At 45.8% G+C, this 70,881-nt stretch overlaps 5 protein-coding genes, 1 long non-coding RNA gene and 3 pseudogenes across 6 annotated transcripts in view; 7 read left to right on the top strand and 2 right to left on the bottom strand.

Moving 5' to 3' along the window:
• Positions 1-1,529, top strand: part of LOC136451388 (uncharacterized) — a 2,836-nt gene extending 1,307 nt beyond the window's left edge. The window contains exons 4-8 of the mRNA XM_066452092.1: positions 14-197; positions 285-366; positions 440-485; positions 557-647; positions 1,228-1,529. Coding sequence (XP_066308189.1) covers positions 14-197; positions 285-366; positions 440-485; positions 557-619 — 375 coding nt within the window. The 3' untranslated portion in view covers positions 620-647; positions 1,228-1,529. The remainder of the gene's footprint in view (positions 1-13; positions 198-284; positions 367-439; positions 486-556; positions 648-1,227) is intronic.
• A 2,537-nt stretch (positions 1,530-4,066) lies between these two features.
• On the top strand, positions 4,067-5,694 carry LOC136451387 (KIN17-like protein; annotated as a pseudogene).
• A 2,099-nt stretch (positions 5,695-7,793) lies between these two features.
• Positions 7,794-9,705, bottom strand: LOC136451385 (uncharacterized). The gene is made up of 3 exons (XR_010758588.1): positions 9,330-9,705; positions 8,961-9,217; positions 7,794-8,471 (listed from the first exon to the last, which is right to left on the bottom strand). It is a non-coding gene; the product is annotated as an uncharacterized lncRNA (long non-coding RNA).
• Positions 9,706-13,433: 3,728 nt separating this feature from the next.
• On the top strand, positions 13,434-14,341 carry LOC136451384 (signaling peptide TAXIMIN 1-like). The gene is made up of 2 exons (XM_066452091.1): positions 13,434-13,861; positions 13,979-14,341. The coding sequence occupies exons 1-2, from the start codon at positions 13,752-13,754 to the stop codon at positions 14,100-14,102; spliced, it is 234 nt and encodes a 77-aa protein (XP_066308188.1). The 5' UTR covers positions 13,434-13,751; the 3' UTR covers positions 14,103-14,341.
• Positions 14,342-15,999: 1,658 nt separating this feature from the next.
• LOC136454163 (uncharacterized) lies at positions 16,000-19,031 on the top strand (annotated as a pseudogene).
• Positions 19,032-24,374: 5,343 nt separating this feature from the next.
• On the top strand, positions 24,375-25,797 carry LOC136454162 (GDSL esterase/lipase At1g28600-like; annotated as a pseudogene).
• A 4,202-nt stretch (positions 25,798-29,999) lies between these two features.
• LOC136451383 (inactive protein FON2 SPARE1-like) lies at positions 30,000-30,838 on the bottom strand. Its single transcript, XM_066452090.1, has one exon. It carries the CDS (start codon positions 30,766-30,768, stop codon positions 30,373-30,375), a length of 396 nt encoding a protein of 131 aa, XP_066308187.1. The 5' UTR covers positions 30,769-30,838; the 3' UTR covers positions 30,000-30,372.
• Positions 30,839-46,071: 15,233 nt separating this feature from the next.
• On the top strand, positions 46,072-50,064 carry LOC136449401 (GDSL esterase/lipase At5g45910-like). Its single transcript, XM_066449426.1, has 3 exons — positions 46,072-46,553; positions 46,678-47,316; positions 49,427-50,064. The coding sequence occupies exons 1-3, from the start codon at positions 46,286-46,288 to the stop codon at positions 49,660-49,662; spliced, it is 1,143 nt and encodes a 380-aa protein (XP_066305523.1). The 5' UTR covers positions 46,072-46,285; the 3' UTR covers positions 49,663-50,064.
• A 9,033-nt stretch (positions 50,065-59,097) lies between these two features.
• Positions 59,098-60,951, top strand: LOC136454161 (GDSL esterase/lipase At1g28590-like). The gene is made up of 4 exons (XM_066454695.1): positions 59,098-59,690; positions 59,842-60,078; positions 60,193-60,341; positions 60,448-60,951. The coding sequence occupies exons 1-4, from the start codon at positions 59,447-59,449 to the stop codon at positions 60,949-60,951; spliced, it is 1,134 nt and encodes a 377-aa protein (XP_066310792.1). The 5' UTR covers positions 59,098-59,446.
• The last annotated feature ends 9,930 nt before the right edge of the window (positions 60,952-70,881 follow it).

Below are 70,881 nucleotides of genomic sequence, written 5' to 3'. Positions count from 1 at the left end.
AGAACCTTGATAGGAAGCCAGAGGCCTTGATGCTGGACCAAGATTAGTGCAAAGGTTATTTGGTTTTGGGGACCATCGATCTGCAGACATTGTGGCACGAGTAGCAGAGGAAGAGCTTGCACATGTTTCTGTAGGTTTGTATTGGTTTCTCAAAGTATGCCAAATGATGGGTCATGAACCGGGTGATACTTTTAAAGGTTTGCCCATCTCCTAATTGTGTAGACTGCGATATATGCTTATAAAAGATCATGCTGGCTAATGGAATGTTCACTTCAACATCATAGACTTGATAAAGGAGTACGACGTTGTACTGAAGGGTCCATTCAACTATCCGGCTCGTGATGAAGCTGGTATACCCCGTGAATGGTAATTTCTGATTAGCACGCATAAGTCTTGAGGCATTCACATCTATAGGAGGTTAATGTTTATATTGTTTTAGGTATGACGAGAAGTTCAAACAAGAAGCTGCACAAAAACTTTCAGAGGTGAGAGACTGTCTAGTTTTTTATGATGAATGTTTTGCTATGAACCTAAACCAGCAACATGTCCTTGACAGGTCCATGATAGACTAGCTTGTATTGTTGAGATGGAGAAAGAGAATGCAAGTTTGAATGGCTAAGTGCCACTTGATGTACACGAGAGACTGGGTAGGCACTCTACTAATTATTTACCATATTTAAATTAGTCTTCTTAACCCTGAAAAACTACGGAATATCTCATTAGCCATACCTGCCATTCATATCCTTTTTGAGTGACACGTGTTGTCTTTTGTCTTTGAGATAGACGAACATGATTATCTTCTATATTCTGTTGGCTGTTGCCTCGAATAGTTAAACTTTGTGCATATGGTAGACTGATAGCACCCATTACTGGATTCAAATCACTTGTTTCTTAGATAATTCTTGTGAACACTGGATTATCTGTAGAAACAAATCGAGTGGGAAAATCTTGAACTCTTGAAGGAAAAGCCCTTCTGTACCTCAACTATGGGCACATGATCCATAATGATTTCCTGTCAATGTCATTCAGATCCCCTAAGCCAATGAGATATTCCGGTCTCTAACCTTGCTAATGGTTTTGTTGAAACTCTCTCTAAAATGCACTCTGCCCATAGCCCCATATTTAAAACGACAAATAGCAGGACGTTACCAAAAGCTAACTTTAGTATTATTATTATATTTCTTGTTTGGTAGCAGTGAATAAAGTCTTTAAACTTGACCATTCCAGGTTTTGTCTGATGGAGTGAAAAGATAAGGAATCATCAAAGCGTGTTAGACCTATCAGTGGATGCTTGGAAAGTTTTCTGCCGTCAAGTGGGGAACCAGATATTTTTTTTTGGTAACAGGGAAACCAGATATTGTAGGCCGGAAGCCGTGAACTGGTACCATTAGGATGCTGGATTACCTTTTTTTTTAAACTAGGGCCCTGTATTACTTGGAACAGAATCAACAGTGGATTGGTAGGACACATATCAACTCTTCGTTCTGGTGCAGGCTTATTGAGTACCAAATGTTGTGTTCAGCTCTGTATCTGTGATGTGAACAAGCAGTGTTATTGGCTGTACAGTGAGTACCAAATGCTCGTGTGCGGCCATGATGCCTATCGCCCTATCGCAACCTCTTTTTTATTTTTTATTTTTTTGGTCTTTGACTCGACCCAGTTTGTTTTAAACAGTACCTTTCAGCCTCCAAAGTTGTTGATGCTCCATAAATCATATATAAGTGCCCCCTTGATTTTTGTTTTATCTCTAAGATAAGATGTATCCTGCTCAGATTATAATGTCACATTGGACTCTCCAATCTTTTAGCATTGCTCTTATTGTTAGAAGAGCTTTCAGCAAGGTGTTTTGGTAGTCCTACCCGTTTCAGTTTTTGTACAGCTGGGGTCCTTCTTGCCCTTGTATATTAGTGCTAAACTGCTAACATAATTCTTCACTAGCAGATAAGGTCTTAGTTACTGTGGTGACCAATGGTTGCTGAGTCCAGTGATAATATTCATCTAATTATAGGGACCTTTTCATACGCATATGTCCTGTGACCCAATTGCCATTCTTATATTATGCTAAATACATCCATGTTTTGGCCATTCTTTTGTTTATATGCTATTCCCTCTGTTCCAAATTATAAGTCATTTTGACTTTTTTGGTTCATTCATTTTGCTAGGTATCTAGACATATTATTATATCTAGGTGCATAGCAAAATAGATGTACCAAAAAAAGTCAAAGCGACTTATAATTTGGAACAGGGGGAGTACTACATAGAACCCCGGTTCTGCTTGAAAACATCTGTAATATGTACTACCACTGAACACTGGAAATTTGTATTTGTCCCCTTGCACACTTTTTAGGAGCAACAAGAGCATCTCTAGCGGTAGTAGAAAATCCTAACCCTAAAAATTAGTTATTGGAAAGTCCACTTTTTTTTTTGTTTTAAAAGACTTCCGCTCTAAGAGGGATATCTCATCTGAAATGTAGGGTCCATCTGTTGTTCAATAAAACTCTCTTTTTAGTTTTAAGTCCCCTTTGGGGTCTATTTGTCGTTCAATAAGACTCTTTTAAGCCTCCTTTGGATTGCGGGTTTTTTTTGTCCGTTTCTCATGTTTTTCTAAAAAACAAACTGATTCATGTATAATTTCTACGTGATTATTGTAAAATTCTTGCGTTTAGACCTTATTTTTCTCCTCACTTGTTTTTTTTATCCTCCGAGCACCGCATCTTCCCCACCCATTCCTCTCTGACCGCTGCATTCCTGTGAGGCCTCCACAATGGGAGGTTCCATGCTGAACCTCTGCAATAAATGTTGTTATAGGAGCAGCTCCTATGCATAGAACCAGGTTATATATGGAATAAAAAAATATTTTCTGTATCAGTCTCTCTCTTGCCTCCACCCGTATATGAATCCACCCCATTCTATAAACTGTGGAGAAATTACAGTTGACATCTTATCACTCGTCGGGCCCAGTATAGAACCAGTCCCCTCATCTTTGAGCGGCGGGGGCTAGGTTTTGCTCGCCCGAGAAGCCCATGAAATCCCAACGTCTATAAACAAAGCCTCTAGACCATAGCATTTTGCAGGCTGGCCCAAAAATACCCAGCCATTTCAGGCAAAATAATCTTGCAGAAAAAGTCCACATTACATCCCTTAACTTTTATGAAAGCCTATTTTTCTTTCCTGAACTCTAAAACCTGGTAAACCACCTCCCTAAACTTTTAAAACTGTTCGTTTTATCTCCCTGACCGGTTATAAGCGGTTTTCAAAGGCGGTTTTGTCTTTTTCTTTTTTATTTATTTCAGTTGAATCTTTGAAAAATCACAGTAAATCATAGAAAAATCATAAAATGAAAATCCAATTTTGTTGGACTCCACATGAGTAGATCTACACAGTGAACATATAATATGGTATGCTTTAGTACAATTTTTTTGCTATAGCTTTAGATTTATGCTTTTCTGTAATTAATTCATAGCTGTAGTTCTATAGTCCAATTATGGTGAAATTTTTATGGTGGACTAATTATTATATGCTTGCACTGTAATAAAAATTTCATACCCATTGAATCATGTATAGCTTAGTTATAGATTTATAAAAAAAATATTTATAAATCTATAACTAAGCTATACATGATCCAATGAGTATGAAATTCTTACTACAGTTCAGACATACAATAATTAGTCAATCATAAAAATTTAACCATAATTAGACCATAGAAACTACAGCTATGAATTAATTATAGAAAAGCATAAATTTAAAGCTATAGCAAAAAAAATTGTACTAAAGCATACCATATTATATGTTCACTGTGTATATCAATCAAAAGATTTTGATCAATAAGGCTCCTCAACAGAGTAATATTTCACTGTAGAAGATAATGCTTCTATCCTTCTATCAAACCTTGATATATGGAATGGCAATCACCAGTGTACCCAGCAATCAAAACCTCGTCTCTATTCTTATTGCCACTGGCCCAATCGGAAGGGAAGGCGCGCCGCGTTTCTAGTCCAATCGATCCCCAATCCGTTCACACACGCCTCCCCAACCTCACCGGCGCCTCCCTCTTCTCCGGCCGCCACTTTCCATCATAAACAGCCCACACCTGGTCGCCTCGCGTGCGGCAGGGGCGGCGGTGCGATGGGGAAGCACGAGTTCCTGACGCCGAAGGCGATCGCGAACCGGATCAAGGCGAAGGGGCTGCAGAAGCTGCGGTGGTACTGCCAGATGTGCCAGAAGCAGTGCCGCGACGAGAACGGGTTCAAGTGCCACTGCATGTCGGAGTCGCACCAGCGGCAGATGCAGGTGTTCGGCATGGCGCCCGACCGCGTCGTCGGGGGCTTCTCTGAGGAGTTCCTCGAGTCCTTCCTCTCCCTCATCCGCCGCGCGCACCGCCACTCCCGCGTCGCCGCCACCGTCGTCTACAACGAGTATATCGCAGACCGGCACCATGTGCACATGAACTCCACGCGGTGGGCCACGCTCACCGAGTTCGTCAAGTTCCTGGGGCGCGAGGGATACTGCAAGGTGGAGGACACGCCCAAGGGATGGTTCATGACCTACATCGACCGTGACTCGGAGCAGGCCGTCAAGGACCGCCTCAAGCGCAAGAAGATCAAGTCAGACATGGCTGAGGACGAGCGCCAGGAGTGCATGATTGCCCGCCAGATTGAGCGTGCGCAGAAGTCCTTAGCTAAACCCAGTGAAGGTGATGTTGCCGAGGGTGAGTCTGAGTCCGGCAGTGAAGAAGAGTATTCAGGTTCGGATGATGATGGGGAGGAGCGGGAGGATGGCTCGAAAGAGGCAAACAAGGCAACAGGGAAGATTGCGATTGCACTTCAGAAGGCTGTGCCAGGGCCCAAGGTTAATCCTTTTGAGGATAAGCCGAAGGTGAAATTTGTTTTGACGAAGAGGATGACTCGGGTATCAGAGAGAAGGAGAAGGACAAGGAGAAGGATGAGGAGGCCAACAAAAAGGGAAAGGATGTGAAGGCAGCAGAGGCAAGGAGGTCAGCATTGGACGAGCTGATGAAGGAGGAGGAGAAGGCCAAGGAGAGGAGCAATAGAAAGGACTACTGGCTGTGCCCTGGGATTGTGGTCAAGGTGATGAGCAAGTCATTGGCAGAGAAGGGGTACTACAAGCAGAAAGGGGTGGTGAAGAAAGTGATCGATAAATATGTTGGGGAGATTGAGATGTTCGAGAGCAAGCATGTTCTCAGGGTCGACCAAGACGAACTTGAGACTGTGATCCCTCAGATTGGTGGGCTGGTTCGGATTGTAAATGGGGCTTATCTGGGGTCAAATGCCAGGTTGCTCTCAGTGGACACACAGAAATTCTGTGCAAAAGTGCAGGTTGAGAAAGGCCTCTATGATGGGAAGGTTATTAGCGCTGTCGAATATGAGGACATTTGCAAGATATCCTTATGATATGCATTATACAACATGATTCATTCCATTTTCCTAGATCATCACTGAAGCAAACAATAGCTATACAAGTCAATGTACTAGCTCTGTCTGGTAGATGCCTAACAGCGTCTGTGCTTGTTATTGCTTGTGCTGTAATATCTTCTGTTGAAGCAGTGTTCAATATGTTGATGTTTCTAGTTCACTGTAACTGCTGAAAGGCTATGTGTGAGAATATGGTGTCATGTATGTTTGCTTGTTACTAGACCAGAATAACCGTATTGACAATTTTGTAATATTTGGTTAACTTCTATATTTCTGTTTCTAGTTAATATTCAAATGCTTTCTTGGTAGTTTGAGCATTTCTTTTGATAATTTCATCATATTTTTGGATGCTATTATGAACGTAAAGGACTCAACTACATAAATACCGCCAAAAGATAATTGAGAACAAGAAGAATAGAAAAATTGCTTGTGATATTATCAATATGAAAGAACCAACTCAGTTTAGTCAACTACAGATGACAATGAGAGATACGTGGGTGAATCATCACCTGGTCATTTGGAAGATCAGAAGGGAGAGAATGCTGGTAGATCAAGTAGTTCTGGAAGCTGTGGCAGTGACTCAGGCTCGTCCTCTAGTGGTAAATGTTCTCTTACTTTTAATATATTGTAACAAGAAAATCTTTTGGATTCTGTATTTTTCTTTATAAAAGTTTGGTTCGGAAGTATTTGGAGAACATGAATTTACCTTGAGGAGCATGTGCAGATACGGCACAGATAAGTTCATCAACAGATGGCTCTGATGCTGTGCAATCACCCAGAACGTAGCATATATGGCCTGGTATATTTTACATTAATGCAGCAATCATTTGCATTAATGGCCAATAGCTTTGGTAAATTCTTCAAAATCCAGCAGACTCTTTAAGAGTGTAGAGAAAATTCATGTTTCATGGAACTAGCTTAATTTATGAATTGTTTATTCTAGAAAGACTTTGGATGAATATTTCTCATCCGGCTTACAGAGGATGCTAATTTTGCTGATTGATAACTCACATGAGCTAGTGAGCAAGCCTGAATTTGTCTAGCAGGTAATCGGGTTATGTTTTGTACTTTGCTAATCTTAAATGTTTTATATTTTTTCTATCTCCATAATGTTTAAAAAATATTGAGTTCAGGAGATCAGTATTACATGTTATGTCTCTGTATATAGTTGAATGTTCTGTTACTAGTGATTTGCGCGCGCCCATGCGCACCGAACAGAAAACCGGATTTCTAAACTGGATGCAAGATGTTCAAATACTACATGTATATTACATGAAACACAAAGCTGGATTTCTAAATCGGGATGCAAGGTGTCGACATAGTACATATATATCTTACATGAGACAGTCCTTGGTTTGGATATTCTTAATTTCTATCTATGTGACATATGCTGTATCATCATCGATGCTGAAAGTGTGTTCTTGTTTCACTCGAGGAGGCATGTTTCATGGAGAAGGGGTGATGCTGCGGCTTAAAGACAGATGATCGAATATCTTGGGGAGGTGATTCTCTTCCTCCATCGCTGAGTGTTTCTTGTGTAGGGAGTTCTTAAGAAGAGATGGGAGTAGGTAGGCCTGAATCGAGCAAAACATCCAACAAACACATTCCCAAACATACTCTGCATCTATTTCCTTGTTCACCATCAAAAGTATAGATCAACAATTTGTCCATAGCTCAGCCGCAAAAGAACCTAAACAAACAGTCTATGCAGCGGAACCTCTTTAAGAAAGCAATGACATTAGCTTGCTATATCTTCACACCTCTCTGAATCACACTGGTTAATAGCAGCAACAACATTTGCCACTTCGGTAGCTCTGGTTGGCAGAGAAACAAACACACGAGCTACCTTTCTGTACAGAACTAATCCCTGAGCTACCCATAGGCATTTTGTACTCCTAGGTAGTATGATACTGCCTGTAAGGTAGCCAGCTCATATGCACGGGCATGATCTGACTGCATAGGAAACCAAACGAAAATGCTCTGATTCTCCTGAATGACACCTGACAGCGGCAACTCAACTCCACCCTGACATGACAGCCACATCCTCAGGAATTTCACAAACTAAAGACATATAGGGTAAAGAACAACGAAATCGCAATCTATGTGCAGCTGCTATCAGCCTGTTCGTTTCGTCGTAATTCGTAAACGATCGTGGATTATTTACTGCTGGCTGGTTTGGTGTGAGAGAAAAATACTATTACAGCTTATAATCCACGATCGTATACGAGCAAGCGAACAGGCTGTATAAGAAAAAAAAAACATAAGCAACTCGATGAAATCAGACACACCACACCACACCACACTGCAGGCCTAAAATCCCAGGAAAGAAAACAAAGCAGCTGAGGGAAAGAATCTCACCAAATCTAGCTGATTTTCAATTTCCTAGAAACAACAACTCCCTTTCGTTGGCCACCCTGCAGCATAAAGCACACAGAAAAGAAGCATCAGGAACAATGGAAGAAAAAATGTGAGAAACACACAAAAGGCAAAAGGCAAAGACCAATTGGAGAACTCAGGTATGTTCACCAAGATTCCAAAGACCAATCAAGCTAGTTGCAAGTTTCATGGCCTTTTTTTTGTATTGCTTCATTGCGTCATCCACTTATGCTTTATATATTATTTGGAAATGCTAATAAGGAACTATATAAATTGGCAATCCAGCAAGGCAATTCCTGAGGAGTGAGCAACAAAAATCAAGTTGCAATCCAGTAATGCAAGCCGGTAGCCTAAGTAGAAAACAACTAAAAAGAGGTAGGTGGTTAAAATGCAGAGATCTTTTTTACTACACTAACACATTGACTCCATCTATGTAGAGGGGATGGAACCCAGTCATGGAAATATTACTAAAATGGGCTATGGCATAAATAAACCAAGATTAAGACATATATTTGCTTGTAGATTTATATTTCATTTCAAGTATAAATAGCTTTCCTCGGTAGCTATGCACAGAATCACACACATGTATCATAGGCAGTCATCTGAAGTATAGAACAAGGTCACTTTCCTCGGTAGCTCAGATTGTTGTCAACCAGAGGAGATCTGCACACACATAGATGGAGAAGTCATTAGGCTTTGGTATGATAACACTAAACTATTAAAGGGTCTAAATCTAAACAACTCATAGGCACCATGTGCTACCTTCTGGCCTCCCTGTGTCCAATTAATTTTATGTGGTATAGGATATGGTATTTTGTATCAAGACAACTCCATCAATAAAATAGCAAGTTCTATAACTCCATAAATCGTGAAATGTTTGCCTAAATAAAAAAAATGACCTTTTCCCTTATGGAGCAAAGCAAGATGGTAACAATTTGCAACAGGGAAATTGAAAATATGAGATGCTAATGTCAATTGGGAGCTTTCTAACCTTTGTCTAGACAACAAACACATATGGTACAGTAGAGTATAAGTCAAATCGAGATAAGATCATGGACCAGTAAATCTGTCCAAAGCAAATAAAAATGGATCAAAACAGATATCAAAATAATCAAGCAAAGGGATAAAAGAAAAGAAGGGAAATTAAAATACCATGCTTCATCTCTGCTATGCAAGTAGCAGCGTTCATCTAGTCCGTTGCCCACCTTCTTCCTTTTCTGTTTTCCAGCTTCATCCATGCTTCTGGCTAATCAGCTACTGTGGCCAGCGCCTATCTGCTTCGCTGCTATGCACAGAACCCCACACCTGGAATCTTTGATCCGATATTGAGTAGAGCGAGATTATGCTGTAAGTGTAGGGAAGGAGAAATATGCCGAGTGGAGGAAGAAAGAAATAGAAACAGCCGCCATCTGCAGTCAACAAAAGAGATAAGAGTAGTCCAGAGGAATGAGAACTGAGGAGACCACAAATCCATTAAATGCAAGAAGAAAATAGCCTGAATAAAATCGATAGGGCACATACACAAATCAGACGAAGCCCCCTCATGTGATTCACGCTCCTCCACCGCATTCACAGCGCCGCCCCCTCATGTGATTCGCGCTCTACCTCCTCTCCTCCTCCCTGTCCGAGCAGGGGAGGAGGGCGCGCCGCTCGCGGACCACGACCATCAGGCGGCATCCCGCTCCCATTCGCCGCCACCATCGCTCCCCGCGGCTGGCTCCTAGGCCGCTGCCGCTCCGTCGAAACGCAGCGCCGCAACTGATCCCCTGCAGTTTCCCCTTCGTCGGACCAGGACCTAGGAAGCATAGTCAAAGCACCGGGAGCAGAGGGAGGCCATTAGGACGGATGCATCGAGAAGAAATCCTGACAAACTAAATGTGGATGGAAGGAATTAAGGAAAAGCAATGGAAGTGGAGCACACACCTAGGAAAGAAAATATACGGCCTCCTCCGTCTTTGGTGCTCCCCCAACACTATTCATGTCATAGTCGTGGCTCTAGACGCTGGATCTCGTCGCCACCGCGCCCTGGGCCAGGGTGCCGCCTATGGTCCCGTCGTGCTCTTGGGCGGGCCCACCGTCGTGAGACGCCCTCTTCGGGGCCCGCACCCTTGGCCGTCTGCCGCCAAACCTCGCCGCCGCACATGTCCCTGCTCTTCCTCCTCTGCAACCACCATTGTTTTGTGCTGGGAGATATGCGCTTCACCAAAGCTAAAAAACGGCGGCGAGAGAGAGATGGCCGTCTACCTCGTCGTCGATGCTAGATCCGCCGCCGTCTGTGCCAGGGCTGCCGCGCCGGTCCCCTTGAGCAAGGCCCGTCCACGCCATTGTGCCGCCGCATCGGGGGCCGCTCGGGCCTCCGTGCCGGGTTCCACCCATGCTGACGCCGCCATACAGGGGGGCGTCCGAGGCCGCTGCGCCACCGCACCGGGACGCCCGCCTGCACCGGCACTGCTGAGAGAGGGGGAGGAGCGGTCGAGGCACACTAGAGAGAGGGAGGAGCCGTGAGCAGAGTGGAGAGAGACGAGGAAGCACGGTGAACAGGGCTGACATTTTCTTTCCTGCGTCTGCGTGTCCGCTGCGCTCCTGCGTTTTTTTTGACAGGGTCCGTACAGGAGTTTGCCCACCCTACATCCACAGATAAACGGGACATGAAATTTTCACCGATGAGTACACGGCCGGCGCCCTGCGGGGCCTGCGGCTCTCTTACTTGTACACTAGTGGGTGTAGGTTCCATGTTTTAGGTGAGAATGCTTCCTTTTTGAGTGACACGTGTTATCTTTTCACTTTGAGATAGATGAACATGACTATCTACTCTTATCTGTTGCCTCAAATAGTTAAGAAGCTTTGTGCATATGGTAGACTAATAGTGATAGTTCCCACTACTGGATTCAATTCACTTGTTTCTTTCTTAGATAATTCTTGTGAACAATTGGATTATCTGTAGAGACAAATCGAGGGGGGAAATCTTGAAGGAAAACCCCTTTTTGTACCTCAACTGTGGCCACATGATTCATAATAATTTCCTGTCACTGTCAGTGTCATTCAAACCCCCTAAGCTAAGAAGATATTCCAGTATATAACCTTGCTAATGGCCTTGTTAAAATTCTCTCTAAAATGCACCCTGCCGATAGCCCCATATTTGGACGACAGTAGGAGGGCGTCACCATAAGCTAACTTAAGCCCCTTTTGGCACGGCTCATCCAAAGCGGCTTCATCGGTGAAGCCAAAGCCGGTGAAGCCAGAAAAACTGGCTTTTAGTTCATTTTAACCCCGGCTTACAAAACGGCTTTACGCTACAGTGCCTCGATTTGCGCAAAATAGATGAAGTCGAAGCCGGCATAAGCCGTGCCAAAGAGGCCCTTAGTATGGTATCATATTTCTTGTTGAGTAGCATTGAATAAAGTCTTTAATTTTGACTATTTCAGATTTTTTTTTCTGGCTGGAGTAATCACAACTCATGAGTGGAAATTTTTCTGCCATCAAGTGGGAAACCAGATATTGTAGGCCGCCAGCCCTGAATTGGGTAGGATGCTGGATTACTTGGAAAACAATATATTAACAGTGGATTTGTTGGACAGAGATGAATTCTTCATTCTGTTGCAGGCTTAGTGAGTACCAAATGTTGTCTCCAGCCCTGCAATATATGATCTGAACAACTATTGGCCCGATCCAGTTTGTTTTTCCAGCCTCCATAGTTGTTGTTCCATAAATCATAAGGGGTCCTTGAATTTTGTTTGTTCAGTAGTATCCTTCTCAAACTAGAATGATAAGTAGGACTCTCCCTTCTTATAGCATTACTTTTCTTGTTAGAAGGGCTTTCAGTCAAGTCTTGAGAGTTGAGACAGTCCTGGCCGTTTCATTCTTGTACAGCTGGACTCTGGAGTACCATCTGTAGGAATAGGAAGCTAAAATAGCACGACTAGGCACGCGGCACGCATCCGGTGGTTTCTTGTCTTTGTATACTAGTACCATCTGCTGGTGTAGTTTGCAGTGAACTTGCCTCTGTCAGGATGGCTGCAATCATGCCAATCCAGCTTGCAGTTTTTTATCCACTTCTGTAAATAGCGTTAGCTTGACTGCTTGTGGTCACAGCATGTATACAGCATAGCCACAAGGCTTCAGTGGAGGCTAGCAACCAAAGACATGCTGTTGAACATCTAGTATCTCCAGTTTCACCTCTATGTTATGTTAGAGCATCTCCAGCAATGACCCCCTACTCTAGATTTGATTAGTGGGTGTAAAAAAACCAGCTCCAACACCGCCCCCCCCCCCCCCCGCTACACCCCCTGTTTTAGTAGGCCCCCTACTTTCTGTCCGAAACTCCCTACTTTTGTTGCCCCCCCCCCCTACTCCTCTCCCCCTACTTTTTCTCTCTCATGACTGCATCGACGCTCTTCTTCCCCGCGACGACCGAGCTCGACGCGGCTTCGCCCTCCCCGGCGTGGGCTCCATGGCGGCCTTGCCCTGGCGGATCAGCCCTCCCCAGCGCTACCTGCCCCGATGGCGGCACCCTCCCCGGCGCGGGCGTGGGCCGGCCTCCCCGGCGGCGCTCCCAGCACGGATTCATGGCGCGACAGCCCTTCCCCGACGACGATGGCTCCTCGGCGTAGCAGTCCTACCCCGACAACGGTGGCTCCAGCCCTGCCCCGGCGCGACTCTGGCAAGCCCGCCCTGGCACGACCTACTTCGGCGATCCTACCCCGGCGCCGCCTGGTCTTTGCTCTGGGCGTCAATGGGAAGAAGAAGATGAGAGACGATGATAGGTCAGTCCCACGTGTCATCCTCTGCAAGGATGGATTTGGGGTCTATTTTAGATAGTGTTGCTGGAGTAAACCATAAAATGAGTAGTATGAAAATTAGTATAGCTACCTAAACAGAGAAGTAGGATGTGTGTTTTAGCTGGAGATGCTCTAACCGTGCTTGTGTGACTGTTTCCCTATGTTGTTGGGCGTGGTGTCGCTACTTGCAGGTTGCTTCCCCGTGACTCCTTGGCCAGTAGTATCACTGCGCCTGTCAAGTGTGGACGAGGCTTTGCAAGAATGTTGGAGCATTTGGAACTTGGAAGATCACCACTGATGTATCAGCCAGATTGCCAGACCGGTTAAAGGACTGATTGTTCATCTGATGCTGCCGGCGGCCTGCCTCTGTCTGCCAGCTCAGTGAGATGACATGATGTCTCAGCTGTGTAAACGTCTCTGCTGAATGAGCATTACTTACTGGGCATGATGGTTACCCCATGATGGGATTCAGCATCATAATAAAACCATTCTTGGTTGCACGTATGCGCCACGGGGGATTTATATAGTTGAGTATTATATACTTTTCTGCGCTTGTTGATTGTGAAATCATTGAGGTTGGTTGGATGATCTGGCAGTTGCAGCACCTGGTGGACCTGGGTTAGTTAGAATTCAACGAGAACGTGGCAGGTCAGGAGAGGCAGCCGGTGGCGGCTGGCCAGCGAAACGGCGAAACCCCCCGCGGCCAATCCGCGCGCCCCCTGGCGCCGGCATCAATTCATGTGTGCCACCAGTCAAAGTCCGGCCACGAACTCCCGCGACGTGACCGACTGCGTTGGGGGAGCTGGCCAACATTTCCTTCCTCTCGTTCCATCGTCGCCGCCAGCCATCCCGACGGAAACCGTCCTGCTGCTGCCGCCGGCGCCCGGCGGCTGCCTGACTGCCACACGGCCGCGTCTAGTACGCTTGGAAAGTCAGACGAGAAAGCGTGTTGGGCTTCTCTCTCCGCACCGGAACCGGAAGGAAACTGACCGCGAAACTGCACGCCTTCATATATACCGGAACAGGGGACCTCTTGTCGCCTTGGTGCTCGCGAGTCGCAACCAGCCCAACACCAGCAAGCAGCAACGCGGCGGACCGGCACCGGGTTGGTTCATCTGACATCCACGCCGCAGCCGGCCGGAGGAACTTCCTAGGAAGGGAGGCGATGTGCTGCTGCGACGGGGACTGCCGGCCGCTCGGGTGGCTCCTGGGTCTGCCCTTCGCGCTGCTCGCCGTCCTCGTCTCCTTCGTCGGCGCCATCATCTGGATCATCGGGTGCGTGCGTGCCCTGGCCTCGCAGCCTGGGTTCCTTCTTCTTCTTGGATCGATCGGCGCTGCCATTAAAATAAATTGACTAACTTCGTCGCTGATGCTCTGCCGCGCATCATGCAGGCTGTCCATCTCGTGCATCTGCCCCTGCTGCCTCTGCGTGACGGTGCTGCTGGAGGTGGCCGTGGAGCTCGTCAAGGCGCCGCTCCATGTCATGACCTGGTTCACCTCCAAGATACCCTGCTGAGTGCCGATTCAGTTCATCCCAGTCCCTGCTGAGTGACGGATCATACGTTCTTGCTTTAGCCGGAGAGATTGCTGTACATTCGTTTCGTTTCGTCGTCGGTTGGTTCATCCTAGTACTTTGGGATCTGCGATTGTTTTTTTCCACAGATTTGGTAACTGTGACCTTGTGATAAAGTACCAGTAGCACAAGTTCTTTGTTCTTGTTCTTGAATTGAATGCATGGAGTACCAATGCCCTGACTATGACGATCGGCACACACACTGACTTGGTTACGGCTGCCTTCATGCGCTGCCTTGCGCAAATTTTTGCGTGCGTTGTTTCCCAGCCCAGGGAATCCGCAAGAAAATCCGTCTGAAATTGCGAGGTAACACGAGCGGAGCGGTTCCAGGCGGTCAGCCGGTTGCCTTCCGCTTCCGCTTCCGCGGCGGCGGCGGCGGCGGGGACCTGTTTGTTTCTGCTTATGATCGGATTCTCGATGAAAAAAACGAGAATTCCACCAAACATTTCGATTATTTCTGATTCTTCTAACCGTCGCTTTAGAACTTTGAACAAGGATCCAAAAATCCCCATGGTACAACAATTATAAGCGAATTCCACCAAACATTTCGCTTGAACTGCTTATCAGCCATGGTTCAGTGTTTTTCTTTCATAACAAAACAACACCAGTTGGCTTTTCAGCCGCAGAAACCATCAGCCGAACAGGGCATATAAGTAAAAAAAAGGGCCTAAAACCATATACTACATCCTCGGAGTTCTAAAAAACATTTAAATTACCTCTATGCCTTGGTTTGAAGTGGTTCTAAAGGTAGTTTTGTCTTTTTTTTATTTATTTAAAAAATACAGTAAATACTTAATAATATTTTAAGAACCACAAAATAATATCTCTAAACTTGTTAAAAATTTCAAGAAAAATCACAGAGATATTGGATGTGAAGGATAATAATAAAATATTTAAAGTTCATGAAAAATATATATAGAAGCTTCAAAAATAGATTTAGCTCTTGGAGAATAGAAAAGTATCTAGAAATATCTATAACTTAAAAAACACATAAATGCCTTGCAGTTCAACTTCTAGAGATATTTTCTTGAGCTCTAAATATTCTATTTGGGTTCGTTGTATCCCAATCTATCTCTAGGATTTTTCCTAGAATTTTTAGAAGCTTGAGACATTTTATGTAGTTTAATAACCTTGTAAAAATATTAACCAGATTTTTTAACTTAAAAAAAGACAAGACCGCCTTAAAACCACTCCAAATCAGGGCAATGGGGTAATTTTAAGGGTTTTGAGAGTTCGGTATGTGTGATGTTTGATTTAGAAGTTTTAAGAGGAAATTCAAACTACGACGACATTCCAAGCAGGTAAAATAGACTTTTTCCTTCCTTCTCAGAAGTTGTGGTAAAAGGGCTCGTACAACGACCCATGCATGTGTTTAGGTCCATGATGTTATACGTAATTTGAGAGATTTTGAAAGAGCACAAGTTAAGAATTTTCTGGCATCAAAGCTCCACTGCAGAGAATGTTGTGGCAAGGAGAGGCAAAAATTTGGTGCTTGGCGAGCTATGACAGAGTTTTAGCCGTTTAGTTCATATACTTCCTCTGATGTCCTACAGTTTGATAGCGCATCAGGATCGATCACTGGCTCAGCTCCATCGTCGCATGCTACATGGAAATGTTATGTCAGATTTACCTGTCATAGTAACCACGTTTCGGTTTAGCAATTCAGATTCAGGCCTACAATTGTGTTGACCTTGTTTCCGTTGACGTGGTTACAGCTTAGAAGCCAACAAGACTGATCTTGCAGTACTAGTACAGAATACTTTTTAGCAGGACACGGCCAATAGGTCGATCTGAAGGTCTAGTGTTATAAGATTGTAGTGTGTAGGTTGATACAAAGTTCATGGGTCAAGCAACACTACACCACACATCTTGCAGCGGCGCGACGCTGCCGGAACCCGCCCCCGCCGCCCCGATGCAGCCCCAGATCCTCCGCCGCGGCGAGCCCATCCCGCAGATCCACCCCATCCCGGTCACCCCCAACAGCTCCGGCGTGCCTCCGTACAGCGACGAATCTGAGAGCAGGCCCGCTTCGGGAGATCGAAGCGCACCTCCAGTTGAGACCCCATCGCCGCCGCCACCGATCCACACATGCCAGCCGGCGCTGGACGACGACCTGCTGATCCCAGCCACGCCGGATTCTGGCATCCTGCAGCCCTCCTACGCGGACATCGCCAAGCGGCACAACTCTACAGTTATGAAGGCGCACCTACACCGTCAACCAACGGCTCGCACCCTCCAGTCCGCCATTACTACGCCGAGGGGATGCACTTACTACGGCCGTGCCTTCGCTGACGAGCCGTCTCGTCGGCTCCGCACGGACGGCGCTCCCCGAGGCCGCCATGACGACCCGTCACCTCGCCGCGCGGCGCTGCACCGGCAGCCTACTTCCCCTACAACGCGCGCCTTCAATTCGGCTGAAGCTGAGTGGTTCGAGGCCAGGGTGAAGCACTGGTGGCGCAAGCTGCAACAAGGGTCAACTACTGAAGCCCTGCAACGCCACAGGCCGTCAAATCGTGCATCGCATCCTCTTCGTGGCCAGCTGCGCGCTGAGGCTGCAATTACATCGCCTGCGCTCCGCGCTTTTCGCCTCAAAACCGAAGGAAAGTGCTTCAAGTGCCTCTCCTCTGACCACCGTGCCGCATCCTGCCGAGACCCCATCCGCTGCTTCCGCTGTCTTGGGCTTGGCCATAGAGAGAGAGATTGCAGGCGATTTGGCACCCAACGCTCGAGCACAGCTGCGCGGCGCGCCTGCAAGGAGGACCTACCCCCGCCGCCATCGCCGCCGCGCGTGGGACAAGCTGCTATGGCGAGACTCGGAGACCCAGAGACGAGGCCTGATGAGGACGAATGCCTCATCCCAACCTCATTTGCCACTGAGGCAAGCCGGCGAGAGTGGGAGGAAACTGCTGCTGTCTCCTGGGCCATGTCCGGGCCACCCAACACCGGTCCCAGGGAGGTGGAGGCGGCCATCCGTGACGAGTTCCGCCTCCGGCAAGGCGAGGTGGTCGTCACCAGGCATCACCCTCAGGCAGTTCCTCATCAAGTTCCATCATCGTCATCATTGCAGCAGGGCCCTGCAGCAGGGCTTCGCCAAGCGCCACTGGCATCGACATTCACTTCGTCAAGTGGCGCAGCCTCGCCAACTGCCTAGGTGTGTCACTCCTCTTCCGTGTCAAGCTCTGCCTCGATGGTGTGCCCAGACATGCCTGGGATGATGGCATCGTTGAGCGCATCATTGGGAGACGCTGTGCACTGGAGTCCATCGACACCGACCTGCTCCACCCAGCTGAGACAAAAACCATTGATCTCTGGGCCTGGACAGCGAACCCGAGCCTAATCCCCAAGAAAATTTGGCTCACCTTCACCAACCACGCCAAAGATGCCAAGCTTCAGTCAATCCTGGTGACTGAGACGCCGCCGGAGCACTGGCAACAAGGCACCAGGCATGCTGTCATCATCCACCTGGAAGAAATCCACGACTACACCGCCTCCACCATCGACGACAAAGGCAACATCTCCCCAGGTAAAAGACGTCTCCCTAAATGGCACCTGGGTGTTGTTGACGGAGCGCAGGTTCCTGCTCGTGCTTTTGAGGAGTTCCCACACCACCCACCACCACCTAGGCGCACCGACAAGGAGGAGCCGCGCACCAGGTGGCCTGATAGCAGGTCCTCTAAGGGGACAAAGGGGCGCTACAACAACGACCACCCTGACTTCTACAAGGGCCGTGGCAAGCGCCACGACGACGACGAACTACGACACTTATGGCCGGGGTGGCCGAGATGACCCTGGCAGGTATGGCCGGGGTGATCACAGCGGTGCTGGTGGCTACCGTGAACGCGACCGCTCCCCTCCACGTCGCCTCTGGGCACATGGCAGCAGGCATGGAGGTCGACAAAGGGCTCCCGACGCCCTCGAGCATGCTGTGGTGCAACCAACTGAGCTCCTGCTGCCGGCTAAGCTTCCTCAAGTAAGTGTCTTGCAGGTGACTGAAGAGGCTGAGCTGCAGCGCCTCTTCAAAGCCCACGCCATGGCCCTCCAAGGTGCTATGCAGCGCATCGTGGAGCGGGCGGGCGTCCAGCACACCGGAGAGATGGCCTCCTTGCTGAAGTCTCTCATGCAAGACTACATCGACAAAGCTTCGGCGCTAGCTGAGGGGCTTGGGTGCCTGCTTCAAGGCCCCCCAGAAGCTGCTAGGCTGGACCTGCACGAGGCCGGGAATGAAGCCCGGTCCAAGCGCCCCCCCAGCCAGCTCCTGACAGGCCGAGCTCTTCACGCACGGTACCAGTGCGTGACATCTTCGACCGCATCCTCAACACGCTCCCACCGAATGCAGCAGTGGAAGCAGTGGAACACAACTCCATTGCTGCGGTCGAGAAAGCATTGGCCCGCATCGAGCTCACTGCAGTGGAGAGCCCCACAATTCAGGGTGACGATGGTGTAGCGACACTCTTCAGCAAGCCGATGGCGCCACTGCTCCAACAACCACAGCACGCAGCTGCTACTACGCCAACACCGGCCTCTAGCGGGGCTAGGCGCCGCAGACGCCAGCGTGCCTTCGACATGTCTGCGGTACGGCGAAGTGCTCGCCTGGCCAATGCTCGCCCCATGTCCCAGATGCAGCGTGCTCAGAGAAACCTTTGCCGAAAACTTGGTCTCCTACATGATGATCTTGAACCTGTGGAAACCGCTTTGCAGGACTACATCGCCATGTTCAATGGCCCGCTGCCGACGGACATCATTGCCGCGCTGACGGAGATGTTCAACCTGGGCACCGAAGAGCCAAATGAAGTTGATGATGCGCTGCTTCGCATGGTGGGCGAGGGAGTCGAAGAACTCCGCGACGCAGCCATCCTGACTGCAGCAGCCTGACGGTCATTGCAGACTGCACAACTTGCGTCCTAACGCTTAATATGTATCAAGCTACATTGTATCAGAATTTGTACCAGTACTTCACACATTCCACCGTCATCATTCACGCTGTAGGCCTGATTGCAGACTTGTCGGGCCACCATGATTTGTGTACGCCGAAGACTATTTTTAGTATGCTTCAACTTTGCTTCTCAACCACGGGTGATGCATCCAGAGTTGTTTTATTGCTCCTGAATGCCTGGAGATGTAGATCAGTCTTCGGCGATCTTTCTCCAATCCTACGAATGTTCCTGCAGGCGGCCATCATGCACCAATTTGAGGATTTCACCACCTCTCCAGTGAGTGCGCACAGCATTGATCTCTTGTCCTGGAATGTTAGAGGCCTAAATCAGCAAGCTCGAAGAGACACCGTCCACCAATTAATAGCAGCGACGTCATGCAACATTGCATGCCTACAAGAAACCAAGCTATCCCAAATCTGTCAATATGATGCTTCGTACCTTGGTGGCCATCGCCTGAGTCAGTTTGCTTGCAAGCCGGCATCAGGGCCTTCTCAAACGCGTGGGGGCATCATCATACTATGGAACGAATGTCGTGTAAGCTGCACTGACATCACCATCGGAGAATTCCACGTCTCGGCGAAAGTTCAGCTAAAAAACTCGGACGCCAGCTTCCTGCTTACAGTGGTGTACGGTCCATCGCATTGCAGTGCAGACAAGCTACGCTTTCTTGATGAATTAAAAGCGCTAAAGCCAGCGCCAAGCATGCGGTGGCTCATCACGGGCGATTTCAACCTCATCTATAGAGCTGCTGACAAAAACAACATGAACCTAAGCCCACGCCTAATGCGCCACTTCCGTGAGGCGCTAGATGAGTGTGATCTGTCTGAAATTAGCCTTCAGAACAGGAAATTCACTTGGAGCAATGAGAGGCAACGACCCACAATGTCAAGACTCGACCGCTTTTTCTGTAACGCAGAATGGGACGCTACCTTCAGCAACCACATCCTGAATGCATTCTCAACATCGCTCTCCCGACCATTGCCCTCTGCTGCTATCCAACCAATCGGGACCTAGAAGGCCAAGTTCGTTCAAGTTTGAAAATTATTGGGTCAAACTCCCAGGATTTAAAGATGTAGTCAGGACTGCATGGGATACTACAACGGACCACCATGAGCCGTTTCATGTCCTGTGCCACAAACTGCATTCTACTTCGCAAAAACTGAAAGCATGGAGCAAGGAAATCAACTCTGACGCCAAAAAACTTTTCTTCATGGCACAAGAGATCATCCTAAGGCTCGATATCGCCCAAGAAAATAGAAGTCTCACGGCTGCTGAGCTGCTTCTACGGGCTAAGCTCAAGAAAAGAATTTTGGGGCTAGCAGTGATCGAAAGAGCTAGATGTAAACAAGCATCGAGACTGTCGTCAATCAAGCTGGGCGATGCTAACACAAAATATTTTCACCATAAAGTAAATGCGAGGAGAAGGAAAAACCACATCCAAAGATTGCGACACGGCCATGGCTGGGCAATAAACCATGATGACAAAGCTTCTGTAATACAGGACCATTTCTCAAAATTCATGGGACACCCTCCAGCACGGCAGCACGACATCAACTGGGATGAGCTGAACCTGCCATCCCATGATCTTAGTGGACTAGACGCAACATTCACTGAAGAGGAGATAAAACATGCTATCCACCAAATGCCGTTTGACAAAGCACCGGGGCCAGATGGATACACTGGCGCCTTCTTCAGATCATGCTGGGACATCGTCAAGGTTGATATCGTCAATGCGGCGAATGCCTTCCATTCACTACGGACAAACAGTCTTGCACTCCTCAACTCAGCCAACGTGGTTTTGATTCCCAAAAAGGATGGTGCTGAAGCTATTACAGACTTCCGACCTATCAGCTTGATTCATTCCTTTGCCAAAATAATCGCCAAGGTACTTGCTTTACGGCTAGCGCCCCATATGAGTTCCATTGTCTCCCCAACGCAAAGTGCTTTCATCAAAAGACGAAGCATCCATGACAACTACATGGCCGTCCGCAATGCAATAAGACGCTACCACAATTCTAAGCTCCCAACAATATTGCTCAAGCTCGACATCGCCAAAGCGTTTGATTCAGTCAGATGGGAATATCTCCTCACTCTGTTGAATAAGCTTGGATTTCCTAGTCGATGGCAAGACTGGATCGCTGCACTTCTCTTCACCTCTTCGACGAGGTTTCTATTGAATGGAATCCCGAACGCGCCTATCAAACATGGCAGAGGGCTTCGTCAAGGCGATCCGCTGTCACCTCTATTGTTTGTCATAGCAATGGATCCACTGCAAAAACTGCTTGATCTAGCAACCGAGAAAGGACATTTGTCCAGGCTGAGGGGAAGAACAACTAAAATTAGAGCTTCAATGTATGCTGACGACACGGCCATTTTTGTCAAGCCAACAAGGGAAGACATCTTAGCTATGGCTCAGCTCCTAACCTTGTTTGGCGAGGCTTCAGGGCTGAAAACCAACTTTCAGAAATCCACAATCATCCCTGTACGGTGTGAAGGATTAAATCTAAATGAAATCCTTGCTGGCTCTCCAACGGAAATTTCATGCTTCCCAACCAAATACCTAGGCCTACCGTTAACGCATCAGCGCCTAAGGCGTGTGGACTTCCAGCCTCTGGTAGACAAAACGGTCAGCAAGCTCACTGCTTGGAATGGGCGCCAAATTAACCCAGCAGGTCGCTCGACTCTGGTTAAAGCGGTCCTTACTTCGCAAGCAGTCTACTTCCTCACATCCCTCCGTGCACCAAAAGCGACAATCAAGGACATCGATCGGCAGAGGAAGAGGTTCCTATGGACAGGCGCCGAGACGCTAACAGGAGGAAAATGTAAGGTCAATTGGCCGAGGTCAGCTAGACCAAAATATTCTGGAGGCTTGGGCATCCTCCATCTAGGGAAGTTTGCAAGGGCATTAAGGTTGAGATGGCTATGGCGACAATGGTCCGGCAAGTTCTGATGGTAGTCTTGGGGAGGAAACCCCATGTAACACAACCGATCAGCTCCTTTTTGCGGCATCCACAACTTTAACAATAGGAGACGGAAAAAGAGCATTGTTCTGGTCGAGTGCATGGCTAGACGGTCAGCGGCCATGCGACGTAGCGCCGCACCTATTTGCCATCTCCAGAAGGAAAAATAGAACTCTGCAGCAGGCACTCCTTGATAATAATTGGATTCGTGACATCAACCTTCAGCATCATAATATCTCTGCCCAGCACTTAGCTGAATACACACATCTATGGCAAGCAACTAGGCGCATAATTCTAAGAACGGGCACGCCAGATAACCTTTCCTGGAAATTTGAGGAAAATGGTGAATACACAACATCCTCTGCTTACCATGCCCAGTTTATTGGTGCAACCAAAAACAACTTTGAGGCACTCATTTGGAAACCTTGGGCACCACCTAAATGCAAATTCTTCAGCTGGCTTGCGATTCAAAACCGAGTTTGGACCGCTGATAGATTGGAAGCTCGGAGGTGGCCAAACCAAGGAACCTGCACACTATGCCGGCTTCATGCGGAGACAGGCCTGCATCTTTTCAGGGACTGCAGATTCACGAAGCGCCTCTGGAAGGAAATTGCCACCTGGACACAAAACTCCAACCTACACCCGAGTGCATGGCCACATAGCGAGACACTTGAGAACTGGTGGACGGCAATGTCAAATGCGCCGAGTACGAGGAGGAAAGGCCTACGTTCGCTCATTATACTAGTTTGCTGGGAAGTTTGGAAGGAGAGGAATTCGAGAGTTTTTGAGCACACAGAGTCGACCAATGTTATGGTTCTTCAGAGAATCAAAGACGAGGCGAGACTGTGGATCTTGGCGGGAGCAAAGCACATTTCTACTTTCCTTCAACTTCTCTCCTAGTTTTAAATTGTGATTATTGTGTTTTTTGTTTTTCTAGTTGTGTACAAAGTCGAGTTGACTGAGTTGTACAGTGTCCGTCTGGATGTTTCTTCTTTTTAATATAGCGGGCAGCTCTCCTGCCGGTTCGTTTCAAAAAAAAAAAAAGTTCATTGCATAGTCATTCAAATTTCGCACCAGTTCCCCTTAAAAAAAATCGCACCAGTTTCGTCAGAGATCTTTCTCTATGAAGAGTTTGGACAACAGAGTTTGCTCTGGTACTTCAGTTCTTACAGTTCTATCTCATTGCAAACTAACCTGCTACGTTTCCATTATCAAATTAATAAGCGCCACCATTCCCATTAACATCCCATCCACTCCATCAAAGCACGCACCGGTCTTATGCTGTGTGTCATTCCCATTGCTATGTGCTCTTCACCTCTTACCACTAATGCCTTCTATAATGCGTTGATGGACCCTTAATGCTTAAAACACTAACTTCCTTGCTCTCCTATCCTTACAACGTATATGGTTTACTCTGTTTCAGGCCACAATATCATAACTGGTGCACTTCTAGGTATAGGCTAAAATAATTCACTGTGCAAGTAATCAAGACTGCATATTGTAGGCTCACTCAACTGCAGTTGAGACCTTTTTCTAGAAGTATCATGCCTTTACCATGCTTTGGGTATCCAGGGACCAATGCAACGAAAATATGATCGATCAGGGAGATAGTATCTGTGTGCTAATTATGCGTTTATCTCCCATATTTGAGCGATAATGGCCGTCCTTGTCATTATTCCAGGAACTATGCTGTTATCTGCTCATCTCTAAGATGCATTGTTATGCCATCTGGTTTTCGGGAGCTATATGGTCAACACATTTAATAACTGTATGTATGTTCAGTATCCAACATGCATTGCTATGCCATCTGGTTTTCCAATCAGTTTGTTCAAATTTTCAATTCGTCTATGCACTTAACATAAGAAACAAACCGACACATACATGCACAAAGAGAGGACCAATTTCTGTGCGCGCAGAAAAGCTTTAAATTTTCTGTTTTGAAAAATGAAACTGAATTCGCAAAAAAAAAAAGAAGGAAACAGGAGTAGTATTAGTTTTTTTTTTGGATAGGTGGAGTAGTATTAGTTTTGAGTACACCACTATTAATTTATGTTCTTTTTCAGGTCCACTCACTGTATCGTTATTGCACAGAGAATTCCCATCAATAGATTAAAGAAGAACTCTAAAAAAAAGATTAAAGAAGTGCTCTGCTAGAGTTGACTCCTGAAGTCCAGAACAACCATCCAAAGATGACACCTCAGCCTATGGTCACAGTGACGATGGCTCGCAGTCTCACGCTATAAATGGCAGCGTCTGTTCGCTGAACGCTGCAACCAAGCACAGAGTTGCAGGCATTCCAGGCGTGACGCATCTGATCAGCAATGCTGAGGGCGGTGGCGTTCATCGTCTTCCTCCTCTCCGTCACCGGGCACTACTGGTGTTCGCAGAGCTACAACGCGATCTACAGCTTCGGGGACTCCATCGCCGACACCGGCAACCTCTGCACGGGCTCCGGCGGCTGCCCGTCGTGGCTCACCACTGGGCAGCCACCCTTCGGCAACACCCACTTCGGGCACCCCACCGGCCGGTGCACCGACGGCCGCGTCATCCTCGACTTCCTAGGTTTGTGTGCAGTGTGCTTTATCCATGCATGTCCTATCCTGACATGTCGCGCATACGCAGCTGATCACTTTGGCTTGCCGCTTCTTCCGCCGTCCAAGGCGATCGGCGCCGGCGACGTCAAGAAGGGCGCGAACATGGCCATCATCGGCGCCACCACCATGGACTTCGAATTCTTCAAGAAGCACGGCCTCGGCAACAACATTTGGAACAACGGCCCCTTGGTACCCAGATCCAGTGGTTTCCAGCAGCTCATGCCCTCCATCTGCGGCACCGGTGCCGGTGACGACCGTCTCACTCTCGATCGTTTCATCACTAAGATCCAGTGATTATTAGTGAATAATGATGAACCGCGAACGTGCCGTGTAGATTGCCAGAGCTACTTCAACAATTCCCTGTTCGTCGTCGGCGAGTTCGGGGGCAACGACTACAACGCGCCGCTCTTCGGCGGCAAGGCCATGGCCGAGGTCAGAAGCTACGTGCCCGAGATCGTCGACCGGATCGCAAGCGGCGTGGAGGTAAGTAAGATACGACACCACGCCGGCACGCCGGCGCACAGGGAACGAAAACACAACAGGTCTGACGTGATCCGGCCTCTGGCCGGCCGATTTGAACAGACGCTGATAGGGATGGGCGCGGTGGACGTGGTGGTGCCGGGGGTGCTGCCGATAAGTGCTTCCCGCTGTACCCGAGCTCGAGCAAGGACGACTACGACGAGATAGGCTGCCTCAAGAGCTACAACAACCTGTCCAGCTACCACAACGAGCTGCTGAGGCAGGCGGTGTCCGGCCTGCAGAGCAAGCACGCCGGCGTCCGGTTCATGTACGCCGACTTCTACGCGCAGGTCGCAGACATGGTCCGGTCACCGGAGACCTTCGGTACGGAACTTGCCGTTCTTGTGCGCTCGCTAGCTGGTGCATGGAGTGAGAACCTGACGATGATCCATTGCTTGTGTGTTTTAACTTTGCACTGTGCTCATGCAGGGCTGAAATACGGGCTGAATGTGTGCTGCGGCGCCGGCGGGCAGGGCTCCTACAACTACAACAACAATGCGCGGTGCGGCGACCCGGAGAAGTACCTGGTATGGGAGTATGGGACGGCATCCATCTCACGGAAGCCGCCTACCGTTCCATCGCGGATGGGTGGCTCAAGGGCACCTACTGCAGCCCCGGCATCCTGGGTTGAGGGAGTTCGCGATGCATGCAGGCGGGCGCGGCGGCGACCGGCGATGCATGACTGTATCTGTACTGTACTGTATCTAATAAAATAATGTTAGGGATGACTGTGGTGGCGAAAAAATATATATCGGCGCAATTGATTGTAAGTGGTAACGGTTGTGATTAACTTAATATATTACTTATATCTATATATATAATCCAATAAATAATCTAATCCCTGCCAGATGTTTTATCTCTTAATGCAAGGTGTCCACATCATTCCCCACTGAGTGTCCCACCACTAACTTGCAATTCTTTCATACAAGCTATCCATGTGATCTCTTATTAAATATAAAGAATATCTGCATCATCTATAGTATGTGCAATACTTTTAATCTTTAATCTATCAATATATAAGTTGCATATGCTATTTGTTCCATCATCCTATTCTTTTATAATGTGATCCGATATTCTATTTGCTTTTCTTCCATTAGCTTACCACTTTTTACTAGATCCAATTGCAATAAAATAGCATGCAAGGTAAGCTTATATATATACATACCAGAGTACCATAGAGTAATTCTATATAACACATTTGTTTTTTAAAAAATAATATAGCAACGCACGAGGTATTCTTCTAGTACATACTAACTAGAGGCCTGTTTGGAGCTTCCATGTTAATTTTTATAGGTGCACTATAAAAAATGATAAATATAAAATCTTATTCGTACTATTACTAATTAGAGACACCAAAAAAGTCCATGTTAATTGTCACAAAATGTATTAGGAAAAGTATAAATCCTAGATATTCTCATAATAATAAAAAAACATCTGATTTTTAATTTTGTCAACTCTAATCATCATCTTCAATAATAGCCATTACATCTATTCTGTTTTACAAAAAAAATACCTACCTCTATCATTTTAAAAAAAAATACATAAAGTAAGAGTATCTCCAATAATTTTTTTCTAAAAGTCTCTCTCTCTCAATCCTCGTTCAGAGAGGCATTTGAATAAAAATCGCTCTCTATATCAGTATATCTTCTCAGCCTCCAACATATTCTCTATATCTTGTGCATACTCTGGAGTTTGGAGAGCCATTCCAGCTCTCTAATATCTTTGGCTAGCAAGAAATCCAAAATAGAGGATGTTAATATTTAATTTGGAGATCTAACTGGAAAAGTTATTGGAGGGCTTTTTCCTCAAAATCTCTATTCCTATCAATATGGAAAGTTATAAAGAGGCTAATCTTGGAGTTGCTCTAACCCCCCCCTGTTGCATAAAAATTACCATGTCAACATTGAGAGCTACAACTTTGGTATAGACCATGCCAACATCCTAGGTCATTTGAAAAATTTAAACATTGAATTTCAAAAACTGATAACTTAGAATGAATATTTGAACCTCTAAAAGATCTCAAATAAAAAAGTGTCCACTATGAAATTTTAGATCACCTTGAGATCTACAATTTTGATATCAAGTTTGGCTTAATATGAGAAGGTTATGATTTTTCTATATAAAAGAAAGAGAGAGACCACCCGACATGTGGGCCCCACCACCATGTCAGCCAACCACCCAAAAAACTACTTTGAAATGGTCAAAGGGATGTTTTATCCAGTTTTGAAAGTTGAGGGGGTAAGTTGTGTGGACTTTAAGTTTGAAAGTGTTTTTTTAAATTCAACAACAAGTTTGTGCATGGGGGTGGGCCGGGGGTGGGGGTAAATTGGACATTTAAATGTAATGAGGTATAGTACAAAGCATACATTGTTTTCTCATGTTAATTGCCAGTTTTTGAAAGAAATGCAATACTTGAGTGTACGTAAGTGCTCAATTGGATGTTACTTTTATTCAAATTATTAAATAGGAGTAACATGCACTTGGTCCATCGATTTTTCAGTGCACATGCATGAGAAGCTCGCAAGCTAGCAACACAATGAATGCTATTCTTCTATTTTTCTTCATGGGGAACAAGTCACAAGCGGAACAAATATTGCCATGTCATGGTTGACAATAGTGCGCGGTAGAGTTAGAGTGGCATGAGTAGCAGGTCTTAGATTAGCAAATCACCAATGACTTCTATAGTTATTTTCTATGTAAACGCTTAAGACATGATCGGTGTTGGTGCCCAGACAAGACTCACTAGCGGGTTGAGGCTACTGTAGTGGCTTCAACATATACTACCTCGGGTCTATTTTATCTGGCGCACACGTATATCAAGATTCAAACTTTAAAAACTTTGACCAATAATTAGGCTAATAATTTTTAACTATTATAATACAAACTTTATATGATTATATTTGTAAAGAATTGTACTATCCAATGATTATAAGTTTGTATAAGCATAAATAATATAATATAAAGCAAATGAATGGTCAATGTGTAATCTAGGAGACCGTGTCATTCTAACATGTGCCAGATAAAATAGACCGAAAGGAGTATATGAGTAGAATTGTGTTGAATCTGGCAATATTATAGGGAAAAGAACAGTTAGTATAGTGTGTAAAGTGCCCAAACATTAAATTTAGAAGAGGATAAAGAAACTGAAAAATGATAGTAGTCTTAGGGTAAGTACATTTCTATATTTTAGCTGAGAAGCGGTTGTTTCGTGAAACAACCACCTCATGAGCAAAAGTTTAGGACCATGCGACAATGATTTTTACCATAAATGATTTAATATTGTCATGCAAACATGCAACTCACAAACTTTCATTTGTTGATTGCACAAATTGAGGATAATTGAATTACTATAAGACAACTTAAAAGACAACCCCATTATGTGTTGGTTATTCAATCGTTTTATGATTACATGGTATTGAATGAGATTACCTATGAGACAAACATCAATGTACTTGCCCTTAATAAGGAATGGAGCTCAGGGCACCCGCAATGGTTAGAGCTAGTTACTAGCTCTAAGCTAACCTCTCCAATAGTGCTAACTTTTAGCACATAGCTTTTAGCATGGATGAACCCATATGAGACTCTCACGTAACCTTGAAATATGTGCAAGAGCTTAGCTCTTGATTAAGAGCTGGCTTTTCTCCCTTTTCTATTAAAATATGAGAAAAATGTTTAGAGCTAGCTTAAAAGTCAATTGTTGGAGCTGCCCTCATCGAAAAGAAAAAGAAATTAAAGCCAAAAGATTTGTTGGTGATAGGAGTAGGAAAAAAAGATGAAAAAACTCAACATTTGGTTCAAGCCAAAAGATTTGTTGGTGATAGATATATCATATATGGTTGTTCATGCCGATGAATGCAATTGGGTGAAAAAGTAGATGACAAATGCAATCAAACAAATAAACATAACTATTTTGTAAAAACTATTTTAATAGAAAAATCAAAATGTTATCTAATAAGGGCAGTCTCAATGCTAGAAACTATATGCAGTTTCTATACCTATTAATTTTCATAGACACTGCATATAAAAACCATGGTCCCAATAAATAATTTCTACAGAACAATTTTTTATCCAATCACATATATTCTCCCTCCATTATCTACCAATCTCGTACATTCATGTCTTGGTTCTCGTGTAGACATGGTTTCTAACTTAGATCCGGTTTCTATGATTTTTTGCTCTCTCTCTTCAATAACTATCTTGTCACATCAGCAAAACGCTTAGGTGACAGTACAATTAATGTCCATAGAAACTATGATGATTTCTGCACTGTGACTCTTTGAGTGCCAAAGGAAAAGAAAAAACTAGTACCCGTACTATTTGCGTGGCCGTCCAAGCTACCTAGTTAGACTTCCAATTAAGAAAGAACTAGAGTTAGACTCTATATACAAACAGGAGGGCGTATGTTATGTTATTGTTATGTGTAGCATTGACTGCAGCATATTCCTGCTGTTGCACGCATCAAGCCCTAAAAAAATTGGGTGGGGGGATACGAGAGACATATGGCACATGCGGCATGCGAGCTTTCCAAACTAACTGCATGCATGGAAACGCGGAAACTGAAGTTTCATTTTAGCATTGGAGTCTTGGAGGTTAATAAAAAAAATTACAATATTGTTTCAAAAAAAATTACAATATCATTGATGGGTGTAGCTACACACGGCGGGAGTAGATAAAACACGTCCCATATACATCATCATGTCAAGATTTTGATCAAGAAACAGAAAATGAACGAATTGGAAACGGAATGGAGAAACTGAAAAAAGAAACCAACAAGCATAGCCATATCCTCTCCTCGTCAACATGACTTATATATGTACTATACATAAATATAAGTAGCTAGCTAGTGATTACCCTCTGATCTCTTTTTGTTTCACTTGCTTTGCAGCTGGATACCAAGATTGCACATTTAATTACATACATGAACACACGAATGGCAATGAATAAGGTTGTGCGATGACTGACACCATAGCAAAATACGCATGCTTCAGCGCATCACTTCCAACTACACAGCACAACCAAAGAATATACTTGACTCGATTACTCGAATTCGATGGATCGGGTCTATACAGCAAGATGATGTGCACCGCGTGTACTCACCATGGAAACCGAGTCAGCCTGTGCTGTGCGGCCGCCGTGAAAAGCTGCCGGATCCATGCATGCATGCAGGTGTAGCTGCTTGCGTGCCACGCGCCCACGCCGAGACTTCTCAGTGATGCAAGGGGTTCGGGCCTGAAGGCACCAGCCTCTTCTGCACGCCGTACCGCGGATCGATCGCCTCGTCACCCTCGCCAGCCGCTGACGGTGGAAGTGATGGAATAACCCCGTGCCGGTTCCATCGCCGGTCCGCGTTGCGGTGGTGGTGGTGGTGCTGAAGATGGTGGTGATGGTGGTGGTGGTGACCAGTTGACGAAGGCGAAGCAGCAGCGTCGAAGCTCGTCATGGCGAGCAGCATCTTCCTCGGGACGGCGGGCCACCTCGTTGTCGTTGGCCTCCTGCTCCTCGCCAGGCCGTTGCCGTGGATCAACGCGACGGCCAGGCACAGGAGGAGGAGGAGGAGGAGGACAGCGAGAGCGGTAGCGGCGGCGGCGTGAGGTCGTCTCATGGCCGGCCACCGTACGTGCAGCAGGTTTCTGGCCGGCAGTCGAGAGGAGGATTTATGGATGGAACAGCGTGGGCCGACCGGCCGGTGGCCGAGCTAGTACCTAGCTATCGGCATGCATCTGCTTGCCCTTTGTAGGTAGCTCGATCAGGTGCTGCAAAGCGGAAACCGGACGGAAAAGGTAGCTAACAAGGGAAGCAACAGGCTGCTAGCTGTAGCCTGCAGGAGTAGTTAGCATCTGCACGTAGGAGTATGTACTTGCTAGCTAGCTGGCCTGGTAGCTTAGCTTCTGGGGAAGAAGTCAATCGCTCGCGTGAGGTACGCTTGGCGTAGGCAAGGCGAGAGGGAAGACGAGCTAGCTAGACGAGGGGGTCGAGCGAGAGGCAGTGGAGAATGGAGGGCGTTGGGACCGAGGCGCGCGGAGTTGCTTGCGTTTGCGTGCGTGGGACTCCTATCGCTGGGCTCGATCGATCCATCCATCTGGATTTCAGTTCACAATTCAGAGGGTTGCATGCTATGCGCGTCAATTAATCCGCGCCGAGCTGGACGCGTTCGCACTCCAGCGCCCGGCTTTCGCGGACGCGGCCGGTGGCGGGTTTCCTGGCCCGGAACGTGCTGCGCGGCGCCAACTCGCTTGGCGTTCAAGGGAACTGGCTACCGCTCTCGGGACTCGGGATCGAGACGATAATTTTTTTTTTCCAATTAACGTTCGGTGATCGTGAGATCAGGAGAATTGGAGAAGTGTATACCAGCGATCATCGGTCCAACGATCATGGATGGGTGGATAGGTAGGGAATATTCATGGGGACAGAGGGAATGGAGTGTTAGAGACAACAGTGCCTCTAAACTGTAGATAGGAATAAGCATGTTAGTTAGTGTTCCTCTAGTTCATCCTAGCGCAGTTGCGCCGTAGCCTCGTGGACGTCGGTGTCGAGGGAGTTCGGCGCGGTGGAGTCCAGCGTGGCGGAGACGAGGTCCAGTGGCGATGCAGAGGCGACGGTGAGATTGGTGGCGGCTTCCCGTCGCTGGCAACACTCTTCCTTTGATCCGATTAGTGTTTCTCTGTGGGTGGTTACGGCGGCTCCGGTCAACCTCGTAGTTAGAGCCATGTCTTTCCACCTCTCTGTATAGTGTTGTGCGACAGGGGCCCACCAACTATATTAGGGTTGGACGCCCCCCGATCAGGACACAAATCCAAAGGCCCAATAGGCCATTGGACCTATTGGTGGAGATCAACTAACATTCTCCCCCTTGATCTCACTACCATCTTTCAATTTTATATCATTTACTTTTGTTCATTCCATTACAGATTAGCGCATAGAGCATGTTTCATTGCCACGGTCAATTGCCGATAGATTTAACAGCTACAACACATCACTCTGTTCTGAAATAGATACTTAACTTCGGGCCTTTTTGTCCAGAAATTATAGGCTTTCCCTTAAACCCATGCTAGCTACATGTTCTCTGAACACGTTGGGTGGTAAGCCTTTTGTAAGCGGATCTGCGAGCATCTTTTCGGAACTTATATGCTCAAGACTTATAACATGATTCTGGACTTTATCTTTCACAACATAATACTTTATGTCAATATGTTTGGCAGCACCACTTGACTTATTGTTGTGAGCATACCGTACTGCCGGATTATTATCACAGTATAACTTAAGTGCTCTATAGATGTCGTCAACCACCTTCAAACCAGGTATGAACTTCTTTAGCCAGTTCACCTGCCTCGTTGCCTCATAACACGCTACAAACCGTCATACATTGTGGACGATGTAGTGACGGTTTGCTTTGAGCTTTTCCATGAAATAGGTCCCCCTGCGAGAGTTAATACATATCCAGACGTGGATTTTCTATCATCTCCCGCATAATCAGAATCTGAATATCTCACTATATGGAGTGAATCATATCTTCTATACGTCATCATGAGGCTTTTTGTTCCTTGCAAATAACGCAACACTATCTTTACTAATTTCCAGTATTCTGTTACAGGATTGCTCTGGAATCTGCTAAGTAACCTGGTAACAAATACCAAGTCAGGGCGCGTACATACTTGAGCATATTGCAAGCTTCCGACAGCTGAAGCATATGGAACCACTTTCATTTGATCGATCTCATATTGGTTCCTGGGGCATTAAAAATCTTCATATCTGTCGCCCTTGACTATAGGAGCAGGTGATGGACTACATTTGTGCATACTGAATTTCTTTAAGATTCTTTCTATGTATGTCTTTTATGATAGTCCTAATACCTCTTTACTTCTATCTCAGTGAATCTCGATCCCTAGAATGAATAAGGCTTCACCAAGATTTTTCATATCAAATTTTGAGGATAAAAACTTCTTTATCTCCAGTAGTAGACTGACATCACTACTAGCAAGTAAGATATCGTCCACATACAGGATAAGGAAGATAAACTTCTCGTTCTTAAACTTTGCATAGACACAATTGTCCTCTACATTCTCTTTAAACCAAAAATTCCTTATTGTCTGATCAAACTTCAAGTACCACAGTCTTGAAGCTTGTTTTAATACATAAATAGATTTCTTTAGGCGGCATCCCATTCGTTCTTTTCCTTCCATAACAAAACCTTTCGGTTGTGTCATGTAAACATTTTTCTCCAAGTCTCCGTTGAGAAATGTCGTCTTTACATTCATATGATGTAACTCTAAATCACAATGTGCCACTAATGCCATTATTATTCTAAAGGAATCCTTACATGAGACTACAGAAAATGTCTCATTGTAATCAATCCCTTCTCTTTGCGTAAAGCCTTTTACCATAAGTCGTGCTTTATATCTCTCTATATTTTCTTGAGAGTCAAGTTTTGTTTTATAGACCCATTTACGGCCTACTCTTTTGGCTCCTTTAGGAATTATCTTCAAGTCCCAAACTTTATTGGCATTCATTGATTTTATTTCATCTTCCATGGCCTCAAGCCACTTTGATGAATGATCACTTCTTATGGCTTCTTCAAATGAGGTGGGATCATCCTTCATTTGAAATTCTTTAGTGTTGTATACTTCATAGTCAGCAAGAATAGCTGATTTTCTAACTCTTTGAGACCTTTTAGGGGCCTCCACATTTGGCACATCTTCTGTTTGAGGCTTCACTGTTGGTGCAGCGACAGCAGGTAGTGAGAAAAATGGCTCATGAATCATTAGAGTGGACGCATACATCCGCTTCTCTTGAAGGTCAATTTCTCGAGCTACCATAACCCCCCTCATCATTTCATCCTCTAGGGAGACAGCGTGTCTCGTTTTCACAAACTTGTATGTCTGTCTGGACAGTAGAAATGAAACCTTTTGACTTTTCTGGGTTGTCAATGAAATGACAACTTACTATTTTAGGATCTAGCTTCCCAATGTTTGGGTTAAATACTTTAGCCTCAGCAGGACTTTTCCACACATGTAAGTGGTTTAGTGAGGGTACTCTTTCTGTCCATAACTCATACGGTGTTTTGAGCACCGACTTACTTGATATTCTGTTGAGAATATGAATGACGGTTTTTAACGCCTCCATCCACAGGCTCAACGGTAAGGTGGAGTAACTTATCATACTGCGCACCATGTCCATCAGGGTACAATTGTGTCTTTTAGCTACTCCATTCTGCTGAGGTTCGTCCGGTATAGAATATTGTGCTACTATGCTATTTTCCTATAAGAACCTTACAAAAGGTCCAGGAACTTGGCCATATGGGGTATGCTGACCATGGTACTACTCCCACGGTCAGACCTGACTATCTTAATCTTTAAATTGTATTGGTTTTTAACTTCTGCCTTAAATATCTTAAATTTATCCAATGCTTCTGTTCTTTCTTTGATTGGATAAATGTAGCCATAATGGGAGTAATCATCTGTGAATGTTATAAACGAATCATAACCATCCACACTCTTTATAGGAAACGGACCATAAATGTCTATGTGAATAATCTATAAAATTCCTACGCTTCGTGTGACATCTTTCTTAATTTTCTTTACATATTTTTCTTTTATGCATTCTCTGCATTGTTCTAAATCTGAGAGTTCTAATGGAAGAAGAATATTATTCTTAACAAGTCTTTCTATTCTTCCCCTTGAAATATGGCATCAACGATGGTGCCATAATTTCGACGACGCATCATGAGCTCTCTTATCCACCATTTTCAGAGTAACTCTCTGTCATCAGCTGCTTTAATCAGCTGGGTAGCATATGTCTTTGAAGAGCCAGTGAACTGACTCTTTATTCTATCGAGGTACTCGGTGACCGTGTCACACTCTGGGATATATTGAGCCCCACAATTGCAGGCTCAATTATGTTCTTTATCACAGACAAAAATTTTCTTGTTGACAGTGACCCACTTCCTATGCTCAAGGTCATAGGACATCTTTTGGGATTTAAAATCTCTCTATTTAGTTGCCTAAGCGACATCAACGGTGCCACAGGTTTTGTGGAATACGGTGAGGTGACTACCCAGTCCACCTTAGTCAAGATGAAGGTCAGGTCAAACTTATTCTTAACATAAAAAATAACAACGATTGCATGTCTTAATTTTAACGTTGGTCAAAATCAAAATATACAACTGTTCTTATACATTAATTCTACATCACCGTTGGGCAGAAATAGAATTAATGCATAAATCATTAAAATTTACAACTGTTCTTATACACTAATTCTACATCATCGTTGGGCAGAAGTAGAATTAATGCATAAAATCATTAAAATTACGATATTGTTATTAACAACATTGGTTAGAAAATAACATCATCATAATCATGTCAAAATCTCTTTTTCTCCAATTAAATATTACGTTGGTTCAAAATAACTGAAGAATAAATAATTTCTTTAGCAGCGGAAACATAAAAAAAATTCATTATCTATTTTTCAGAGGCATTAAACTTTTCTCAAACATTCTTAGAAAAATTATCTCGTTGCTTCAAAATTTAACAAAGATATTAAACAAGGCAAAATTCACCGAAATCTGCTTCTGAAAATTAAATAAACTCGGAGCTTTATTTACTGTTCATTGTGGCCCGGCCTGCAGCTACAGTACCGGCCTAGCCTGCCACAGCAGCCCACGCATGCGCGCTGCCCATACCTAGGCCGCAACCTGGGCCTGGGCTGGCAAAGCGGCCTCCCGCTCGCGCCTGCCTAGGCCTGATTCTGGCCCGGTTGATCTGCGCCATTCGTTCCGATCAGACGGTCGCGCGCGCGGATAGGGAGAACAAAACCCCGCCTGCGGTCGGCCTGCCTCCCAAAACCCTAGTATCTTTCACTCTGCTCCCCTTCCACTCTCTCTTGCCGAGCGGCGACAGCGGTGGCGGCCACGGTCGCCGTCGACGCCGGTGAGGAAGACTGCCACCGGACCAAGTTCGGCTCCCCTTCCTCCTCTTCCTTTCTCTTTCTCAGCCCCGCAAGCGACAGAGCGCAGCCGAGCTAGCGAAACGGCGGAGCGGGCAGCCATGGCACCATCGCCGGCCCCCTCGCCGGCGTGCGCGCTCCCCAGCGGGTGAGCGCGCCGCCGTCGAGCGGCGTGGCCATGGCGCCCCCTTGGTCGAGCCCGGGCGAAACAGCTCCCCCGGCTCGGCCTTCTTCTCCCGCACCGGCGAATGGTCAGCCCGACGCACGGCGAGGTAGGTGCCTTTCCTCTTCTTCCCCGTCCCCTTCTTCTTTTGAATTTGGATTCTTCTTCTCTTTATCTGAATCGGTGTTGGGGATTGGGGTTTAGATCTAGGGTTAGGGTTTGAAATCCGACCCACTGTTCTTGTTCCCCAAAGGTTCTTCACGAGTTTAGGGTTCGGCTTTGATTCTCTTCTAGGCCGAATTTATCTTCTTTTGTTCTTTGCTTCACCCAATTAGGGTTAGGGTTAGGGAACCCCTTCTGTCTGCTCAGATCCGAAAGGATCTAATTCATTCTTTCATTTTCTAATCGTTTCTAGTCCTTTCCCCTCTTCTCTTTTTCTTTTGGATCTTCTTTCTTTTCTTTTCAGAGTTGAACCGATTTGGGTTTGGGGTTAGGGTTTGACTTGGAGTGCCGAGACCCCTTTCTATTCTCTTCTCAGATCCAAACACCGATGTTCTTTTCTTGCCGTGCGAAGACAGCGGTGAGGCACCTTTCCTCCGGCTCGGTGGCGGTGGTGACCGGCAATCATTGACGTCCGCCACCCTCCCGGTCTCTTTTCTATTTTCTTTTACCCGGTTAGGGTTTCAACCCGAAACAGATCGAACCCTTGTTCTTTCTTTGATTTCTTTTCAATGCTTTACCCTATACTAGATCTACACACTGGCAACCTTAGCTCTGGTACCATTGTTAGAAACAACAGTGCCTCTAAACCATAGATCGGGGTAAGCATCTTACTTATGGTTCCTCTAGTTCGCCCTGGCGCAGTCGCGCCATAGCCTCGTGGACACCGGTGTCGAGGGAGCTCGGCGCGGTGGAGTCCAGCGTGGTGGAGACAAGGTCCAGTGGCGATACAGAGGCGACGGTGAGGTTGGTGGCGGCTTCCCGTCGCTGGCAGCACTCTTTCTTTGATCGGATTAGTGTTTCTCCGTGGGTGGTTACGGCGGCTTCGGTCAACCTTGTAGTTAAAGCTCTATCTTCACACCTCTCTTTATAGTGTTGTGCGACAGGGGCCTACCAACCATATTAGAGTTGGACGCCCCTGATCAGAACATAGATCAAGGGTCCAATGGTGGAGATCAATGGAGATGTCGACGGACGACGACGGTGGAGCCCTGGGGTCGGTGTTGCCAGTTGCCATGCACCCATGCCGCACAGTGGTGGAGCTCGCCGCTGGCGCCCGTAGCTCGGCGGCCAGTGGCACAGGGCTGCGCAATGCATGCAGAGCGCCCGTTCTGGAGCCCCAGGCCACGCAGCTCGCCAGGCGCTCGCCGGGCATAGCCAGCCCCAAGTCCTGACTCCTGACCGGCGGCGCGGTTCATCGCGACGTCAAGCCCGACGACGTCCACCTCGACTCAACCTCGTCGGGGAGCTAGGCGCCTCCATCAGGAGCGGCTCGCGGGTCTTTCTGCCGCGCGCATGGCTCGGCCGCTTGGGGCTCACGCCGATGAGTCACCGGAGTTTCTACTGCTCAGGATGTCGTAAGGTCCTGTATATTTTGTAATTTTTTTCCTTCTATTCAACTGCTAATGGGTTAGACTGAAAAAAAAGTTTATCCACGTCATTTTTAAAATAGAAAAGCAACATGCATAAAAGATAGGAGTATCTTGCTATTTTCGTTTTTTCACTCCACACACACGTACTAACTGATCTAATAATGTAAATGTTATGTGACAGCATTCTATGCAATAATGTATTTTCAAACACCAGATGACATGGATGAAAGATATTGAGGATCTAGGGGACCCTTTGTCCCCCTACTTTTTGTGTTGGCTGCAGACCTACTACAGTCTATCATGAACAAAGCCAAATATCTGAATTTGATCAAGTTGCCAATACCCCTCAATTGCTCTAATGACTTTCCAATCATACAGTATGCTGATGACACCCTAATAAGGCAACTATGGGCCCTGAAGGCACTCTTGCAGAGTTTTGGAGACTCCACTGGCCTGAAAGTGAATTACTCCAAATCCATGATGATACCAATCAACACAGATGAAGCAAAGATGAATCACTTGGCCAGAACTTTCAACTGTGAAGTGGGAAAATTACCCTTCACCTATTTAGGACTACCTCTCAGCCTAACAAAACCAAGAGTAATTGATTTTACACCTTTAGTCAATAGGTGTGAGAGGAGACTGGCAGCAACTTCCACCTTCCTTAGCCAAGCTAGACGACTTGAAATAACAAATTCAGACGTATTTGCCCTTCCAACTTTCTGCATGAGCACCTACCTACTCCAGCAGACTGTGATTGACCAAATTGACAAATTTAGAAAACTTTGCCTATGGAGAGGGTCAGATGTCAATGCAAGGCAGAGGCCAAAGGCAGCATGGACTATGGTTTGCAGATCAAAAGAAGAAGGTGGACTGGGAGTTATCAATATTAAAACACAGAATGAAGCTTTGTTATTAAAGCACTTGCATAAATTTTTCAACAAAGAAGACTTGCCTTGGGTCTCTCTAATTTGGGAATGCTATTATAGCTCTGGGTGTTTGCCAGGTATATCAAAGAAAGGTTCCTTTTGGTGGAGGGACATTCTGAAATTGCTATCCAAGTTCAAGGGTTTGGCCAAAGTAAAGATAAACAGTGGAAATTCTTGTTTACTTTGGGACGATTTACGGGGGATGATATCCTTGCTAATAAATATCCAGAGCTGCTATCCTTTCCAAGAAAAAGACAGATCACTTTCAGTCATGGATATTTTCAAACTCCTCTGCATGGCCTGTTCCACCTGCCCTTATCTCCTCAGGCCCATGCCCAACTTCTGCTTTTGCAAGGAGATCTCAATGAAGTGGTGCTGAACGCTTCATCAGATACTTGGTCATATATCTGGAATTCAGAGGTTTTCTCAGTGAAAAGGGCTTACAGACACCTAAGTGGCCATTGCCACCCACATCCTGCTTTCAAATGGACTTGGAAAAGCTCATGTCAGAGAAAGCACAAAGTTTTCTTCTGGTTGATATTGAAAGATAGAATCAGCACCAGGGATTTATTAAGAAGGAAGAACATGGTACTAGAAGACTATAACTGTATTCTTTGCAATACCTCACCAGCTGAAACCCTTACACACCTCTTTCTGCACTGCCCTTTTGCAACTCAGTGCTGGGCATGGCTAAATGTTCAAGTTGATCATGATTTGGATCCTTTTCAAACTCTGCAAAGCTTCAGAAATCAATTGGCAGTTCCTTTCTTCATGGAAATCATAATTCTCATGTGTTGGGTGATTTGGAAAGCTCGAAATAACCTTGTTTTCAGACAGGTAAATCCACTTTTAGTAAATACTAAGGAGGACTTCTGATGCTCAAAGCAAAGCAAAGTTACTCGCCAAGGATCGATCAATGGATTGCAAATCTTGCTTAGCCTGGTTCCTTTTCTTGGTGTGGAGTATTTTCTCCACCACATTTTTTGTTTCCTAATTCTTTACTCCCCTTGTTTCTGTTACTGTCTGTTTTGTAACTGTTGGTTGCGCTTTGCAGCCTTTTATTTTCAATAAATTTCAGTAGGGGCCTTGCACCTCCTGTTTACTAAAAAAATGATATTGAGGATCTTGTTTAATGCCCCAACTTTGACTAGCAATGATTGCCTATTTTTGTTAACTATTCATGCATCTTGTTAGATTTGTAAAAGCTAGCATCATGGTGTTGCTATCACTGAATGAACGTAGTTTTTGGCATACCAAGGGTACCTCCACACCATATCAAGTTCGAAATGGCATAAAAACTGAAATATAAAATGTATGGCATCAAATTATAGATTACACCAGTTTGCCCTAAGTCAATTTGTCCTTGCAAAATAAAAGTCAGACTTTTTTCTAACTCTGGATTTTTTTAGAAAAATATATTAGCAACAAGAAAACAAACAAATATACTATCATGACATATTTTACGATTCATTTAATGAAATTAATTCGATAATATAAGATATTGATATATTTTTCTATAAAGTTGGTCAGATCTAGATAACTTTTACTTGGTAAATAGTTAAAGCGACCTATACTTTGTAGAAAAGGGGGAGCATATGTAAAGTTGCTTTGATTTTAAACTTTTGGAACTAACATTGAGTATCAGTCTCTCAACCTAGTTTCCAATGTATGAGCATGGTCATTGTTGGCAATTACTATCAAATATATGAAGAGGGAACACTTATGCCCTAGAACAAGAATCAATGAAAATTTAGATCGATCAATAGGGCCTTCAAAATGTCATGGATGATTCACTCACTTCCAAGTCATGGGTCATGGTATGTGTAAACATGATTCGCTCTATTCTAGAAGAAAACATCATGTTAACCATATCATCGCATAAATATTTTGGTTGCATTTACTGTCAGCTCTACAGTACCTGCACATGGCATATTTCTTATAGACGTGGTGTTACAACCCAGTCTAGCTAGATGTTTCTCTCTGTAAATGCTTTAAGTAAACATCGTGAAATCCAAATGAATAAATACCATAAAAAGGGACTTCGAATTTTGTTTCAAATTGTTTATACAAACCTTTGTATAGATTTTTTCTATTATTATGAATTTGTGAATATAAATTTTCTTATATAAATCTATATGGCATATAGGCCAAGTTTCCCCCTAGAAGGGAGCCAACTAGTGGTAGTGGCATCTAAATCCACCCCTACAAAGGGTCATTTGTAATAGGCTATTGTCTATATATAGTGCACAGGGGCATGAGGGCAAATGGCGCTTTCTCCCTCCCACTCTCACTTGCAAAGCCTCCACTGTGCTCCCTCTTCTCTCTACCCCTTAGTCTGTTAGCAATCTAGTTGCAACAGTTGTCATGGGCTTTAAGCTCATTCCATCAAGCTAGGAAAAAATAAAATACAATTTCATCATTAAATTAGCTACTCTTAAAAAGATAATATTAATACTAAGCCATTAGACCATGAAAAAACAAGGAAAGCAATTAATTCAAAATTTAAGCAAGTTATAATATATGCGTCTTGAGTGGGTAGGTTATTACCCTGAAAAGATTTGCAAGCAATACATTGCTCACATATTCAATGCCCAATGAGTAGAATGCTTCGAGTGATGTCTTTTGTTTTCTTGTTATCATTCTTCTAATCAACAAGCCTCACTCGAGAAGTCGTGCCACTACTGATATATGATATTTATTTACTACTACAATTGACTGACCCGTAATAGTAGAGTAGTTAGTAAGAGTACAGATGTGCACATATAATCATCTCATGTCTTAACTGGGTTTGTTCAGCAGTTAATTCCCAGCATTGCTTGGCCTCGGCTTTGGTTGAGTCGTCTTCGACATTGACACGGAGGAAGTCACGGAGAATGGGAGGCCGATCGTCGTTCCTGGTAGAATGGCTTCACATGGCTAGCTGCTCCTTCCACTCATGTATCCCTATATGCCTTTCATCATCTATGCAACAAGGTTCACGGGGATACGCGTAGCTATTTGATATCTTACAGGGACATATATGTGTTCCCACTAGTACAAGGACTAGTTCTACCATAGGTAAGAAAAATGTATATGTATTGGCAGAAGTTTCTACCGTAGTGTACAAGGCCATTGGACTTGAATACATAATGTATAAAAAGAGTGTATAAATTTGTGTATGCAATCTCTTCTTAATATAAATTTATGCATATTTTTGGTTATATAAATGCATGTATATAAATTTGTTCATTAGAATTTTGTTCAAACAAACTTGTCTATATAGATTCCTTTGTATAAATTGTTTAGACAAGACACAATGTGTTCCCATACAAATTTGTTTGTAAATAATTAATTTTACATAAACATCTGTATATGGATCTTTATTTTTTATAATATATGTATAACATCGCTCGTTACTATTAAAAACAACTTATAACACAATTTATAAGAAATAGCCTATTGTTATCTTTTTTTTTAGAAACGCCTATTGTTAGCCCTTTTTTTTTTTTTTGAGTGGAACGCCTATTGTTAACTAACATACAGAGACCCTAAGATATACTCCTGGTGCAGCCCATGGGCTGAACAAAAGAAAAAACCTGGTCCAGCCCAAGGGAACCCAAACCAGGCCATGCATATTGAAAAGGGCAATGCCTATGGCAGATCCCAAGCCTTTCCCGGCCGCTATGGCCCTCGGCCATGCTGCTGGCACCATCGATCCATTTCCATTTAGGCAAAAAAAAAAAAAAAAAAAAAAAAAAAAACAGAGTAGCTGCACATGCTTGTTGTTTATCATGCACAAGCAAGCTCCAATAGCGCCTACCGACTACCGAGCGTAGTGGCGGAAACTCGGATCACATGGAACCAGGGATCGATGGACATGGACATGCATACACATACACACACATGCATTATATGACCTTGCTTGTCCCGGTCAAATGGCGTAGCACACCGTGCTGCCAACCTACCACCAGTCTACCACGTCATGGTTCCATGCATCTCGGGCTACCTACCTGCCACACTTGGACTAATCATCTTCTAACCTTCGAGGACGACTTGTATCAAATTGCATCTTTGGAAGTTTCACAACAAGTCACCTGTCCAAATGACCAATGCTTTTTTTTTTTATCCTAGTATATATATGACCAATACTTCTGTGGAAATTAGCATGCGCGGCTGCAATGTTCGGTACGACACCGTCTGCCACTGCCAGTCTGCCACTGATGGCAACATCTCTACTCTACGTGTATAGTACTCCTATATTTCAGTTTCTGCAGAAACATCCGCAAGAAATACCGGAACGAAGCAGGGACCGACCTCCCGACGAGAACGCAACTGCACAGTGAGTGACAGAGGAGTCGATGCTTGCGGCTGTCGTTGCAGCCATGCAATGCGAGCACGCCCTCTGATCTTTCGTCTTGACAGCGACAGGAGAAGCACTGCACAGTGCACAGTGCACAGCGCAATCAGCCCAATGTCGTCATTCAGCCTGTTCGGTTGGCTGGTTCGTATCGTTGCTGGTTCGTGAAGAAGTACTGCTGGCTGGTTTGTGTGAGAGAAAAATACTGTTCCGGTTGAAAATTTACAATCGTTTACGATAAGCCACAGCCAAACAAACAGGCTGCTTTTTGGAACAATCTTGCGGCAGTTTCTTTTTGTCGTCCTTCTTTCATTGTCGCCGTTGCAGAACTGAAGATTTTTCATTGGATGCAAGTTCGCAGGGACCATCGCCTACGCCTGTTTCGTCCGCATCTGCACAAGCGAACGGCACACACGCAACCGGGGCTTGAATAGTTGCTGAAGTCGATTCCTCAACGACGATCGACGACGCACAGGCTGCACTGCACAGCTTGATTGCTGAATGGCAGCGGCAGCGCGCTGCAATCATGCGAGTTATTTAAGGGCAGGCAAACAGGGCTACGGCGAGGTCACCAGCCTACCCGCACACGCTACGCATCGGCGAGTTTTGATATATATATAGTATCGATCGATCAATCGTTCTCATGATCGTGTACTCCGCGCCAAGAACGTTACAGAACCTACCAAGGGGAGGGCATCAGAGCGAGGGAGGGCAGGTGCAGTGAAGGTCGACCGATCGTTGGCAATATTGGCAACCACCGCCACTGATTGAATTGAACGATGTGAGCTACTAGGCTAATCCGTTTTTAACACGCATGCTGATGAATGCAACAGACGGACTGAGCTCGACCCTCCCATCTGTTTGTAGCTGTGGCTATTACTTTGGCTGGCATGGCATGGCATGGGCATGACGGCATCCATCCAGGACACGTCTAGAGCTTAGCATGCCCAGGAATGCAAGGCTACTTTGTGCTTCTACCTTTCGAAGCGTACGGGTGCTTGCAGCCGTGGACTGGTCGACTGGAGGATGGTGTGCACGTCGTCTAGCTACTCGGCTGCGCACGCAGGGGGACGAACGACGGGCAGGCATGAATGGTTGGCATTCATCAGGCTCGCACTTCGTAGACATGGCATGCCCCGGCCCCTGCCGGCAGGAACAGAGCGCTGTAGATGGAGCTGAACTGGGCTACGTACCACTGTACCTACACGCAAACGCACGGATACTTGTTGTCTGTTAGACTGTAACGCTCGGCAGTTGGATCGGCCGGGGTGAACGAGGCAGAAGTAGCTCGATCATGCCCTTGTTCTGAATCCCAGAACCTTTTGTTTAAGTTGTCTTTATATCTATCTATCTATATCCATATATCATCACTGGCTCTAGCACGACGATGTCTCTCTCTCTCTCTCTCAATTTGCACGGCCACATGGCCTGCCACTCCTTCCAAGCCGTGCCCTGCGCAGACTGCAGAAACGGAGAATGTTCAGAGGCACCAATACAGGTCGTGCAGAAATACAGACGATAGAATAAAATACAGAGGATTCCATGAGCTAAGCAGCCGCTAGCTGCTCCTCAGGGTCAATGCATCAAGGAGCTGCGATCCTAATCTTGCCACCCAGCCATCATGGAACACATCGATCGATCCCTGTTGCATATGTCCAGCTCGGAGCAGGCGTCGTCATCCGTGACAGCAACGGCGCAACCACCGTACCGGCGGGCGGCGGGCCTCCGTCCTGCTCATCGATCAATCCTGGGCGGACCTCTTCTCGGCGGCGACGGGCGACGGGCGACGGCGATCGATGCCGCCCTGCCGCTCGCCCTCGCTTCCATTCCATTGGCTGCCGGCCGGCGGCCGCGCATGTGATCCAGAGCTCGCCACTTCGTCCGCGTACTATACTAGTGTACTAGTCTACAGTAGTCTCCTACGGGTCGCGACATGAACTCGATCGGCAACTTGCTCCGGCCCCGGGCCCGGAACGGATGCGCAAGTACACGTACATGCACTGAAAGTCTGAGATCTATCGTTCGTCGGCTACGCCTACAAGTACGAACCTTCCAACGAAAAATGCTCGTCTGTTTCCTGAGGAAATCCAAGTACTCGTAGAGATGCAAAATGTTATCGAATCAAGACAAGCTGGCAATTTAATAAAACTGTTGGTGATGGATCAATTTAAGGTCTGTTTGGAACGCAGAAATTTCACAAGAATTGTGTAGGAATTTTCATTTTTACAAGAAAAACGCAGAAATAGAGAAAAATTCCCGTGTTGCCAACAGAGCCTTATCCTGTGGCATTCCATCGCATGCAAGGCCGAGACATACATCCCTGGCTGTCAGACCAAAAAACTAATAAGAAGCATCAGGTCAACTCTGATGTGGGTGCGATGGTCAGCTCTACTACGAGACAATAATTCGGGGCATGTTCCTGCTCCTCGATCGCCAGCCCGATAGAGTAGATCTGTAGATGTAGATTCCTCCATGCATGTGTACGGACGTTCCAGCAGTAAGAGCACCTTTTGACACGAGCGTGCTTATATAGAAGTATAGAACCATACTGTTGTTAAAATCTACGGTTTTGCCGTACAATTATTATACTCTCTCCGTTCTCTCTTATAACACACACGCATATCAGTATTCAAATTTTAAAATCTTTGGCCAATACTTCGACTGACAATTTTTAATTAGTCTGAGAAAAGTCTATGTCATTTCAATCTGAGTTTTGTCATGTCAATCTGAGTTTAATAAAAGAGAAAAGGAAGGAGTACGCCTTTATGATCTTAACTAAGAAGTTTCATTCTACGATTTTAGTCTGAGAAAGTCTATGTCATTTCTAGCCGCGCCGTCGTGCTCATGACTGCATCGTCGTGTCATTTTAATTAATTAGCCACCACCACTCCGTCCTCCCTAAAGACCCGATCAAAGTAGTAGCTAATATAACAAGGCAGTTGCAGTCGTCCTCCTCTTCTCGCAGACCAATCAGGGCAACCAAACCCCCTGATTAGTTTAACCAGCAGCCCCGCCGTACTCCCGGGCCCGGCGACCGGCTCCGTTCCGCGCGGGGATTTAAACGCGGGAGCGAGCGAGCAGGCGCAGGCAGCAAGCAACGAACACGCGCTTGCCGTACTGTGCCGTGGATTCCGTTGGATCGATCGATCGTCTTCGTCGTCATGGGTGGTGGCCGGCTGCCGGTGGCGTGCTCCGCCGTCTTCGTCCTCCTCGCCGCGGCGGGATGCGTGTGGGCACCGCGGGCGGCCGTGGCGGCGCGGGAGTACGCGGCCATCTTCAACTTCGGGGACTCCCTGGTGGACGCCGGCAACCTCGTGGTGGACGGCATCCCGGACTACCTCGCCACGGCGCGCCTGCCCTACGGCATGAACTACTTCGGCTACCCCACCGGGCGCTGCTCCGACGGCCGCCTCGTCGTTGACTTCATCGGTACGCACGCATGGATACAAATACATGTTGCATTATATATGGTCACTCTCACTCGTTCTAATAGATGGCTTGGCTCCTTGCTTGTCCTCCTCCGCATGCACCCGGCCGGCGATCGATCGAGCAGCGCAGGAGCTGGGTGTGCCGCTGCTGCCGCCATCCAAGGCGAAGAACGCGACGTTCCACCGGGGCGCCAACTTCGCCATCACGGGCGCGACGTCCCTCGACACGCCTTTCTTCGTGGAGCGCGGGCTGGGTCAGACAGTCTGGAACTCAGGCTCCCTGCACACGCAGATCCAGTGGTTCCAGGACATGAAGCCCAAGCTCTGCAGCTCCCCGGAGGAGTGCCGGGAGCTGTTCCGTCGGTCTCTGTTCATCGTGGGCGAGTTCGGCGGGAACGACTACAACTCGCCGCTGTTCGCGTTCCGCCCCATCGCCGAGGCGCACGACTTCGTGCCCCACGTGGTGGAGTCCATCGGGAAGGGGGTGGAGAAGCTCATCGCGGAGGGCGCCGTGGACCTGGTGGTGCCCGGGGTGCTCCCCATCGGGTGCTTCCCCGTCTACCTCTCCATCTTCCGGAAGCAGGCCGACGGCTACGGCGGCCGCAGCGGGTGCATCAGGGACCTCAACACGCTGTCGTGGGTGCACAACGCCGCGCTGCGCCGCAAGGTCGAGGAGCTCCGGGGGAAGCATCCGGGGGTGCGCATCGTGTACGCCGACTACTACACGCCTGCCATCCAGTTCGTCCTCCACGCCGAGAAATACGGTGAGTCTCCGCGCATGCTCCATTGTCCATTCCCATCGCCCTCGATCTCCTGATCGATGTCGGCGTCTCCGGTGGCCCCGTCTGTGGTCACGGCAGTTTGCGTCTAAGGTTGTCGCAGCGAGCTTGGTAGCTGGGTTCGTTACGGCAACGTGGACGGGCGCTGACACGTGGGACCACCACCAGTCCACGTCCCTTTTGTTTTTAGGAAAAAGATTTAAAACACCGTGACCGTTTCGTTGGTTCGCTTTGAAAAAAGATACGTATCTTTTTATTAAGGCCCCGTTTTGTTTCCAATTTTTTTTTTTTTTGCCTTCTACGGTAAAAGAGCATGTTTGGACACATGCATGGTTCTGTAATTTGTTTTTTATTAGTATCCAAAAACCCCCTCCTGACATCCTTCCGACACATCCGATCTGACACCTAAAAATTTTCAATTCCCCACCTAAACACACCCTAAAGGGGGAAAAAAAGGGAGGATACGACCTTTGGCTGAGAATAAGACAATTCAGAGATGAGTTAGGTAGCTGTGTGAGCGCTTAATTAAATTAAATAAATACTCCATAGGTAGACGACTAATTAAAAATTCCTGGAAATCAAAACAACTCAGCGAGAAAGCAACCACGACGCGGACGACACAGCATATATAATTAGCTAGTTGCATATGCGTCCTGGCCCCCCATGTGATGTGGAAGCCGTGGACCTTTCCTGGATAGCGTACTACTCGTACTTTCCTAGCTAGTAGAAGCCTAACTAGAACCCCAGCCAACACACAGCAGGTTACCGTACAGTAACGCTAGGAGTATACAAATTGAACTGTGGGGCAAGGCAACTGGAATAATGCCAACTGTCAATCAGCATAAGCGGTGGATCTTTTCGATCGAATTGTTCCTTATCCCTGCTCTAATCATTCAGCAATAAGCGGTGGCCATGCATGAACGATTTGACCAAACTTGCCCTTCGTGGTAGTCATGGAGTTGGTACGACTTCAACTTCTACCGAGAACAAAACCAAAACACACACACACACACACACACACACACACACACACACACACACACCAATTTAACTGTTACAAGAACATCGACCAACTTTTCGTGAAGGACACTCAACGCTAGTAAACGGTGCGTGCCCAGCTATGCACCCGTCGTCACCACATGCATATTCGGTCTGAATGTTCAGGAACGTTTGTAACTCAGAAATACTATAATCTCCGTCTCAAATAAAAAAGAAATACTATAGTCTCCAGTGTCATACATACATGGCTTGGATGCCACGTTGGTACGTACGCATCGTCAACTTTGGACGTTTAGCGTAGGAGGCACGACGTACGTGTAGTATATATACCGCCGATCTGTCTATCTACATTATATAAATTGCACAACATACTTAGAGTCTCTTTGGCAAGCTCCTACAGGGACTTCAGCTCCGGCTCCTGCAGGAGCTGTGTCAAACACCTATTTTGAAAAGGGCTCCGCATGGGGAGCCGGTTAAGAGCCGGAGCCATTTTTTGCCTGCGCAGGAGGAGCCTCCAAAACGAGCTTCGCGCGGCTCCTTGATGTGGGTTCACGTCGTCTAGTGCGAAGGAGCCGTTTTGCCAAACGTTTTTCAGAACGGCTTTAGCTCCTCCAGAGAAGCTGCTCCTTCAAAGAAACCAGAACCAGAGCCATTTTTAGAGAAGCTAGAGTCCTGCCAAACGTGCCCTTAGCTTACTACTATCGTTCATTATCGCCGCACCGAACGGCAGACAAAGAGTAATACGTGATCCGTGCAACCCGGCTTCGAACAGGAACGAATCATCAATGAAACATAAGATTCAGTTCAACGACTGCTACACGTTCGTCATATAAACAAATTATAATCTTATTATATCCACACACACACACTACTGACACACATGCACGATGAGTTTTTTTCTTTTCTTTTTTGAGCAAACACATGCACGATGCGTACGTAGGTACTCGTAGTTGACGAACGCCGAGTGCGGCAGGTCCACAGGCTCGATCATCGGGGCCCAAGGCTTCGGCCCAAGCCCTGTAGCTCCGACCGCTGCTCCTCTTTAACTTGGGCTTCAGCCACATGTTCTCATGGGCGTTTCCTTTTTTTCGCACAGGGATGTTGAAGCAGACGCCGCGGGCCTGCTGCGGGGCGCCCGGCGTGGGGGAGTACAACTTCAACCTGACGTCCAAGTGCGGCGAGCCGGGGGCGTACGCGTGCCAGGACCCCTCCAACCACTGGAGCTGGGACGGCATCCACCTCACCGAGGCCGCCTACGGCCACATCGCCAAGGGCTGGCTCTACGGGCCCTTTGCCGACCCGCCCATCCTCGACACCAAGCATCTCGGCTAACACCCACCGTCTTCTCTAGCGCCGGCCACGACCGGCCGGCCAGCCAGTACAGATTAATTCGTCTCTACGCAAGAGACGTTGGACCAGGGACAACGACCGACCTGTAAACTAGTTGGTTGTTGTATAGAGAACGAAAACGAAACGGGGAGGAGGACAATAAGGCCGACGGGCATACCGGCCAACGCTATGTTCTGATTAGTTAGCCGTTCAGATTAATTGGTTTACATACACATAGGTTGTGTTGTTTTTGTTGTTTTGTTTGGGGGGATACATCAGAGATGTTTGTGATTTGTTTGTCGATATTACTGCACTAGCATAGTTGTACTGCTTCTCATAGTCAAGATATGATGATACGCATCAAGTCACTCTCATAGCATCAATCAAGCAAGATGCATCAAAATACAGTAAGTCTTATTAGCAATGTTGCAACAAAGCACGTCACAATTGAAAGTTGATAAACGCCCTATTCGCTTGGCTTATAAGCCGTACTTTTTCAACCAACGAACAATATTTTTCTCTCACAACAAATCAGTCAACAATACTTTCAGTCATGGCTTATCAGCCAAGCGAACAGGTAAAAAAAAGTGTTGCCTCATAGATTCTAAACTAAATTCTCTATATGTTAACAAGCAAGATATAAAGTAAGTTCTACAATAGAACACATCACAATACAATACAATACAATAATAGTCTCATGGCACACCCAGCACAAACTCATCATACTCATCATCAGCATTTTTTTTTGTAATTGTATTGCGTATCATTGCATTAAGAAATAATCATATCACCATCCATTGTCACCATCATCCGAAGAGGAAAAAAGTAATACATGGACATATTAGTTACTAGAAGAAAATATTACATTACTAATAAACCTTAAACCATGAAAACAAAGTAGTTTAGTAAGCAGTACTTTGTGAAGTTCTGTGAGGAGAGGAGCCTCATTGTGTGTCCTGCCTCACCACCACCACCACCACCACCACCATCATCTGAAGAGGAAAAAAGTAAAACATGGACATATTAGTTACTCAAAGAAAATATTACATCACTAATTACTAATAAACCATGAAAACAAAGTAGTATAGTAAGCAATACTTTGATCCTCATTGCGTCCCGCGTCATTGTCGAATAGTGCCTTAAAATTCTAAACATCCTTAAAATCCCAAACATGATTCCAATTATTGTTTCCTTCATTGTGTCCTGTTGTCTCGAGCTTTAAGTTCATTCCATCGAGCTGGGAAAAAATAAAATACAATTTCATCATTAAATTAGCTACTCCTAAAAGGATAATATTAATACTAAGTCATTAGAGCACCGAAAGAACAAGGTAAGCAATTAATTCAAAATTTAAGCAAGTTAAATAAGTAAATATTATTTTAATATTAATAATCCATTAAAACATGAAAACAATTAGCAAGGTAAGCAATGAACTCAAAATATATGCGTCTTGAGTGAGTAGGTTCTTACTCTGAGAAGGTCTGGAAGGAATACATTGCTCACATATTCAACTAGGTGAATTCCCCGCGCTTTGCTGTGGGTAGCTAGAGAATATTTTAACTTACATTATTGATGATTTGTGTAGTAAGTGACAAAAAAAATAAGTACATGATTGTGCTGGTTCTATTGACAAAACATGTGAAATGTCAAATTTATATACCAATAGGAAAGACGGGATAGCTGCAACAAAGTGAGCACAAAAATAAGTGAGTAGTCACATTGAAAAAGTAAAAAGGAATCAAATATAAACATAACAAATTGAATGATTATACAACACTAATGTAGAGGCCTAGAAGAATAATGAAAGAAAAAATGATAAAGCAGTAACCATGATTCGTTGAGCACAAAATTTTAAGGAGATTAGTTGGAAGATGAAGCATGTACAAGAGCGCACTCGTGAATTCATTGTGGTGCCCATGGGTCAAATTTGTGGTGAACCCATCAATCGATGTCGTTTTATCACGACAAACTTTGTGCGATATCTAGAACTGTCTTATGAATGGCAAACAAAGGAACTCATGTACCAAAGTTCCAACTGCAAAGGATTATATACTATCAACAAATCGAAGAAAATTATAAGTTCACATGAAGTGACCTACTGAGATATAGCTAAAAAATGAGGTAGAGGCAAGGTTCTGGGATTCTTTTGAAAAAAAATTTGGAGCCCACCGAATTGGATGAAATTTGGAAAATTTGGACCGGTATCCAGTCAAAAACTGAATGAAATTTGAGAAAATTTGAACAAAATTTCCCCAAACAATCAGGCATGGCAGTGGCTTCGAGAGGATGCACGTGGAGCCGGCTTGAACGCGCAGGTTGCGGGGAGGGCAGCGACGACGCGGTGGTGGGAGTAGGTGGTGTCGGTGGCACCAACCATGCGTTAGATGCGATGACAGCGTGCGTCGAGGAGTGGCCATGGCACATTGGTGGCATCAAGGAGCTTCCACGGCATGAGCTCAGACGTCGAGAAAGCAACCACGAGCATTGGTGCTGACGGGGAGGAGTAGAGATGACGACTGTTGGCGGCAGCTTGCAAGAAAGCAGCGCTGGCTAGGGACGGTGACGACGTTTTCCAGCATGAGGAATGTTCATGGGCTCTTGTTGGACCATGAAACTGACTGGAAATTTGAATTGGGCCAAAAATTTGTGACCGGTTTACTTTTATCTCGGGTCGGACCGAAATGGATGAATTTCGGTGAAATTCGGTCCATTTGGGCCGAATCCCAGAACCTTGGGTAGAGGATACCTCCATGTTGTTTCATGTGGAACATATTTACTTTGAGAGTAGTGTAGTTACAAAGCCTACCATCAAAAGTAAGATGCTAAAAAGAATACTCAACCCTAGACAAAGGGTAAACACATGAAGGAGGACCCTTGGGTGACATCATTTATGGCCTGCTTATAGCAGCCAGGCACCAAACTACGAAAGCGATGGCAGATAGAGACAGAGAGGGGGTACAGTTAGGGATGAAAATGGTACGAAAATATCCCATACCGAACCGCATCGTTTTCTATATTTAATCCGACCGAATTCGTATTTTCGGACAAATTCGAATTCGGTTCGAAATTCAAAACACCAAATTCAAAATCAGAACAAAAACGGTTTAGATATTTTTCCAACCGTTTTCTACTTTTCTACTTTTAATTTAAAATATCCCAAATTCAAAATTCAGTTTAAGCCAAATTTGGCCACCGTGGCTTAGACAGCGTGGCGCAAGCGCACGTGAACCACATGTTTTCTTATTAAAGAAATAGACCTTTCCTTCTCTCTCATGGCACGAACCGGACATCGCCGCAGGCGGCGCACGCCTCCATGTACCCGAGCTCGCCCGCCTTGTGTAGGAAGTGCACATCCTCGGCACTGGCCGTCGAGGCACTGGCCATCGACGAACACGAGCGGGAGCACGGCGCCTACGAAGCCGGGGCCCGAGGAGCTCCACGAGCTCGGCCTTGAAGACGGCATGCATGGAGATGTCGCGCTCACCTAGGCGCACGCCATAGCTGCGTAGGATGCTGCGCACGGCGTGGTAGTCCAAGAACGTCTTGCGCACACCACGGAGGCACATGAAGTACACCACAGCCTTCCGCTCGCCTCCCGGTGGCCACAGGGGCGACACCAAGGCGACGGGCATGTCCATGTCGGCCTGCATCCACTTCGGCAGCGGCGGCGCCTCCAAGGCAAACTCCTATGGTGACTCATCGAGTGGCAGACTCTTGTACGTGGCGCGGCGTCGGCACGTCGTCCTCGAGCCCCGCCATGAGCTCCCACACGTTGATCACCTCAGGCTCGTTGGGTGCCATCAGCGTCGGCGTGCGGAGCTTCAAGGGCGTGGTCATTGTCGCCCTTCATCATCTCCTCCACCGACAGCATCACGTGCCTGCACGAGCCGGAGTGACGGGCGCTGCCGGCGAGGCTGAGGGTGCCGAGCATCGACATGGCCCTCAGCCGCAGACGCTGACGGTCGACGGAGGGCAGCGAGAAGCTCCGCCGCAACGAGAAGCCTCACCGTAGAGGCTTACCCCCAAGGATGCTCTATTTCGGCGGCGAGATGACCAGCGGCTCGAAAACTCCAAAATTGGCCGGGGACAGTGAACGCCTGAGGCTTGACGTGGTTTGGATGGCTAGGCAACTTTCATGGATACTCTCTGGTGCGAGGAATTGGATCGGGAGGCTTGGGGCAGCGCGAATTTGAAAGGCGAAGAGGTGTAGTTTTTCTAAGCTACACCCGGTAGAGATGGCGTCGACTACTCCGGCTCGGTTAAGGCCAATAATGGCCAGAGCAGGGCGTCCACTTGCGAGCAGGCAAGCCAGGCATTGATGGGTCATCGTGACTCGGTTGGACAAAGGGCGCTGCCTCGGGTGGGTGTGAACGCACACGTGGCGTAGCTCAGCAAAGTCGCGGTGGACGGCAGGGCAGTAGCATGGCAGCGAGCCAGCGACACAGTGGTAGCGCGCAGCGAGACAAGCACAGCAGCAGCAGTGCGAGCACACGCCATAATGGTGCTCGGATGCTCGCCGAGCCATACGCCGTTCGCCGTCTTTGAAAAGTACAGGAGAAAAGTACAGGGCGTGAGTTGTCGTCCGCTCACCGAGCCGTACACCGTCTTCGAAGCCACCTCCTACCGCAAGAAGCCCCATGGTGAGCTTGCTTTCATCTCCTCTTTCATCCCGTGATTTTACCAAGATGAATCATGGCATGTAGGCCCTTCTCTGTGTTTGTCGTCGAGGTTTCGCCTCCAGCAATGGCCGCCACCGTACTGGCCAGTTGAAAACTAGGCTCACGCCCCAAACTAGGCTCACACGCGGCTCACGTGCGCTTGGACATAGTCAGCACCACGCTGTCTACGCCACGTTGGCCAAAATGTTGTTCCGATGGGTTATGGACCTAAGTGGCATACTTAAACAATATTATGGTGCCAGAAATACGATTTAAGAGTTTGTGGACCTAAGTGGCACCCCAAGACAAGTTCAAGGGCCTACGATGCATATTACTCAAATAGAATCAAGTAGGTAAGCATGAGAATAAAATAGAATCAATTGACTTGCAACTTAGCACCTAAATATAATTAACATAAGATGTCATTATTATAAGCAAGTTTATGAAATTTGTAGGTTTTACTGTCCTAACAAAATTAGGATAAACAAGTTAGGCATTTATAGGTTTTACTGGTGAAAGGTCCTAAAGGCTAGAGGGAGGTGAATAGCCTATAAAAAAATTCTACAACAACACTTAAGCAAGGTGGTTAGACAATTAAGAAGTGAAGCGAGTATTACGCTAGCCTACTCAAAATGCAAGTCTCCTATCCACAATTCTAGTTGTCTATGATCTCTATGTCACACAAGAGGCTAAGTCACAATCACTAAGTTAGTGAGCTCTCAAAGACTAACTAAAGAGCCTCACTAACCACTAGACAAGACACAAGCTAGCTCTCAAAACTAATTACACTAAAGAGCTTAGCTACACTAGGAAGGTAAACACAAGAGTAAGGTAGTGAAATTATACCACCATGGCAAGAGATGATCAATTAATCACAATGAATACCAAGAAATCCTCGGGACAAGATGACACAATGATTTATCCCCGAGGTTCACTTGCTTACCGGCAAGTTACGTCCTCATTGTAGCAATTCACCCATTTGGAGGTTCACGCGCTAATAGGCATCACACATCTAACCCATAATCAAGTGCCGCGCAGCCAACACAAGATGGGGATCCACAAGGTACGAGCAATCTATCAGAGTACCTTTTGACTCTCCTACGGGGAAAGGTCAAGAACCCCTCACAATCACCACAATCAAAGCCGGAGATAATAACCACCCTCCACTCGATGATCCTCACTAAACCAAGCCATCTAGGTGGCGGCAACCACCAAGAGAAATAAACAAACCCCACAGCAAAACACAATCACCAAGTGCCTATAGATACAATCACTCAAGCAATGCACTTGGATTTACTCCTAATCTCATAAAGATGATGAATCAACGATGAAAATAAGTGAGAGGGCTTTGTCTTAGCTCATAAGGTTGCTATGTCAATGAAAATGGCCAATAGGGTGAGCTATAGCTGGCCATGGGGCTTAAATAGAAGCCCCCATGAAATAAAGCCGTTGGGTCACATAAGTGACCATCGAACTTGGCTACACGGGGCTGTCGGACCATCCAACGCAAGGTCCGACGCCCGGCCATAGCCACTCCCATGTTGCCATGCGTCCCAGTCAAACGAGCTGACCGTTGCCTCCAATGGTCAAGCAGTCGCGCGCTGATCATCACGGTCGGATCTAGACCATCGGACCCGCCATCAGACTCCACCCAGGGAGGGTCCAACGTGGTCCAGTAAGGTCTAGAGAGGGTAAAAACCCTCAGACGCCGGTCTGACATCGATCGTCGGACTCAGGGGTGAGTCCGACGTTGCCACATGTCGTGTCCATGCTCACTCACATGCGTGGCACTGAATGAATAGTGCATGTGGTCAGTCCGACGGCCCCGCAAGCCCCAGTCTGACACCGCCTTCTCTCTATGTGCGTGTTAGGGTTAACCAACAAACCTAGGCAGGGGCTGGTCCGATGCTCAGTGAAGCAGGGTCCAACGCCCCTGTTTCAACTCCTTTTGATCTCCAACTTCACCACTCTTGCTTAAATGTGCCAACCACTAAGTGTATCACCTTGTGCACGTGTGTTAGCATATTTTCACAAACATTTTTAAGGGTGTTAGCACTCAGTAAAATCTAAATGCATATGCAATGAGTTAGAACATCTAGTGGCACTTTGATAACCGCATTTCACGAAGAGTTTCACCCCTCTTAATAGTATGGCTATCTATCCTAAGTGTGATCACACCCACTAAGTGTCTTGATCACTAAAACAAAATGACCCTATCAAATTCACATTTGCCTTGAGCCCATTTTATTTTTCTCTTTCTTATTTTCAAAGCCCGAGCACTTGATCATCACTATGGCTATCACCACCATCATCATGATCTTCATCATTAGCTTTACCACTTGGAATGTGCTTCCCTATCTCATGATCACTAGAGTAAATAGGTTAGCACTTAGGGTTTCATCAATTCATCAAAACCAAACTAGAGCTTTCAACTGGTAGCCATGTCCTAATGAAATTACTATAAACAAGTTTGAGGCATTTATAGGTTTTATCGGTTTTATCGAGCTCCTGTCCCTTGTGCATTGTTGGCTACCACCACCTCCACCATCACCATCACCATCACTAGCAGCACCAGTACCAACCGTCTTTTTAGACATAGGCATGTTGCTACCCTCATCTTCCACATGAGTTCTCTTTCCCCTATTGTTTTCACAGTAAAGAAAGATATGCAAGAAATTACAACGGTATGCAAGATATGAATGGAATTACAACGGCCCGAAACAAGATAAAAAAATAGGAGCAATGGGGATACCGCAGTCGGTCTATGTATGTATGCAACCGTCTATGTAAATTATCTCTAGCTAGTTTGCCTTAGAACGATACTCTAACCATTCCAAATTAGAATTTACTGTCCTAAGTCAAACATCTCTAACTTGACCAAGTCTATAGAAAAATGACACAACACCTACAATCAAAGTAGCTCCATTAAATTCTATGCAAATATGTATTGATGTGCATTTTACAAACTTGGGTATCATTATAGATTTTTAAAGAACTTGGTTAAATTTAGAGAAGTTTTACTTATGACAAAGTCAAAGTGAATAATAATCTGGAACACAGTATTAGTTTTAATTAGTAATTACATTGAACAAGCTTGTGATGAGAAAGCAATGGCAGAAACCTTGCTAAAAATATTGTCTCAATTATAAATTGGAACAAAAAAACTAATAGCTAGTATTCTTTTGCAATTGAAACATAAACGTCCTAAGATATTATAAATTGGGGTTTACTGAAACTAACACGATGATTAGCGGTTCAAAACTAACAACAAATACAAATAGCACTAATCACATGTGCTACGAGAAAGGCCAATCACAAACACTTTGGTTCCTTTGTGACAATCGCACTTAAGAATCCAAGCCCTAAATAAATAAGTTTTAATTTTGCAGCCAGGAAAGAAATCAACTAAACAATTATCATATAGGTATGTTCTTTCAAGAATGCTCTGTAGGATAGCACCTTCGTTTGTTAAAGCCAATAGAACACATTAAGGCATTCGTCAACCTGCCTTACAACGCCTCATAGCTCTGAGAGTATTGCATCTTCGCTTAGAGAGGGTTATAGGTTACTCTCTCTTCGGTTTACCAATAGCTTGTTCTTCCCAGGTCCTTAGTCACAGGATTTTCGATCAAAAAGATTGGGATACTACTATTGTAAACTCACATGGGTCTCATACCCGTCTCCCTTGATGCGTTTTCTATCACATTCCGTGATAGCCCTTTTGTAAAGGGATTTGCCAGGCTTTTGTCTGTTTCAACATAAGCCACAATGATTAACTTTGGAGTTTTGTTGACTTCAAGCGTCCTTTAACGTGTCCTATTGACCTTGAATTATTCTTAGCACTGTTCACCTTAGTATTCACTGTTTGTTTATCACAGTTCATAAAGATAGTCGGTATTGTTTTTCAACCATCAGCAAGTCCAACAAGAGCTTACACATCTATTTTGCCTCTGTACAAGCTGTATCCAAAGCATTAAATTCTGCCTCCATGGTTGACTTCGTCAAAATTGTCTGTTTGCAAGACCTCCATGACACTGCGCCACCTCCAAGAGTAAACACATACCCACTTGTGGCGTAGATCTGATCAATATCAGATATCTAGTTTAAATCACTATAGTCCTCAAGCACAACTAAGGCCTAGAATAGTGAATCTCATAGCTCATTGTACCTTTAAGATAATGCAATACCCTTTCAAGTGCATGCCAATGATCATCACCCGACATGAACCTACTCAACTTGCTCACAAAAAAAAAATCTGGTCATGTTGCACTAGCTAAGTACATGAGTGAACTAGCAATTCTCTTGTTTTTTCTTAATGGCACACTGAGATTATAAGGTGTTGGAGAAGGCTTGCTATCCATAAAGCCAAACCGGCTCAAGACCTTCTCAATATAGCGAGATTGCAACAAAATAATCCATTCTTTATCCTTAACTAACTTGATGTTTAGAATCTGTGTATCGAACGGGCCTAAAGTCTGTTATGGTACACAAGCATTTTTTTTTTTGAGACATTGTTATGGTACACAAGTATGAGATAAAGGGAAAAAAAAATCGTAGTTGCAGACCTGTGTCTACCTCTTATGGGCTCAAATCATGCTGGTTTTAGCTGGGCTTAGAGGGCAATTTGGGCCTAACTCGTACGAGCAATAATATTGAGTTCTAGATACTGAGCTGAAATTTTTCAATTGATACTCTGCCGTTAAAAGTTTTCAAAAGAAGGAAACAAGGAAGAGAAAGTCATAATAAATCTACAGGGAAGGGAGATATATAGAATATAATTTGTAAATGCTATAATATTTGCATGCATGTACAGAATATTTATAGTAGTGAGTGTATACGATTTCTGGTTATACCATATTATTTGAAATCTCGATATTCATTAGAGAAATCAGATGCCAAAAATGCACAGAAGATTTTATTCTCCGTTTATTTGGTGCTATATCTGGCATCAGCCCAAATAGTAACAACAGAGTCAATGACGATTGATGATCCGCCAAATGTTCTCTATAAAAGAGAACTCAGATACAAGTTCAGTAGTATACCTGTTGTTTCTTTTCTTGAGATCGAGACTTGAGATTGAGAGGGCTACAGGAAGCAACTGATCTGTTCGATCGTCAGGACAAAGAACAATGAAGCACGCAATTCTTTGCCTGCAAATCTCTCTGTTCCTCTCCAGCTTCTCCTATTCGATTCAGGCCCAATACAGCTCGATTTTTAGCTTCGGTGACTCCTACACCGACACCGGCAACAAGGTCATCCTCTTCGGCCCGACGACGCCAGGCCTGCTGATCAACAAACCGCCGTACGGGATGACCTTCTTTGGGCATCCCACCGGCCGCCTCTCCGACGGCAGACTGGCCATAGATTTCATCGGTAAGTTTCTTCCACGGCGAGCGTAGTTTCGTTTGCTCCTTAATTATCTCGACGCCGGCAATGTAATGCCGGCATGCATGCTGCACCTGCATATACCTGATCGATTGATTCACGCCGCCCGTTTGGCGTACGGTGTGGTCCCACACTGCAGCCCAGGCACTGGGGCTGCCTCTCCTTCCGCCGTCACTGTCGAAGAATCAAAGCTTCAAGCAAGGCGCAAACTTCGCGGTGGCTGGCGCCACGGCGCTGAAGACGAGCACGAGCCCAGCGGCGTTCTACCCGCAGGCCGCCGGCGGCGGCGCCAAGCCTCCTCCGAATAACATCTCACTCAGTGACGAGCTGGGGTGGTTCGACGCCATGAAGCCCTCGCTTTGCAGCTCACCCCAAGGTACGTAACTCATTGGTGTGAGACGCCACGGCATCATCCTGATACATTGCTCATGTCAGTTGTTCTGTGCGTAGTACGCGATACTGATGTGTACATAGCTGATGCGCTCTGTAGCATGCAAGGAGTTTTTCGGGAAGGCGCTGTTCGTCGTCGGCGAGCTGGGTTGGAACGACTATGGCGTCATGCTGGTCGGCGGCAAAAGCGTCGCTGAAGCGCAGGCCTACGTGCCTCGGATCGTTGCAACAATCGTTGCTGCCACGGAGGTACGTAAACGGTAGAACTGTAGCTGACATGCGTGCATGATCCATGCACCGACCTATCTTGCACGGCAAGCTGATCAGTCCACTACTGTCGGGTGCATGCATGCAGAAGCTGATCAACGACGGCGCCACGGCGATCGTGGTGTCAGGGATCTCGCCTATGGGCTGCGCGCCGGGGAACCTGGTGATGCTAGCGAGCCAGAACGGGGCGGACTACGAGCCGGACACGGGGTGCCTGAAGGGCCTGAACGATCTGTCCAAGGCGCACAACGCGCAGCTGAGCCAGGCGCTGACGGCGCTGGGCGGCAGGTACCCGGGTACGCGGATCACCTACGCCGACCTGTACGCGCCCGTGATCGCGTTCGCGGCGGCGCCGGCACGGTTCGGGTTCGACGGCGCGGACGGCGCGCTGCGGGACTGCTGCGGCGGCGGCGGCGGGAAGTACAACTTCAACCTGAGCGCCGCGTGCGGGATGCCCGGCGTGGCCGCCTGCGCCAACCCGTCGGCGTACGTCAACTGGGACGGCGTCCACCTCACCGAGGCGGCGTACCACCTCGTCGCCGATGGATGGCTTAGGGGACCCTACGCCCGCCCGCCCATTCTCGGGGCGTAGCTAGCGATGCAGATCAGATGCGTAGTCACGTAAATAATCTGCCTCAGTTTTGTGTCTGATTTGTGAGGCACTAAGAACCTTTTTTTTCTAAAACATGTCCGTTGACACGTCATTAAAGAGGCTGAAGAACATTTTTGAATTTAATTTAAGGCGGACCCCGACATTGCCAGCATGTGTAAGAACAGTTGCACAAATAGACGGAACCAAACGTGTGTTGGGTCGTCATCTGAACTAGAAAACCTGGCGCGGCTGCACGAAGGATGGCAGACTAAGTAGGTAGCCAGTGTTTTCTTCTTTGCATTTTGACCTATGGTCTATATATCGTGCTTCTTACAGAAGTTATTTTTCATCTCCCATATATATTCTAAAGTGAATGCTGCATACCACTCCATTTAATCATTGTGTACAAATCTTGTTGTGCGGGTATTGGAAAATAGTTTTTTTTTTTAAATCTGAGCTATTACATAAGCCATGCGTTGTGCATAAACGCTCTAGGTTATATTCACTCGTATGGGTCGGTACGAGTGAACAGGTATTCGGTACGAATCAACATGCATTTGTTTGGCTTATGTAATAAGATTATACAATGCAAATTGCTCAAAAAATCCATATGGATATATAAGCATGATATTTGCCTTCTGGTTCTTTGTTTCTCTCTTTGAACAATGGAAGAGAACATCTGTTCGTTTCCTGCTTTAAAGAAAAACAATCTGTTAAACTTCTAACCTATAGTACAAATAAAAATCAATACAGGGTGCAGATAGAGTTCAGGATACAGTTAATTATATCATCTATTGATGATTATGACATGGCCATCATGAGAAAGTAAAAATTGCTCCTAAGGGCACGTGCTATGCTGCTGTGCACCCTCAGTTTCGCTCTGAGATTTGTGCACAGCAGGAGATTATCTATACACCGGTCATTTCATCGCTTTTGTATGCAGGGCAAACCAAGAAAAGTGCCGTACGTGTATTCATACGTACACGTACGTATTGTACCACCAGTACATGCAGGAATTGCGTACATGCATGGCTAACCGCAACTCACGACCATGCATGCTCCCGTAGAAGATTAGCTAGCTTGTGTAATAAAATATAATAAATATACACACGCAGCTGGTGGCGTCTAGGACAACGGCCGGCACGGTCTATGGCCTCGCCGGTTGCGCCTCGCCCGCACCACGGGCAACGAACCTAGCTCTGGATTAGTATTATGGAAGAGATAGGCACGTGGCCGATGGAGGAACCTGAGACGTGGCCAAATGAGGTGCCAGTTTTTATGGTGCAAAATTCGTCTTGTAAAAGATGCCAAATTTGACAGAGTCATTTAGATTTTTTTTCCCGATAAGTAAATAAAAGAAAGCAAGACGGGCCGCCATGTGAGCAAAGCTCTAAACTGGGCCGTAAGCTCGTCCAGATCCAACACTACCTAGGCCGGCTCAACCATATCTATCTTAGCCCAACTCGCTTCGCTTTACCCAACCGGCTCTAAACAAGGAAAGGAGAAGAAAAAAATCATAATCCTAATCTGTTTGTATATGTGCTCTTCCTAAATTTTTAGGTCTGATAGGAATATATATATATGTGGGAGCTCTATGATGTAATCATCAATATTCAGAGAAATAAAGAATATTCTTCCTATCTCTTATGTCTATGTGTTCTACTTTTATCTACTATGTTTATCATGAGAGATGGAGAAGGAAATATCTTAACCACAGACAACATGTTTTATAACACGTTATCAGCACGACAAACTCTACATCGACATCGCCGTTGAAGCCACCGCTGATCATTGACGCCGACATGTTCCTGACGCGACTGCTTCGACGACGTCGACATCCCGACGTTGTTAGCGGAACGGATCTGCTACCTCTACCTGCAACTAATCCGCACTGCATCGACTGCACCTTCGCCGTCAAATAGACATATCTACGACAATATCAAACGTCCTACGCGGCATGTATCTACTAACCACTATCCTACGCAGCACGTGAAGTAGATGAACTGACATCCGATCAAAAGAAGGTACGAGAAAACACATCTCGCAGATTGTGTGTTTGTCCTAGCCATTGAGCTAGATTTTGTTGGTCTTTTACGTAACATCCGTACATGCAGCATAGACGAGTACATGAAGTACGAACATACATGCATGCATGAACAGTACATATGCTTGTATGATGGGTCTAGTAGCCATCACGGTGCCATGCAAATTAGGATTAGAGGCTGATCCAGGAAGATCCATCCTTATCGTCATTAAAGTCGCTTGCAGCAATATTAATTGGACTCGAAGATCCAAAATAACAGCCATGAATTGGTATGGAATCCATCAAACATATATCGGTAAGAAGCCATCAACAATTGTCATTGACGTCCTACTCAAATTCAGATTGCATCCGAGTCACGCGTGGCTTCAAATCCAAACCGTCTTGTGTAAAAAGCAGCCCGCATGCTGCCGCTAACTCACCGGATATCCCGCAGTGGTTCGCACGGCTCATGATCCCCGGCTCGAAGCCATTGGCATTGCTGCCACTCCTACTGTGCACGCGGTCTGCACACCGCAAGACCGCTCGTGACTAACGTCATGTCCCTCCATTGCGGCTTGCACACCGCTGCCATCTCCTCGAGCAACACGCACTACGTAGAAAATAATTTTTAGCAACAGTTTGAATTTTTTGTAGGGGCGGCTGATGATGGAGCCGCTCCTACAGTGACGTGTTAGGGTGCCTAGACATCAGCCGTCACTACAAACGAAACAGCAGGGGTGGCTGGTGTTACGAGCCGCCCCTACCAATGGGGTCTGATTTATAGGGGCGGCTCAATTACCAGCCGCCCCTGAAAATGGTATTTGTAGGGGCGGCCGGTGATTGAGCCGTCCTTATAAATGGCCCCATATTTATAGCACCGATTTGTAGGTGCGGCTCAATCACCAGCCGCCCCTACAAATGCCTCCCATATAAAACAAATGCAGCTCCTTCTTCCTCCTCGGGTCACTCACTCTAATCCGTGAAAAAAAGGTGGGGAGGCCTTGGGCACCTCTCAAAAATTGCTCTACTAAGGGGGAAAGGTTTTGGTCTCAAATCCTTTGGTGGAGAGGTTGTAGAAGGTAAAAAAATACTATTCCAAACTTTTTTTGAAGTTTTAATGGTTGGTTAGTGAGTAATTAGAGTTATTTATGGTGCTTCTATGGTGCTTGAGCTATTTATGAGCAAATTAGACCCAACTTTTAAATGTACTAGGGTAAATTAGGGAGGGAAACAAGATCATACCCTTATTTGATCCATGTTTCTTGATTTTAGTGAACCATTAGTTAGTTTTATGGATGTTTCATGTGCATGTGATCTAGATCTAGGGTTTGGTTTTTTTATTAATTTTGTTTTTGTAAATTTATGTTTGATAAAATTGGACTAGGGTTTGTATGAAAGATATTGGGTAAAGTATAATTATTGCTAATTGTTGTCTTTGAAATTGTTTATTATAATCAATAAATATGTATTTTAATTATTTATGGATAAATGGGCCATTAATTAATTTTTCTCTACCATGGTGTGTGTTTGTATGCTTCATGTAATTATACTAGATTTATATTCATATATATATCTGAGGTATATACAATTATTCTCAAATAATTATTACTTTGATTCATTTTTATATATATCTGAATAAGTAGTCCTTTAATGTTTGTTTTGTTGTTGTTGTAAAAGATGGAGTACAGGAACTCTTGGATGTATGGTTCGTTAAGGTTGAAGGCAGGTTTCTGTGAAGAGGTGGATAAATTTATTGAAGCCGCAACGAAGCATGCAACGACATTGAAAGTGAATAAGGATACAATTATTTGCCCCTGTAAAGATTACAAGAACCGTATGGCATGGACAGATGTGACTATCATCAGATCACATTTGATTATGCGAGGATTTGTTGAGGACTACACAATGTGGATTCATCATGGTGAAACGGTTATTGTTAACGACGAGGATGAGGAGGAATACGACGACGAAACCATAGAATCCCTGTCCCAATATTCAGCAGAGCTTGATGCACGAATGGATTTTGAGTTTGGCAATGAACAAGGTGGTGATGCTGGTGGTTGGGATGGTAACGACGAATGTGGTGCCAATAATGATGGTGGAGCACGTGTCGGAGTTGAAGATGATTTAGATGACATGAATCGAACCCTTGGACCAGAGATTTTACTAAATAGCCCAAAAGGTCTAGAAAATTTGGAAAGAGTGACAAAAGCATCGAAGGAGACTGTGTATGGTGTTGAAAAGGGTTGTCCGACACATTGGACATTACTACGTTTTGTGCTTGAGCTGCTCATCCTGAAGGCTAAGTACGGCTGGTCAGACTGTAGTTTCAATGATCTATTGCATCTCCTGTCATGGGTGCTGCCACAACCAAACTCAGTTCCCGCCAACACGTACCAAGCGAAGAAGGTCATAAGTCCATTGACAATGGGGGTTGAAAAAATACATGCATGCCCCAACCACTGTATAATTTTTCGTGGCAAAACATTCAAGTCATTGGATAAATGTCCCCGGTGTGGGGCCAGCCGGTACAAGAACAATGACCTTTACGGTGGGGACGAACCATCCACGGGAAAAAAGAGGAATAAGAAGGGTACAAAAAGGTGGTACAAGAATCTCAGCCCCCAGAGGACACTCCATTAGGCAACGATGCAAAGCAGAGAAGAATTCCTACCCTAGTAATGTGGTATCTGCTAGTGACCGACCGCTTGAGACGTATGTTCCTAAACCCTAAATAAGCCGCACTCATGACATGGTGGGATGATGAGCCCACCAAAAAAATCCTTCACCAGAAAAATCTATCAAGAATATACAAGGATTCATCTGTGCCCACCAGAAAAATCCTTCACACAACGAATACTCCTTAAGCTGCACCTGCAACAGGGGTAAATAAACCCCAAGCACACAAAGTACTCGCAAGACTTATCCGACTAGTAGGAATAACTTCCCAAGTCCAAGGGATATGATAAGTTTATGGTTTGATGGGTTTCCTTTTTGTGGAAAGTAGTACTAATAGTGAATCCTTATGCATGGTTATTGTTAGCAGTCATGATTAGTTTATTATCAAACCATTCTTTGTAAGCAAATGTTCTACTTTCAAGCAAGAGTTGAGCAAATAGTTCTATTTCACCACCTTTCATCTTTCAGTTCTTACTACAGAGCTAGACTATAAACAAGCCATATCGGATCGCTCGACGATTCGCGAATCAATGTGCCCAGCTGGGTACCCTCAAACACACGCCCCACTTGTACCCTAGGCACAACTAGGACCAACCCACCACCCTCCTATCATAGGGTCTAGGTCTCCATCCAAACTTGGACTCCAAGCCCCTACTCCTGAGTCCCGGACTCAGTGCGGTGCTTAGACCTCCACCATCCCCACCTCCAATCAGTTAGTCCAGAAAGAGCCAGAACCCATGACAAGAGAACAATGAGCCTTCCTGCGCCCATACACAAGTATGTGTTTAGGATAATAAGTCTGTGACTTGCCAAGAACCCAATGCAACGGCCGGTCCTTAACCGACATAGACAGGGAAAATAGTGTAACCAAGCTATACCCCATTGGCCGCAGGACACAACCTCTTACACCCACCAATACCCATACCATATCCCTACCTGGTCTCTATTTTCCCTTTCACCATTTTTATCATGAGTGATAATAATAATCACCTATTGTGAGTAACGGTAGGTTACTCACGCTACCGAAATCCTGATGTGGCAGAACCGCCTAAAATAACACGCTTATGGAGGTGCTCGTCTTCCACCAGACACTAAGCACCCCAAAAGCAAGCTACAGCGGGTGGTATCCGTCGGGCACACCTCAAGAGAAAACCCGAAAGATCCACATTTTTCCCAAGGATCCAATAATGAGAATGAGTTACAATGCTTGTCCATTTCATACATCAGCAGTTCTTAAAAATTACATTATTACATTACCAAATGTCAGAGTGCGGAATAATAAACAACAGAATTTAAAAATAAGCATCTAGCCATAAGGAACGATGATCCGTCTGTGCCCACCAGAAGAATCCTGCACACAATGGTACTTTTCATATATTACCTACAATAGGGGTAAATAAACCTTGAGTACACAATGTACTCGCAAGACTTATCTAATTAGTGGGAATAATTTCTCGACTCCAAGGAATATGATAAGCTTTATGGTCTGCTGGTTTCCTTTTTGGCAGAAAGCAATACTATTAGTGAGTCCTTACTTATGCTATTATTAATATCAGTATTAATTTATTATCTATCCATTTTATGTAAGCACATGTTCTACTTTCAAGCAAGAGTTGAGCAATCAGTTCCATTACATCACCTTCCATCTTTCAGTTCTTACTACGATGCTAAAGTTAAGACAAGTCGTACCGACTCAGCGGTGATTCGTGAAACAATGTCCCCAGCTAGGTACCCCAAAAACACACGCCCTGCTTGTACCCAAGGCACAAGGAGTACTAACCCATCACCCTCCTGTCCTGGGTGTCTAGGTCCCCATCCAAACTTAGACTCTAAGCCCCCACTCCTGAGTCCCAGACTCAGTGCGGTGCAAGGACCTCCACCATCCCTGCCTTCAATCAACCAGTCTGGAAAGAGCTAGATCCACGACAAGAGAGTAACGAGCCTTCCCTGCACACATACCCAAGTATGTGCTCGAGATAATAGATCTATGACTTACCTAGCGTCCATTGCAACGATCGGTCCTTAACCGACATAGATAGGGAAAAAGTATAACCGAGCTATGCCCTGTTGGCCGTAGGACACAACCCCTTACACCCATCAGTACCCAAACTCTATCCCTACCCGGTCATCATTTTCCTTTCCACCATTTTATCACGAGTGATCATAATTATCACCTATTGTGAGTAACGATAGGTTACTCACGCTACTGAAATCCTGAGCATAGCAGCTACTCGACCTAAACTAGTAGGACTCATATGTAGATATATTTATGCATGTAGTTTCCATAAAATACCTGTAATATAAATGCACATCATATATATATATTCAGTGATCATTAAAAATTGGGGTTATGCACTGGGGCTTGCCTTGGGCAGGCGATGGGTTAGCAAAGTCAGCACCAAAAGGCTCTAGGGCTCCCTCCTTCATGAGGATCTCCTCCTCATACTCCTTAATGACCTCTTTGTAATCTGGTTCATCCATGGGCGCGAACTCCACTAACACGTGATCTACATGCATGAAATGTTGATGCAACACTTAATAATATGGCAATAGAAGCTCTTAAAATAAAATACACTTGTCAAGTTACTAAGCTAGTCTTACCGACTAAGGTACTAAGTTACCTCCTGTTACCACTAACAAGTATGAAGCATGGCATACCTTATCATAGCAACTACAGGTATTCTTACTCCTAATATCGATTTAATCTATATATGATAAAACAAGGATAATAGCTACTCTATTTATCAACTTACTCTAGGTCTACAAAATTTACAGCAAGTACATAATAATCTAGTGAGCCTACTGTAAAATTTTCATAGCTATAGCTATCACCAATTAACCACAAAAATCCTACAAATATTAATCTATATAATACTAAGCTATCTAGTTTGGATTTATGAACCTATCACTATCACAACTATCTGTAAACTAACTATACTAACAGATAGATGGCATTTTTATGAATCTAACAAACTTGGTTTCACTATTTTTGGACATTTATAGAATTTACTATAATTTCTCGAAGTTTAGCTAAAAACTATAATGAATAAACCTTTGTAATTCCCTGGAAAATTGAAAAACTGATTTCATAGCGTGACCCATGAGGGACGGCTCGTCCCACCCTAGCGTCTCGCCCGTGCGCATGCGCAGCACCCAGCGTGGCCCACGGTGAAGCCCGCGCGCGGCTGGCTCTTTTGCTAAAGAACCCACATTTTCTTTTCTACTCACGAAGCTTACTCGAACACTATTTAGTTGAGTCATTGCCTTTGCATCAAACACCCTCTCCTTTTTCCTTCTTTACCACAGCCAAGTCTCCCGACACCCGCACGCACACCGGCGTGGTGGTGCTAGCACCGGGCGGCTACGCCAGCCACACCAGACCCTCACAGCCCTATCTATGGAGCAGATGCTCACCTCGACGTCAACGCAAAGTAGTGGGAGGCGATACAGCGAACGGAGATGTTGTCCCGAGCTCCCTCCATGGCGGTGGACTCCTCCCTACGACGATGGGCGTGTTCCCGCGAGCCAAGGCACAGACAACATGAACAAGCTCACGTATGGGCAACAACGACTCACCCAGAACCTACTGGTCGTGGCAGCTTGACCGGAGACTGACCGAGCGAGCCTGGCCACGCACGCACCACAAACCTCATGATGGCGGCGACAACTATGAGCAGGCAGCAGCAGTGCAAATTGGGGTGCACACGGATAGCGTGGAGCAGGGTGAAGGTTCAGTGCCAATGAATTGGACAGAGGTGGATGGGGCTAGGGGAATTAGGCAGGCGCTGCCGTGGAGTCTTAAAGTGACCGACGGTGAAGGAATTTCAAATTGTGGCTCGACATTGGCTAGCAGCAGCAGTGGAAGTGATCGACGCATAGCTACATCCCTACTCCAACCACGGGTGCACGGAATTTCTTGGATTTGGCCGATGTTGTGAGCTTGCCTCAACGTGGCCTAGTGACAGAGGAATAAGGAAGTTAGGCGAGGTTGGCCCAGTGCTATCGCGACGGACGTGGCTGTCATCTCAAAGCGCAAGCACGCACGGGCGATGGGGAATAGCAAGACGTGCACAAGACACTTGGCTGCACTATCACAACCCGTAAGCCAATGGTGGCATGGCACTATGCCGCAGTGGATGACGTCGGCTAGGGGAAGCAACAGCGCAGCGTTGACAAGCCAAAGTGATGGCAAGCGCAGGTGGCACTCTCACATGCGGCAAGGCGACATGCGGGCAGAGCCAAGTGTGACCACGCAGCAGCGACACGACACCATTGGGCGAGCATGGCGCGGCAGAGCGGCCAGTGCGTGGCATGGTGGTGTGGGTCTGTGCGGCTGTGCGTGAGCATGTGCGTGCGTGGCGTGCCAGGGTGCAGCAATGACGCCACGGCCTATAGTGCGAGGCCAGTGGTAGAGCTGGCCAGCGCGACGGCCCACGTGTGGCACGCGCGTTAGGTAGTAGACACGGTGGCGACAAGTGCCGGCGCGGTGATCGTGCCCAGAGACTGCAATCGGCCAGGACAGTGACTTGCACACTTTTTAAAGCTACCCAAAAACCCAACTCGACGATCCAGTAGCTACACCACCTATTTCATGTTCTAGTTGGTCTATTAGGCTACAAAAAGGAACCCTAAAACCATGCCACTTCTTAACCTGATCCTCCTTTAAAAATTCCCAAACTTTGCTTCGTCGATCCCTTTCTCGACTCAGGAATTTCAACCAAAACACGATCGAATTCGCGTCGAATTTGATTTCCAAGCCATTCGATACACTAGCTAGCGAAACCCATTCTCGACCACACGTATTTCATTATCGCCTACAAAGTTCGTGCTATAGACTTTACTAAAGTTCCTCATATGCGTTCCATAGCATTTTTGTTCAATAAAAATTCATTTAGAACCCTAAGTAATACAACATGACATGTAATGTAACATGCGTTTTGTGTTTCAAATGAATGTTTCAAGTTCCATATATCACTTTATACCCTATATTACATACATGTACACACAAGTATAATGCTCATGCAGTGTTTTTTGCAAAAACTGTACAGCGTAACACCGAGGGTGTTACACCTGAGCACAATAGCTACTTGACCTATGCTAGTAGAACTCATATGTAGGCATATCTATGCATGTAATTTCCATAAAATGCCTATAACATAAATGCACATCACATATGTATATCGAGTGATCATTCAAAATAAGGGTTATGCACCAGGACTTGCCTTGGG

Source organism: Miscanthus floridulus, chromosome 5, assembly GCF_019320115.1.
Source record: "Miscanthus floridulus cultivar M001 chromosome 5, ASM1932011v1, whole genome shotgun sequence".
Lineage (NCBI taxonomy): Eukaryota > Viridiplantae > Streptophyta > Magnoliopsida > Poales > Poaceae > Miscanthus > Miscanthus floridulus.
This window is presented reverse-complemented; position numbering and strand designations above follow the sequence as displayed.

What these genes read in the sequence shown, in the direction of transcription:
- LOC136454161 (XM_066454695.1), top strand. Translation starts at nt 59,447, where the DNA reads ATGAAGCACGCAATTCTTTGCCTGCAAATCTCTCTGTTCCTCTCCAGC. An exon ending in ACTGGCCATAGATTTCATCG is followed by an intron (nt 59,691 to 59,841) that starts GTAAGTTTCTTC and finishes CCCACACTGCAG; the next exon opens with CCCAGGCACTGGGGCTGCCT. An exon ending in GCTTTGCAGCTCACCCCAAG is followed by an intron (nt 60,079 to 60,192) that starts GTACGTAACTCA and finishes TGCGCTCTGTAG; the next exon opens with CATGCAAGGAGTTTTTCGGG.
- LOC136449401 (XM_066449426.1), top strand. Translation starts at nt 46,286, where the DNA reads ATGGGTGGTGGCCGGCTGCCGGTGGCGTGCTCCGCCGTCTTCGTCCTC. An exon ending in CCTCGTCGTTGACTTCATCG is followed by an intron (nt 46,554 to 46,677) that starts GTACGCACGCAT and finishes TCGATCGAGCAG; the next exon opens with CGCAGGAGCTGGGTGTGCCG. An exon ending in CCTCCACGCCGAGAAATACG is followed by an intron (nt 47,317 to 49,426) that starts GTGAGTCTCCGC and finishes TTTTTCGCACAG; the next exon opens with GGATGTTGAAGCAGACGCCG.
- LOC136451384 (XM_066452091.1), top strand. Translation starts at nt 13,752, where the DNA reads ATGTGCTGCTGCGACGGGGACTGCCGGCCGCTCGGGTGGCTCCTGGGT. An exon ending in GCCATCATCTGGATCATCGG is followed by an intron (nt 13,862 to 13,978) that starts GTGCGTGCGTGC and finishes CGCATCATGCAG; the next exon opens with GCTGTCCATCTCGTGCATCT.
- LOC136451383 (XM_066452090.1), bottom strand. Translation starts at nt 30,768, where the DNA reads ATGAGACGACCTCACGCCGCCGCCGCTACCGCTCTCGCTGTCCTCCTC.